The 72,089-nt window shown below is 37.0% G+C and overlaps 1 protein-coding gene and 2 long non-coding RNA genes across 3 annotated transcripts; 1 reads left to right on the forward strand and 2 right to left on the reverse strand.

Annotated features, from left to right (window-relative positions):
- Window positions 1-12,261: 12,261 nt before the first annotated feature.
- LOC131913705 (uncharacterized) lies at window positions 12,262-12,728 on the reverse strand. The gene is made up of 2 exons (XR_009379963.1): window positions 12,622-12,728; window positions 12,262-12,457 (listed from the first exon to the last, which is right to left on the reverse strand). It is a non-coding gene; the product is annotated as an uncharacterized LOC131913705 (long non-coding RNA).
- Window positions 12,729-12,830: 102 nt separating this feature from the next.
- On the reverse strand, window positions 12,831-26,303 carry LOC131913704 (uncharacterized). Its single transcript, XR_009379962.1, has 3 exons — window positions 26,114-26,303; window positions 24,692-24,756; window positions 12,831-12,944 (listed from the first exon to the last, which is right to left on the reverse strand). It is a non-coding gene; the product is annotated as an uncharacterized LOC131913704 (long non-coding RNA).
- On the forward strand, window positions 26,197-58,884 carry Depdc1 (DEP domain containing 1). Its single transcript, XM_059266516.1, has 12 exons — window positions 26,197-26,383; window positions 29,774-30,039; window positions 43,952-44,105; window positions 45,590-45,711; window positions 46,107-46,237; window positions 47,174-47,221; window positions 49,781-49,921; window positions 51,630-52,469; window positions 52,890-53,062; window positions 55,561-55,737; window positions 57,058-57,243; window positions 57,915-58,884. Exons 1-12 carry the CDS (start codon window positions 26,336-26,338, stop codon window positions 58,053-58,055), a joined length of 2,427 nt encoding a protein of 808 aa, XP_059122499.1. The 5' UTR covers window positions 26,197-26,335; the 3' UTR covers window positions 58,056-58,884.
- The last annotated feature ends 13,205 nt before the right edge of the window (window positions 58,885-72,089 follow it).

Here is a 72,089-nt window from a genome sequence, read left to right on the forward strand (position 1 = left end):
GCTACTACAGTGACATTTGTTCAATCATGTTCATTGCTCAACAGTGCTCTATTCATAATAGCCAGAAATTGGAAACAATCTAAATGTCCCATAACAGAAAAGTGGATAAAGTAAATGTGATAAAGTTACATAATGGAGTATTACTCAGTCCTTTAAAAAAAAGTGGCATTATGAATTTTGTAGGCAGATCAATAGAACTAGAAAAAACTACTAGTGAGATATCCCAGACTCAGAAATACAAATGTATGTATTTGCTTATATGGTGATACTAGCTGTGAAGTCAATAATAACAGAGTTATAATTCCTAGAAACATGAAGGTAAATGTAGAGTATAGAACTAGAGGGAACAGACATACTTCTCAGGAAAAGGAAATAGAAACAACATATATGGAAGAAAGCTAGAGGGGCAGAGTGGGTGGATCAAGTGCAGAGAGGAAAGGGAGAGAGGTTTGTGGGAGGGGATATGGGAAAGACAGTTAAAATTAAGGCATATTTGAGAAATAGTCTGTAAATCTAATACAGTAGAAACTTTCAAAATATAGGCATATATGAAGGTGATCTAAATGAAATAGCCAAATAATGTGGGAAATAGATTCCCAACTGTCCATCTCGTATCACCAAATGAAGAGTGCAGTACCAGGACTGGGTTTCATTTAATTGATTTGTTGGCCAAAGGGGCCCCAGGAGAATCCCCAAACAACCCAGACTGTTGCCAAGACTATAGGTTGCTCTCAACAAACTGATAGCAAGGCCCATTGCAGTTCCTTGGTACAGGAAGGTACTCTGCAAGCTATCAAAAGAAAAGTGTAAACACAAAACAAGAAACAAACACTTTCCACTATAGTGTACTACCTGTAAGATATGCTAGGATAAGGATGGCACAAAGCTTATTGTAGTAACGAACCAATACCATCTTCATGATGGAAACCAAACACAACACTGCTTGAGTAATGAACAATATGAGACTAGATATCCCAGGGAACTATGGTAAAAACCACATAATATTGGTCCAAAAAAGAAAAAGAAAATGTAGTGATAAAATGACTGCTAATGATATTCTGCTATACTCAGATCAGTTCAACTATCATCAGAAAAGCTTCCTCCTATAGCACATAGGAACAAATGTAGAAACCCACAGCCAGACATTACACAAAGAGTGAGAGACCTTGGAACACTCAATCCTAAATGAAATGTCTCCATCAAATCCCTCCCCTGAGATCTCAGGGAAACCCACAGAAGAGGTGGCAGAGTACAGAGACACCAAGAAAACAAGGCCCTGGAGATCAACATGACCAAAGTTCATATAAACTCAGAGAGCCTAAAACAGCATGCACTAAACCAGCACAGGTCTGCACCAAGTCTTCTGTATATACATTATGGTTTCCAGTTCAGTGTTTCAATGGGTTTCCAAAATGTGTAATATGAATAGGGCTCTGATTCTTGTGTCTTCTCTTGGGCATCTTTCCTTCTGTTGGTTTGTCTTGTCCAATTTCAACATGATAGTCTTTGTTATATCTTGCTGGCCTCATGTTCAGGAGTAGTTGGCCAAAATATAATGGGATTCAGAGTTGTGTGTGTGTGTGTGTGTGTGTGTGTGTGTGTGTGTGCGCGCGCGCGCGCGCACGCGCGCGCGCTTTTTACTGGTTACAGTTTGTTGTTTTGCTTTCTTTCTTTTTTTTCTTTTGGGGTGGTATTTTATTGTCTTGGTTTTGCCTTTGTATTTATTTGAGGGCTTTTTTTATGAGAAAATACTTAAAGTTAGGTGGGTAGGGATGGGAACAGAATCTTAAAGGACTTTGGGGGTGAAGAATATGATCAAAATATATTTAAATTTAAAATTAAAACAAGGAAAAGGAAAGAAAAGAGAAAGAATGGGGAATGCCTGGCACAAAGCAAGCACTCAATAAATACTGGCTTTATTATCACTATTACTGCCTTTTTCTATCATACCTAAGATGTCTTTTAACTCTAAAGTTGAGCAAGAAGATCTGCCTCTATGAAATGTGTTATTTAGAAATATACATAGTGAGGTTTCAGACAATTTCATCTGTTTCTAATACCTCCATCTGATGTTGATATTCTAAAGTTAGAGAGATTATCTCCTTCTGGCTGTATGTCTTAAATCACCTAATTATTTCTGTAGCACTTTCTTAGTGAAGTGGGCTTTTAAAAATAAACAATCATTTGAAGAAATGTATGATTTATTTGCCTAGCAATTCAATTTTTAGAAATCTATCCCATAAGATATGCTGTTTAATTAAGGAATGATGGTGACAGTGGAAAGAGCTGGCAGTAAAGATCTGTTAGTAAACCTGTTAGTAAAGAAATCATCATTTAAACTACTGTACATTCATGCAATTGAATGTTTTCCAGCTATTTACAAAAAACAAGTTATATTTTTGTGTGTGTGTTGCCAGGAATTATCTTAAAGATACCTTAACAAACAGGTAAATTTCAGCTTATACTTAGTATAAATTCAATCACTTAAAATTAAAATCCATCTGCATAGAAATGAGAGAAATATATATAGACATTTGTATATCAAACTATGAATGCTAGTTTATTTGAGGGGAAGAGAAAATAGGAGTGAAGAAAACAAGTAATTTTTAACTTTCTACATTTCTATATTAATTCTCTATAGTAAGACTGTTATTATGCACTTGTTGTATAATTTAAAAGGAAACATTTTGAAAGAAAGAAAATTAGCTATAGTGATAAGGCAATGCCTCTGTGGATAGAAACTGTATAATGTGTTTTGAGAGCACATTCTAAAAATTCCCAAATAATGCTGCCACAGAAAACGTAAAATTAGTATGAGAATAGTCAAATGAATATTCTCTCCTTTGGTATATGTAAACTAACATATAAAAGAATTTGAGAGGGTTGGGGAGATGGCTCAGCAGTTAAGAACACTTGTGCTCTTGCAGGTAATCCATGTTTCATTTCCAGTATCCACATCAGGTGGTTAAAACCCACCTGTACCTCCAGTTCCAGAGAATACAACTCCTTGTAGTCTCTAAAGGCAGTTGCGTGCATATGGTGCAAATACAGATAAGCAGACAAACACACACACACACACACACACACACACACACACACACACACATATTTAAAAACAGAAAATTGACATATTGTATAGTATAAAAATATCTCAAAAGATGCTACAGGTATGTTGTTGTTGTTCAGCTCTTTGGGAGTGAAAGACAGACTCTGGTTAACATAATCTAGCATGAATTTTTACGAATTAATACATCCTCTAAAAAAACAAGAGCTGGACATGGATTATTTGAGCATTTTTGCAAGCTGGGTTGGAGATTTTTCAAGCCATGATGCCAGCCTCCCTTTCTCCACATTTCTTTTCCTCTCTCCCTGTGTTTCTCTTTCCTTGAGTAGAAGTCAGCTCCAAGAACTCAGCACCTTCTAAGAAAAAAGAAGTGAGCCTTTGATAAGTGCCAGAAACACCATCCCATGGACTGGCATCTTAGATTGAATAAAAAGGGAAGCAATTAGAAACTGAGCTGAGCACCAGAATTCATCTCTCTCTGTTTCCTAACTACAGATGCAATGTAACCAGGCACCTCATGCTCCAGCTGCCATGATGAACTGAACCCACAAACTGAGCTAAAATAAACTTTGCTCTCCACAGCCTGGTTTTGTTTGGTATTTAATTAGAGAACAATGAAAGTAGTTAATATTGGTGATGTGATCATATTTTTGTCTTGCAAACCAAAGTATATCAAATGGAAAGGCAATGGAGAAGGGAAAAAACAAAGAGACTACTGAGGGGGCACTGTGTTGGGCCAGGATAGATTACAGAAATGTGGCATACAGGGAGAAAGACATATGTGCAGCTGTGCCCTGCATTCCAGAACAGCATTTACCAGCTCATGCCAGTCCTGTGGTATAATCTTATTATAAGTTGTCCAGGAGTTTAACATTTGCTTTACAAATGGGGAATGCATGCCATAAGATATTATTGCCTCCTTAAACCTTCGTAAATCTAACATTTCAATTGAAGCAATTATAGTCTGATAAATGTCTGTCTCTCTAAACCATGAATGTTCTTCCCTAGAAGAGAATACACAATTTCTTCCCACTATTTGTCTTGCCAAACTTTTCCAAACTGACCTTTGTTGATGCTTTCTTGTAACACAATGGTCCTGGTAATTCTCTGAACAAGCAGTAGTAAACCCTTTGTCCCAGGTAGCAGCATCACCGCAGTCACCAACATGATGAGAAGGAGCCAGCAACTCAGAGCAGCAGCCGCTGCCTCCATGGTCCCACTGCCACCCTTTGTGGCTGGGCCCAGCCGCAGCCTCTCCTTAGCAAGCTTCCCAGGCTGGCCTCAAACTTGGGATCCTCTTGCCTCTGCCTCCTTTAGCAAATCCTTTGGCATGTGCCACCACTACCGGTGAACTGTAGCTCGGACCTGAGTTGGGTCCCACAAGGCCACAGGAAAGTAGCTTTTTCTCGAATTTGTACCACAAACGTTGGGTGCCAGATGTAGCATGAATCTTAAAGAGTCTTATTAATAAAAACAAACCTGGGGCCAGGTATTGGGGTGAATGCTGGAAGATGAGAGAAGCAGAACAAGCCACAGCTACCTCACCTCACCAGTTCCTCAGCTGATCCTGTTTCCTCAGACTGGAAGCCTCTGTGTCCTCATCTGAATGGATCTCAGCTGAACTGCTGCTCAAAAGCCTAAAAGCTTAACCAGCTGAACTGCTGCTAAAAGTCTAAAAGCTTAACCAGCACTAGGTCCTGGTCCTCACATCTTATATACCTTTCTGCTTTCTGCCATCACTTCCTGGAATTAAAGGCGTGTGTCACCATGCCTGGCTGTTTCCAGTGTGGCCTTGAACTCACAGAGATCCAGACAGATTTCTGCCTCTGAAATGCTAGGATTAAAGGCATGTGTGCCACCATTTTCTGACATCTATATCTAGAGGCTGTTCTGTTCTCTGACCCCAGATAAGTTTATTAGGGTGCACAATATTTTGGGGGACACAATATATCACCACACATATGAAAAAAAACAAAACATTATTGAAGGTGGTATAGACTTGAACTATTCAGAGTGGATGAAGGGCAGAAGGATTCACTGATTTGACAAACACAGGCTTGCTGAGCATCCTGTGTGTTTGATGAGACATCAATGTTCCTAGATACTACCATTTCCTTTCATGAAAATGACACTAAATGTGGAAAGATATCACGGAATATGCTTCATATGACTTCATAAAGAAAATATCGGGACACCAGCCACTCCGGGGAAGACCTGCCCAACTTGGCCCCAGATTCTGGCCACCGGGCAGGTTCCCTTCTAGCCCCACCAGGAAGGATCCCCTTCTCCAAGACCCTTGGCAGACCCTGCAATCTCCATGCCCTGCCCCCACACCCATCTGCCAGAGCCCCAGCCTCTTCCTGAGACTTAGAAGCCCGTCCCCAGCTCCTATCCTGCCCCGGACTTGCCTTCTGGACCACAGGTGAGTATCCTGGCTCAGCCTGGTCCCCATCCCTGGGCACCAGGCACACTGGGGAAGACCTGCCCAACTTGGCCCCAGGTTCTGGCCACCAGGCAGGTTCCCTTCTAGCCCCACTGGGAAGGACCTCCTTCTCCAAGATCCCCAGCAGACCCTGCAATCTCCACGCCCTGCCCTCATGCCCATCCGCCCGAGCCCCCAGCCACTTCCTGAGACTTAGAGGCTGGCCCCCAGCTCCCATCTTGCCCTGGACTTCCCTTCTGGACCAGAGAGAGAGACAAGAGCTCCCATCCTGCCCCAGCCTTCCCTTCTGGACAAGATTGCCCATCCTGCAGAAGACTTCCTGTCTGGACAAGAGCTCCCATCCTGCCCCAGAGTTCCCATTTGGACAAGAGAGCTCCCATCTGGACAACAGAGAGAGACTTCCTGAATCTCTCAGCTCTGTCTGAACCAAGTGTGCTGATAAGACCAAGAACGAACCACAAGGAGATGGGCAGACGTCAAGGCAGAAATAAATACAACAAAACAAAGAGCAATACAGCATCACCAGAACCTAGCCCTCCTCCAACATCTAGACCTGAACATCAAAAATTGAAAGAAGCAGAAAAAAACAGCCTTATGAATGACATCATGAAGAAGGTAGAGGCTTGTGTAGAGGAAAAGACAAAAAAATGGGAAGAACGCTGTAAACAACTAGAGGAAAGGGCAAGAAATCAATAAAGTCCTGGAAGAAAACAATAAAGTACTGAAAGAAAATCAAGAAAAAGCAATGAAACAAATGAAGGAAACAGTCCAAGACCTGAAAAGGGAAATAGAAAAAATGAAGAAGACACAAACAGAGGGAATGCTGGAAATAGAAAATCTGAGTAAACGATCGGGAACTTCAGATGCAAGTATAACCAACAGAATGCAAGAGATAGAAGAGAGGATCTCTGGCGTTGAAGGTACAGTAGAAGAAATAGATTCATCAGTCAAAGAAAACACTAAAGCCAACAAAGTCATGAACCAAAATGTCTAAGAAATTTGGAACACCATGAAAAGACCAAACCTATGAATAATAGGGGTAGAAGAAGGAGAAGAATACCAACTCAAGGGCACAGAAAATATATTCAACAAGATCATAGAAGAAAACTTTCCCAACTTAAAGAAGAAAATGCCTATGAAGATATAAGAAGCCTATAGAACACCAAACAGACTAGACCCCCCAAAAAGTCCCCTCGCCACATAATAATTAAACAACTAAACGTACAGAATAAAGAAAGAATATTAAGAGCAGCAAAGGAAAAAGGCCAAGTGACTTATAAAGGCAAACCCATCAGAATAACACCTGATTTCTCAATGGAGACTTTGAAAGCCAGAAGGACCTGGACAGATGTAATGCAGACATTAAGAGACCATGGATGCCAGCCTAGACTAATATACCCAGCAAAACTTTCAATCATCATAGATGGAGCGAACAAGACATTCCAAGACAAAGCCAGATTTAAACAATACTTATCCACAAACCCAGCCCTACAGAAAGCACTAGAAGGAAAATTCCAACCTAAGGAAGTCAGATACACTCTCGAAAACACAGGCAATAGATAAAGCCACAGCAGTAAACCCCAACGAAGAGAAGTACAAACACCTTACCACAAAAAAAAAAATAACAGGAATGAATAATCACTGGTCATTAATATCCCTCAATATCAATGGACTTAATTCACCTATAAAAAGACATAGGCTTACAGAATGGATATGAAAGCAGGACCCATCTTTCTGCTGCATACAAGAAACACATCTCAAATTCAAAGATAGACACTACCTAAAAATAAAAGACTGGGAAAAGACTTTCCAATCAAATGGTCTTAAGAAACAAGTGGGTGTAGCCATCCTGATATCCAGCAAAATAAACTTCAAACTAAAATCAATCAAAAGAGATCAAGAAGGGCATTACATACTCATCACAGGAAAGATCCACCAAGATGAAGTGTCAATTCTGAACATTTATGCCCCAAACACAAGGGCACCCACACATGTAAAAGAAACATTACTAAAAATTAAATCACATATAAAACCCCACACATTAATAGTGGGAGACCTCAACAACTCACTTTCACCACTGGACAGATCTCCCAAATCGAAACTTAACAGAGAAATAAAGGACTTAATTGATGTCATGACTCAAATGGACTTAATCGATATCTACAGAACATTCCTTCCTAACAAAAAAGAATATACCTTCTTCTCAGCACCCCATAGAACCTTCTCTAAAATCGACCACATACTTGGCCACAAAACAAATCTCAACAGATACAAAACAATTGGAATAACCTCCTGTGTTCTATCAGAACACCATGGTCTAAAGTTAGACTTCAACAACAACAAAAACTACAGAAAACCTACAATCTCATGGATACTGAATAATACTCAACTGAATCACCAATGGGTTAAGGAAGAAATAAAGAAAGAAATTAAAGACTTCCTAGAGATCAACGAAAATGAAGACACCACATACCCAAACCTATGGGACACTATGAAAGCAGTGCTAAGAGGGAAATTCATAGCACTAAATGCCCACATAAATAAGTTGGAGAAATCTCACACTAGTGACTTAACAGCACACCTGAAAGCTCTAGAACAAGAAGAAGCAAAGTCTCCCAGGAAAAATAGATGCCAGGAAATTATCAAAGTGAAAGCTGAAATCAATAAAATAGAAACAAAGACAACAATACAAAAAAATAATGAAACAAAGAGTTGGTTCTTTGAGAAAATCAACAAGATAGACAAGCCCTTATCCAAACTAACCAAAAGACAGAGAGAGAGCATCCAAATCAACAAAATCAGAAATGAAAAGGGGGACATAACAACAGACATTGAGGAAATCCAGAGAATCATCAGGTCATACTTCAAAAACCTCTACTCCACAAAACTGGAAAACCTAAAAGAAATGGATAACTTTCTGGATAGGTACCACATACCTAAGTTAAATCAAGACCAGATAAACTATTTAAATAGTCCAATAACCCCTAAGGAATTAGAAAGTCATTAAAAGTCTCCCAACCAAAAAAAGTGCAGGACCAGATGGTTTCAGCACAGAATTCTACCAGATCTTCAAAGAAGAGTTAATACCAATACTCTCTAAATTGTTCCACACAATAGAAACAGAAGGAACATTACCAAACTCCTTCTATGAGGCTACAATTACCCTGATTCCTAAACCAAACAAGGATACAACAAAGAAAGAGAACTACAGACCGATCTCCCTCATGAACATTGATGCTAAAATACTGGCAAACAGACTCCAAGAAAACATCAAAACAATTATCCACCATGATCAAGTAGGCTTCATTCCAGGGATGCAAGGGTGGTTCAACATACGAAAGTCCATCAATGTAATACACCATATAAATAAACTCAAAGAAAAAACCACATGATCATCTCACTAGATGCAGAAAAGGCATTTGACAAAATCCAACACCCCTTCATGATAAAGGTCTTGGAGCGATCAGGAATACAGGGATCATACCTAAACATAATAAAGGCAATTTACACCAAGCCAACAGCTAACATCAAATTAAATGGAGAGAAACTCAAAGCAATTCCACTAAAATCAGGAATGAGGCAAGGCTGTCCACTCTCCCAATACTTATTCAATATAGTACTTGAAGTTCTAGCCAGAGCAATAAGACAACATAAGGAGATTAAGGGGATACAAATTGGAAAGGAAGAAGTTAAGCTTTCCCTATTTGCAGATGACATGATAGTATACTTGAGCGACCCCAAAGACTCCACCAAGGAACTGATACAGCTTATAAACACCTTCAGCAACATAGCAGGATACAAGATCAACTCAAAAAAATCAGTAGCCCTCCTATATACAATGGACAAAGAAGCTGAGAAGGAAATCAGAGATACATCACCCTTTACAATAGCCACAAATGACATGGAATACCTTGGGGTAACACTAACCAAGCAAGTGAAGGACCTATATGACAAGAACTTTAAGTCCCTGAAAAAAGAAATTGAAGAAGATGTCAGAAAATGGAAAGATCTCCCATGCTCATGGATAGGCAGGACTAACATAGTAAAAATGGCAACCTTACCAAAAGCAATCTACAGATTCAATGCAATTCCCATCAAAATACCAACACAATTCTTCACAAACCTGAAAAGAATAATACTCAACTTCATATGGAAAAACAAAAAACCCAGGATAGCCAAAAGAATCCTGTACAATAACACAACCTCTGGAGGCATCACGATCCCTGTCTTCAAGCTCTACTATAGAGCTACAGTTTATTACTGTAGCTTGGTACTGGCATAAAAAATGACATGTGGACCAATGGAATTGAATTGAAGACCCTGACATTAATCCACACACCTATGAACATAAAATTTTTGACAAAGAAGCCAAAAGTGCACAATGGAAAAAAAGCAAGCATCTTCAACAAACGGTGCTGGCATAACTGGATATCAACACATAGAAGGCTGCAAATAGATCCATATCTATCACCGTGCACAAAACTTAAGTCCAAGTGGATCAAAGACCTCAACATAAATCCAGCTACTCTGAACCTGCTAGAAGAGAAAGTAGGAAGTAGTATTGAATGCATTGGCATAGGAGATCACTTCCTAAATAGAACACCAGTAGCACAGACACTGAGAGAAACGAAATGGGACCTCTTGAAACTGAGAAGCTTTTGTAGAGCAAAGGATATGGTCAACAAGGCAAAGCGACAGCCTACAGAATGGGAAAAGGTCTTCACCAACCTCACTTCTGACAGAGGACTGATATCCAGAATATATAAGGAACTCAAGAAATTAGACATCAAAATGCCCAACAGTCCAATTAAGAAATGGGCTATAGAACTAAACAGAGAATTCTCAACAGCAGAAACTTAAATGGCTGAAAGACATTTAAGGAATTGCTCAACATCCCTAATCATCAGGGAAATGCAAATCAAAACAACTCTGAGATACCATCTTACAACTGTCAGAATGGCTAAGATTAAAAACACTGAAGACACCTTATGCTGGAGAGGATGTGGAGCTAGGGGAACTCTCCTCCACTGCTGGTGGGAATGCAGGCTTGTACAACCACTTTGGAAATCCATATGGTGCTTTCTTAGAAAATTGGGAATCCATCTCCCCCAAGATCCAGCTATACCACTCTTGGGCATATACCCAAGGAATGCTCAATCATACCACAAGAGCACTTGTTCAGCTATGTTCATATCAGCATTGTTTGTAATAGCCAGAACATGGAAACAACCTATATGCCCTTCAACTGAAGAATGGATAAACAAAATGTGGTACATATACGCAATGGAATACTACTCAGCAGAGAAAAACAATGACATCATGAGGTTTGCAGACAAATGGATGGATCTAGAAAAAATCATCCTGAGTGAGGTAACCCAGACTGAGAAAGACAAACATGGTATGTACTCACTCATAAGAGGATACTAGATGTGGAACAAGGATGACTGGACTGCTACTCACATCACCAGGGAGGCTACCTGGAATACAGGACCCCAAGAAAGACACGGGGATCGCCCATTGATGGAGAAATGAAAGAGATCTACATGAACAGCCTGGACATGAGTGGGGGTAATGAAGGCTGAGGGGCGAGGGAAAGAGAGCTTGGGGGAGTGGGAGATCCCAGCTGGATCAACAACAGAGAGGGAGAACAAGGAATAGGAGACCATGGTAAATGAAGATCACATGAGAATAGGAAGAAGCAAAGTGCTAGAGAGGCCCACAGAAATCCACAAAGATACCCCCACAACAGACTGCTGGCAATGGTCGAGAGACAGCCCGAACTGACCTACTCTGGTGATGGGATGGCCAAACATCCTAATTGTCGTGCTAGAAACCCCATCCAACTACTGAGGGGTCTGGATGCAGAGATTCGTGGCTAGGCCCTGGGTGGATCTCTGGGAGTCCAATTAGTAAGAATGAGGAGGGCTTATATGAGCAACAATTGTTGAGACCAAGGTTGGATAAAGCGCAGGGACAAATGGCCAAACGCATGGAAACACATGAACTATGAACCAATGGCTGAGGGGTCACCAACTGGATCAGGCCCTCTGAATGGGTGAGACAGTTGATTGGCTTGGTCTGCTTGGGAGGCATCCAGGCAGTGGGACCGAGTCCTGTGCTCATTGCATGAGTTGGCTGTTTGTAACCTGGGGCCTATGCAGGGTTGCTTGGCTCAGACTGGGAGGAGGGGACTGGACCTGCCTGGACTGAGTCTTCCAGGTTGATCTCAGTCCGCGGGGGAGGCTTTGCCCTGGAGGAGGTGGGAATAGGGGGTGGGCTGGGGGGAAGATGAGGGGGGCCGGAGGGAGGAGAACAGGGGAATCCATGGCTGATATGTAGAACTGAATCGTATTGCAAAATAAAAATTAAAAAAAAAAGAAAATATCTTAATGTTCAAAGTTTAAAAAACAGCTTCTCTAAGAGTACACACACACACACACACACACACACACACACACACACACACACCTTCACACTTTTGCAGCAGGATCCTATGATGAAGCTCAAAGTTACCTTGTCCTCAAAATCCTCTTGTCTCAGTAACTCCTAACCCTGATTGTTCATTTCAGCACTATTCCAGGCAAGAATGCTTTGACACAATTAGGATAAAATCATTGAGTCATCCTACAGTCAAACAAGCCATTATGACTAATTTCTAGCCCAATTTTAAGGTGTAAAAGGAAAGTGCCCACTTGGATTTCCTATTCAATAATGAACACAGTACCCACATTTGCACAAAAAGTGCTCACATAGATGAATTCAACACATGGCAATATTTTATTGCTCTTTCCCCTTTCTCTGTGTTTTTACTTAATCCTCTTATTTGTTTACTAAAACTTCAAAAATATAAATATGTTCAAGTGGAGTATAACAGCCTCATCAATGTTCAGGAAACAGACTCTATGGTAGATGATCTTCTTTCTTCGTGAAGTGAAAAAACTCAGACACATCTGCAGGGTAACAAAGGTACACATTACAAATTCTATACTTGTCTAGACATAATCAAACCCATTTCACAGTTGATGTTAAATGCTTCTAATTAAAGTAATTTAAGAAATTTATAAAAATTCAAGAGCATAATGTTAACATTTAAAATCAAAATTCTTGTTCTCACCAGGCTCCACATGAGTCTCCATAGTAACCAGAACACTTACTGGCCTAATGCTATGTGCTAATTGATCATTTTCATGTATATAAAATAAAATAATATCTATAAGTATACACCCCAACAACTGACCCCGGGTTTGATTTTATTAGTAAGAACTTTCAAGACTCAAGCTACAATATAAAATTTATATATGTGAGCTGAAAAGTGAAGCACTAGCCAGAAGTAGGTCTTTCTTCAGTCTTGCTCCCCAAGTGTTCTGAAAAGTGGAACTCTAGCCAGGAAGTATGTCTTCTTCAAGCTTGTTCCCCAAGTATTCTTTCTTCTCAGTTCTAGAACAGAACCATGAAAAGATAGCTACTTACTATGAATGTAGAGAAAGTGTTTACAAATCACCAGTTATACAAAAGACTAAGTATTTCATACCAATAAAGATCATTTTATAAGTAACAGTCATCATGTAGTGATTTCTTAGGATAATCAATGATATAACATTAAAACAATTCAGCAAAGGATTTTACTGGAAAATAAGATGGTAGAGTTTAAGCATAGAGTTTTCTGGCCAACTAACTTTCCAAAAGACAGAGCACAACTTTAACAAATGAATCATGTATCTATTATTTCATATTTCTTATGTGTTGTAACCATATAAAAATTTCTAGCCGGGCGGTGGTGGCGCATGCCTTTAATCCCAGCACTTGGGAGGCAGAGCCAGGTGGATCTCTGTGAGTACGAGGCCAGCCTGGGCTACCAAGTGAGTTCCAGGAAAAGGCGCAAAGCTACACAGAGAAACCCTGTCTCGAAAAACCAAAAAAAAAAAAAATTTCTATACATGCTTGACAAATCTGTATGTGTAATATCTCTTAAGAACTTTCTCTCCATATGTATGTATGAACTCATTTCTTCTTTCTAAGACTTTTGTGGCATTGTGTTTAACACATAATTATATTTATTACATGCATAAATATATTTATCACATGATCATTACTAAGTTGGCCTTTCATATTATTAACTCCCTGGAGATAGAAATGACTTTCATTATTAGAATCCCAGTGTCTAAAATAGCCCTTTGCAAAAATTGCTCAGAAAATACCATTTTGTTGGATAGATGGGTGGGGAAGTAAAAGCAATATATTGGATTCTAGTTCTTCTAGCAAAATAACTTACAGAATTTGATGGGTTCAATACTATAGTCTATTATTAGGCTTTAAAGCTCACATTCTTGATAGATCACTAAAGAAACTATAATGACCAATCAATTTTGTTCTCTGATATTTTGAAAGATATAAAATAATACATTTATAATAAAGGAAATATAATCTTGCAATATAAGGAACTTGTGAAGTTAGCCTTAACATCATAGATAATACATCATATGGAAATACAATCTCTACTGCTGCTACAAGGAACCCTACTTTCTGTTATAAAGAGGTTTTCTTTGGTAGATTCTGATATTGGTATAGGAGGAATTTTGCAGTAGTGCCCTAGCTAAATGAATTGGTGATCAAAAGAAAAGTTTTAAAAGTATAGCAGAAATTGTGTCTAAGTTCAAGTATACTATTTTAAGTCACTTTGCTGCTTTACATTATATAGTTTAGGAAAGATATTGAATGTTTAGGCAAGTACTGCTTCAACTTTATCCCAATGATCTAAAAGATGTCACCAAAGACTATCACTTCATTACACAAGAACTCATTTATACACATGTGCTAGGACATATTCATCTTTATGGACAGTTTATCTTGTGCCTTGCGAGGAAAAAAGAACAAATATGGAGGAGACCTACTTGATAGGTTTTTATGTACTTCAATATCTCCTCATATAACTCAATTAATTTTGATTGTCCAGAGTTTTAGAATATCCCACTGGACTCAAGCTTTTTGAAGAAGATTGTATCTTATTTATTTTCTTCTCCTGAATGATAAAAATATCCTACCATTAGATCCTTTTTAAGTGAACAAATGTCTGTCAGATACATACCTTCATAAAAGAGAAATAGGTCAACTTTGACTCTTTTTTAAGATAATAAACATTATGCAACTCTTGGCCTTCTACTTGAAGACCAAATTATCATCTAATTGTGTGCTCTTTCTAATAAATCAATTTTTACCCTCTTCATTTAATACAATGTATGTTATCAATAATCAATTATGAGAAAATTCAAATTTGTTCATCTTCTTTTGATCAAAATGATAAAATAAAGAAACTTCATGACAGATAATATCTATTTGAAAAATAACTGATTACTTTGTAATTTCCAGATTTGAGTAATATAAAATTTATAATCATAAAAGTCTGCCTAATTGTTACATTGTAGTGGCTTTAGAACCCAAATAAAGATTCAAGTCCAGAGGCATAAATATGACCTTTGAAACTGTAACCATTAAAAATGAACACAAAATGGAAGTGCTTGATGACCTGCAGAGACAGTGTGTTTCATGGGTTCTTGTTGTGTGGTATTTTGTTTGTGTTCTGACAAATAAAGCTTGCCTGGAGATTAACTGGAGAGCAGAGAGCAGAGCCAGCCACTAGTTATCCATAGAGGCCAGGGGGTGGTAGCACACACCTTTAATCCCAATACTTGGGAGGAGAAAGCAGGAAGGTCAGGAGTTCAAGGCCTCCCTGGGCTACATTTGAACCAATCTAAAAGAGAAACAGAACTGAGTGGTGGTGATGCACACCTTTAATCCCAGCACTATGAAGATGAAAACAGGAATATAAGGCAGGTAGAGACAGGATCTCAACTCCATTTAGTCTGAGATTTCATAGAGGTAAGAAGTCTCTAGTGGCTGCTGTTCCACTTCTCTGATATCCAGGCAAGCTTTATTTGTCATAACACAAACAAAATACCACACAACAGGTTCTGATTTATCTCTTCATATAGATGATATTTCTTGAGCAGTTGATGTTCTATAGCCCACTAAAAAAAACTGGCATGAGAATGGCCAGATAAGAGATCTTTGGAATAAATTCTTCAGTACTTGAAACATAGCCTTGTTGGCCATGGCACAAGTCAAAACTTGTGTGTGTGTGTGTGTGTGTGTGTGTGTGTGTGTGTGTGTGTGTGTGTGTGTTCTGGGAGTACAACTCAGGGCCTTGCCCAGAATAAGCAGATGCTTATCCACTAAGATATACCCCAGCTATCACAAAAACTTTTGATAAACAATGAGAGTTTGACATCTTCATCTGCTTTGACTTCTATTGGCTCTTTGTCTATACTTAATCTGGTATATAGCTTATCAGTTCAGTAATTGATTCTAATACACTTTCTGGCCTGAAGGACATATCCTTATGTCCTACTAAGGAAAAGTTACTTTCATTTTGACAGATATTTTATTCTGGCCATAATATATTCTGTGGAACACTGTTCTTTGGGCATGGCATGACCATTCTCATCTTTAAATCAGAATATCTGCATTTTCTCACATGAGACCTTCAAAAAATTGAGCCTAGTTGCATTCCTTCATGGAGCTGAGAAAGGGTCTGTTACCTATACACATGGGTTACCAGGAAACCCAGGAGACTATCATGCCTACCCAATAAGGGTTTAATAAGACCCAGGTCCTCTCTGAGAACATATAAATTATTAATAATTTCTGGCAGGAAAATTTTTTACTTGATGGTGTAGGCACCCAGAAGTCTCCCATAGTCCTGTAAATAAGCCCTCACTCAAGCTCTTATAAGTAGCCCTAACTAAACTGATTGGTTTGCCAAGTTAGTTGTGGGTGGAATCATTTCATTGGTCTGTCTTTGGTTAATTATCTTGGGTGAGTAGATATTTGTTCACATCTCCCCAGGTGAAGTGCATATAATAGTAGACAACTTCTATAATAGCCCCATTGACATCTCACCACTACCTTCTGGTATTTATACATTTGTGTAGTTTCCTTGAGTATAGACTGAACTCATTCATCAAATGTGACAATTATCCTCCTCTTCCTTGTTTACTCAAATGAAGCCAGATGTCATGTTGTAAGTGGCCCCATAGAGACTTTCACCTGGTAAAAACTGAAGGTGGCCACAGGCCATCCAATAGAAAACTGTGGCTCTAAGGAAATAAGGAGCCAAATGCTGCCAACAACCAACTGAGGTTTCCTGACAGAGGCTCCACAACAAACAAACCCTGTTGTCATGATCCCAGTTTCAAGTCTGGTGACAGGCTTCCAGAGACACTGGCTTAAGTAAGCCAGTCCCAGGTTCCTGACCCAAAGTATTACTAGATAATACATTCAGTTCTTTACATCCAGTGAATTTGGAGGAAAATATTACATAGCAATATAAAGATAAAACACTGGACGATTGTAATTTCAAATCCATGTTGTGTCCTACAGGGTTACACAAGATCATTGCAAAAAACACGCAACATCAGCAATAATAACAGACTTTTGCCCCACAGTATTGTTATTCTCTGATTCCATTACTCTGAAACTATTTCCTTTATGTTGAGTTTGTTAAACCTGAAATATCATTATCTAGTAATTAAAATATGTGGAGCAGGGTTAAAGGCCAAAGACAATGTGAAAGATCATAAGTAAATATGTCACAGAATGAGGAAATAGGAGACAGTTCAAAAATAGGTTTCCCTATTTTTAAATTGTATACCCAAATTAGGTAGGAAATGTGGCAGTATTCTGCTTGCCATACATGGTAGTTTTCACTAGATCAACAATAATGGCTGAAGGAATGGAAGCCTTCCCATGTGTGATAATAGATATCTGGGCAGTGGTGGCACACACCTTTAATCCCCGCACTTGGGAGGCAGAGGCAGGCAGATCGCTGTGAATTCAAGGCCAGCCTGGTCTACAGAGCAAGTTCCAGGGCAGCCAGGGTTATACAGAGAAATCTTAGTCTCAAAAAAATAAACAACAATGTAGTTGGAAGTTTTCTAGTGTCCCTCCTAGCCCCACAAGATCCAGACAAATCTCTCTCACCTGCGGTCCTGCAGCTGCTTATAAAATAATCATTCAGAGGCTTAATATTATTTATAACTGCTCAGCCATTAGCTCAGGCTTATTACTGACTAGCTCTCACACTTAAGTTATAATTCTTATCTATGTTTAGCCACGTGGCTTGATACCTTTTCTCAGTTCTGCCTTGTCATCTTGCTTCCTCAGTCTGGCTAGTAGATCCTGAGTCAGCCTTCCTCTTCCCAGAATTCTCCTTGTCTGCTTGTCCCACCTATACTTCCTGCCTGGCAAGTTAGTTATATTAGACTTTCAAATCAGCATTTTATTAAACCAATGTACAAAAGCATTATCCCACAGCAAAACAACAAAAACAAAAAAGAATTAGTGATTGACAAAACTGCCTCCTTAATTTTGTGGCAGGGTTGGGGGGAGGCAGGAATCTCTAGAGCTAGTTTCTGACAACTCAGCTCCTCTCTAACAATCCTGGCTACAGAAATGAGTGCCCAGGATCAGAATATGACATTTAGGTCCATTTCTAGACTTAGGGGCAAGAATCTTTCCCACACCTTTTAGAATTAAAAAAATACACATATTGGCCATATCCACAGAAATTTACTGACAGAAATTTTAAAGAAATGCATCGAGGAAGATCACGTGTTTAGGGTACTTCACCTGTCCAACTTGACCTTATCTTTGATGAAAACTCATGTTTGCCTATCATTTAGAAGACATTTCAGAAATGTCATAATCAGGTATTATTCAATGTCTATGCTACAATGAACAGCTTAACTTTTCTTTGGCTTTAGTTCCCAGGATTTGTCATTCTTTTAACAGAATTGTCAACAAAAACTCCATAATTTCTGTTTTCCTAATCTATTTGTTATATAATCAGAGATACTCCCCCCCTAAAAAAGAGGCTGATTTACAGATGCTTCTCAAATAATTGAGAAAAGAAAAAGAATAAACCAAACCTAAACCCACTAAATGGAAAGAAATAGTAAAAAATTAGAGTCAAAATTAATTAAATGAAAACAAAGAAAACAATATAAAGAATGAATTGATCTAAAAGCTGGCTGCTTGAGAAGATAAGCAAGTTTCACAGACCCTTGGCTCAACTAACAAAATGAAATAAAGAGAATCCAAATTAACAGAATCAGAAATGAACAGGGAAACATTACAACAGACAGCAAATAAACTCTGATCATGAAGGACTAGTTTAAAAATGTGTATTCCACTAAGTTGGAAAACAGAAGGAGGAAGAGAAGGAAGAGAAGAAAAGAAGAAAAAAAAGTTGACTTTCTAGATTCAGCCAACACACCAAAATTAAACAAAAAGATCAACAATATAAACAGGTAAAAACAGAAGAGTTTAACACTATTAAAAAATCCCCCCAACTAGAAATAGCAGATGATTTCACTCTATAATTATATTACACTTTCAAAAAAGATCTGCATCTAGTCCTCCTTCACCCCTTCAAAAATATATAAAAATGGAAGGAATACTTTAAAACTTCTATAAAGCTAGTATTACACTAACACCAAAACTAGGTAAAGACACAACAACAACAACAAAAAATTACAATTCAATATCTTTGATGAACACAGATTCAAAAATGATAGATAAAATGCTGGCAAACAGAACATAGGCATAATTCAAAAAGATTATCCACTATGACCAAGTTAGCTTTGTCCCAAATATGGAGAGATGGTTCAACATATACAAGTCAATAAATATAAGAAGTCACATAAGTGTACTTAAAGAGATTCAGAGCTTAGTCCATTATCATCATGGCAAGGAGCATGGCAGCAGGCATGGCAGGCATAGTGCTGAAGAAGTAATTAGAGCTACATCCTGATCTATAGGTAGAGAGTGAGCCGGGGCCTGGCATGGGCTTTTGAAACTCTAAGCCTGCCCTCAATGACACACTCCCTCCAACAAGGCCACACCTACTCCAATAAGGTCACATCTTGTAATCCTTCTAATCCTTTCAAACAGTCTCACTTCCTGGGAATAAGCATTCAAATACATAAGCCTATGGGGTCCAATTTTATTCAAACCAACGTGGTAGAAAACATTGCAGATGGCAAGATTTAAGCAGGGAGGTGTAGTATTGTATTCCCCCAAATATTGTGCATGCTAATAAACTTATCTGGGGTCAGAGACAGAGCAGCCACAATATTAAACATAAAGGATAGGCAGTGGTAGCACACGCCTTTAATCCTAGCATTCCAGACACAGAAATCCGTGTGTTCAAGGATACAGACAAGCATGGTGACTCATCACGCCTTGAATCCCAGAAAGCAAGCCTTTAATCCCAGGGAGTGATGGTAGAAAGCAGAAAAGTATATAAGGCTTGGGGACCAGAACCTAGATGCATTTGGCCTGGTTAAACATTTGGCTGGTTAAGCTTTCAGGCTTCTAGCAGCGGTTCAGCTGAGAGCCATTGGGATGAGGACACAGAAGCTTCCAGTCTGAGGAAACAAGATCAGCTGAGAAGTTGGCCAGGTGAAGTGAGTTAGCTGTGGCTTGTTCTGTCCCTCTGACCATCCAGCATTTCACCCCAATAACTGGCCCCGGGTTTGATTTTATTAATAAGAACTTTTAAGATTCCTGCTACAGGGAGGGGAATGATACAGGAGTTAGGAGGGACAATTCATTTAAACTAAAGTATATTAAGAAGCCATACAGAAATCTACTACTTCATAGGTTAATTTCAACACACATTTTTTTAAAAAAGTTTGAACACAGATACTACATTGGTAGATGTTTCTAAAATTCCTTCTCTTGGGGAGACATAGATGTCTACCCACTCCTCATAAGGTTCTAACAATGGTAAGATTTCACCAGTTTACTCTGGAGAACCAGTATGTTTACTAGGTTTACTTACAGAACAATGGATGAGGAGTTTCAGGCAGAAGCATGGGTGGCCTTAAAACAGCCATACTGGAAGGTTTGTATCCAGCATGAATGAGCCCCTCTCCCACCCATGGGTATGCAGATAAAGTCTCCTTCTCTAATCCTACCCCACTTATATCCTCTGGCCCTTCTCAGAGACCTTGACCTGCTACACATAATTAGATCAGAATTGCATACAATTGGTTGAGAGGGTTCCCATGAACTGTCCTACCCCTCCTTCCAAAAGTGAATGTCATTAACCAACAAGCCCAACTATGATGACCTTTTCCAACAATCCCAGTCAAACTCCTAAAGATGGTGGCAGTTTGGCTCAGAGGGTAGTCCTTCACAATAACAGCTAATTACAATCCCGAAGCTATGGATTACTAAATGAAAATCTAAATGCTAGGTATAAGATACTCCCTTAAATTGTTTTCTAGGAAGGCTCCAGAACAATACAGGTTATTGTCATTGCTTTTAGTTGCTCACTGGAATTAGATAGTAACAATCTGTTGCTAAAAAAACCCTATTACTTTGGATGCAGGACGTGGAGAAATCATACTGGAACTGAGCTAGGACCTTGTTCCGTACTGGGTAGCATTCATGGAGTTGCAAGTTGCTATATTGGAGGCTAGAGAGACAAGCCATCAATAGTTTTACCCCATTGTGGACTTTGCATATTATAATACCAAACATCTAACAAATATTCTGCCCACTGGTGCAATAGTGGACATGACCATTAAGGCAGTAACCAGCTGTGTTCACAGAGGTCTGCTCCTCAGGAAAGAGTTCATGTCTGATGCAGTTGGACTTGTTTAAAGGCTTGTAGCTGGTGAGATCATAGACAGTAAGAGAGAACCTGAGGCTTCTAATTTTTTTAATAGATGATGTCAAATTACATATTTATGTCTGTACCCACAGATCAGTTTATAGTGAGCCTTGGTCAGAGGCATTTTGTTTTTGTTATTGTTAGCTTTGTTTCAGTAAACAGAGGTTAATGAAGACTTGTGGCTTGGCCAAAGTGCTAAAAATAAGTTACTATCGAGCACTTTGTGTCAATGGTACATCCACATGCCCCCTTCTAAGGCTTGGAGAAAATAATGCAAGAGTGGATTGAAAGATGCAAGGGTCATATAACACAGATAGTGCCATGAAACGTATCTTCTGAATATCACATGGCTATTGTACTTATAAACTCACAGCAACTACAGTTACTTGCACAGAGCCTGCATAATTATGGTCCCATGAATATTCAGCCATAGATGGGAGAGGGGACTCTGGAGGCCCTAACCCAGAGAACTATTGGTAACTGATATCTGCTCAAGGAAGATTCATTGTCTTTAGTGACATAGCTTATGAGTTACTTATGCTTCAATAGATAGAGCACTCCACACTCATGTTTATGCAGGCAGCCCTGGTTAAACTCAGTGGGTGATAAAACAGAATGTCATGATAATGGGAGGGCAACTTTTGGGCAGGAGCAAAAAAACTGAAGGGATTAGTGAGAATGGGAAGCTTTAAGAGAGAGTAGAATGGTATGATGAGATACATATGAAATTGTCAGAGTGTAATTATTATTTTTTTAAGTACTGGCTCATGTAATCAGAGTCTAGTCTGTAAGCAAACCCTAAGAAGTTTAAAACTAGCATCCTCTGTCTTTCACTTCTATTTCTCTATGAGCATCAGTGCACTTTACCTATCCAGAAGTCTTCCTTGAGATGTTAATTATAGCCAAATTGGCTCCTGGTTCATATCCTCTCAGCTTATATATCAGAAGAAGATAAGTTTTCATCCTTAATGCAATCTGAAAGCCATCTTAGAGAGCTTTAACTGATTTCCTTGAATAATATGACTATACCATGAATTCATAGGAAGAGAAAACTATGAGTCAGTAGGCTCAAGTGTTCATTCTTAGGTAATGTCCGAGAGCAAGCAACACAGAAGAGTTCATGCAGAATATGTTAACATAACAAGTATTTCCCCAAATGAGGAGGCACATTTTTTCCAAAGAAAATGAAAGCTTGCTGCCAAGCCAAACAATGCATGTTAACTATACTTTTAAACCTAAATTCCATAGCAGCTGTCTTACCCTTCAAAATGCTGTATTTGTAGGATCATTAAATATATAAAGTAGTTATTTGGAAAATATTTAAATAAATATACCAAATATTTACTGGAGCTAAGTTACTGATGGTAATTTGTGGTGATATTGTGTTCCCCAAAATATTGCGCACCCTAATAAACTTACCTTGGGTCAGAAAACAGAACAGCCACTAGATATAGAGGCCAGAAAATGGTGGCACATACGCCTTAATCCTAGCATCCCTGAGGCAGAGATCCATCTGGATCTCTGTGAGTTCAAAGCCACACTGGAAATAGCTAGGCGTGGTAACAAGAGCCTTTAATCCCAGGAAGTGATGGCAGAAAGCAGAAAGATATATAAGGCATGAAAACCAGAAACTAGCCTGGTTAAGCTTTTAGGCTTTTGAGCAGGAATTTGGCTGAGATTTATTCGGGTGAGGACACAGAGGCTTCTAGTCTGAGGAAACAGGATCAGCTGAGGAACTGGTGAGGTGAGGAAGCTATGGCTTGTTCTGCTTCTCTGATCTTCCAGCTTTAACACAATACCTGGCTCCAAGTTTGATTTTATTAATAAGACCTTCTAAGATTCGTGCTACAGTAATTGTTTTAATATCTTTTATAAAAACAAATGATTTTTTAAGTTAATGTGTAATGGTTAATCTTGTCAAGTTGACTAGATTGATCAATACCTAGATTAGGAAAGTACAACTCTGGGAAGGGCATCTAACATGTTCTTTCTGCCATTACAGACTGACAATTCTGAAACAATAAGCCAAAGAAAGTATTTCTTTTTAAGTTGTTTCTTCAGGTATTTTGGTTACAGCAATGCAAAAGTAGATAACACACAATACCTATAATGAGAAAACCAACAGTTCAATGAGGGTCATCTTTGATCATTTTATAGTGAGTTATCACAAAACACAAGGGAAAAGTAATTAAATTTAAATTCGTGATTTGCTTTTTCAAGTATAAATCAAATGAAGGCTATATAGAAATTAGATCAATCAAAGGATCTAAAGAAAAACTTTCTTGGAGATGAATGAGAGACCATGTTGGAAAAAAATGGGGGAGGGACTTGAAAATAGTGAGTTAGAAATTCAGCTAGAGTGAATGATCTCATGGTCTGAGAGGAAAAAGTAAGAAAATCAAAATTACAGATGGAAATCAGAAAAACTAAAAAGATCTAGGTCACTAAATAAATAAGAAAATCAAAATTACAGATGGAAATCAGAAAAACTAAAAAGATCTAGGTTATTAAATAGTGACAATTTCAGAAACATGAAGGAAAACAACTGCCACAACTAAAACGAAAAGTAAGAAAATTTCTCAGGCAAGATAAATACTAAATAATATTAGTGAAATAAAATTTGTAGCTAGACATTATATTGCAGAATGACTAAGCCTTAAGATTTAAAGATAAATGAATCTTACAAAAATACTTCATTAAAAGTTAATTAGGAAAGATAGACAATTGAGTTGTATCACTTAAAGTATTTTTTCTAGTGCTAAGAAAAAGTATTCACCCAGTCACCAAATATTTACTAAATTATTATTATGTGCTGGTTAGAACATCAAAATACAGCAGTGAATACACTGGTTAAATTCTCTGCATTGGATCTGATATTTTAGTAAGAATAAATAAAAGTCCAAAGGCAAAATAAATGCCAACTAGAATCATTTCTAAGTAGAAAAACATTATTCTCTGTCATATTTAAGAGATGATAAGCTGATGTCCATTGTGTGTACGTATGTGTATGTATATATACATGAGGTGGGGGAGGGCTGGGTTCAGTTGTAAGAGTAAGTTATAGAGGCTTGTATTTCTTTCTATCTTAGTCCACAGTAAAATAGCATGTGGGCATTAAAGAAGCTCAGCTCAGCTCTGCAAGATTGTTAAAGTTGCAAAATCCTGAATTCTAAAGAATATCCTCTGCCCTGCATACTTCCCTTCCCCAAATATTGTTTGGAAGATTCCAGGAATAATATATTCCAGTGGTCCTGTACAAATAGTCTATAACTCATTCTGAGAAATCCTTATGAATGGGAATTAGAGAAAGTATGTGTGACTAAAAGTAAAGTGAAGTAATAGAAATAAAATTAATACAAAGATTCAAGCTATTCAATTAGAACAAGTTAAGTTTTCATCACTATAAATTCCTAATAGAAACAATGTAAATGGAGGAAACACAACCTACTGGAGGGTACTGCCCACATTCCAGACTGGTCTTCCTTTCTGAGTTACTGTTCCACATGTCAATCTCTGGAAAAAAACCACAAGACAAAAGTTAGAATTGTGTTTGACTAATTTCACAGGTATATCAATCCAGTCAAATTGAAAATCAAAGTTTAACCATCAATACAATCAATAAGTAATTCACAAGAACAGCGATATGCAGTTAATATAAAAGAAACTCCAAAATTCAACTTTTGTAAAAATCTGGCCTTTAGATATTTTTGTGTCTACAGACATTGCCAATATGATGTGATGAAGTAGAATGAATTCATAGACTGTTGGGAGAAGTTTTCTCCATGTGTAGAGCTAAGAACTGTCTATTCTCTTTTCATATGGTTCCAATGACAAACCAAAGTTCAATTCCACAAGGTTGCTCAGATCACTGAGTTTCTTAGGTGTAGATACAGAACATGGGTGCGAGATTACCGGCAGGAGAATGGATGACCTTAAAACACTGGAAGGTCTGCACCCAACATAGGTGAAAGCTTCCCCATGGCTTCATAGGTATAGGTCCCTCCCTTCCTTAAGTTCTCCAAAGCCTATATGCTCTGTTCTCTCCCTGAAGCCTAAAGTTAAGTACAATTAGGACATAACTGCTTACAACTAGCTGGGAAAAGTGACTAGATACTTCAGTTAGGATCCAATGATCCTCCCCACCCACTTCTTTTCTGAGGGAATGTCAACAAAAAGCCCAGTAGTGATGATCTCTTGAAAGCAGGCACATCTGATGGTTTTAAGAAGATGCAGCAGTTTGACTCAGGATAGATTAACAGAAACCAGCCTCTCAGTCACTGTGCTGAGCAATTACAGAATGGTAACAGCCTTTTATTGTTTATGAAAGCAAGTCTGAAATCGGCAAAGGGTTCTGAGACTTTATGCAAATCTCTCTAACTCCTAGTTCATCTTAGTTTCTGTCATTTGACAAATGATGCTTGTTGCAGACATATTTTTAAAGATCCCAGTAATGATTTAAGTGTGTGATCATGGTTTAAGCATAGCCCAGGCGTCTTCTAAGGATATCACGGTAGATTTTCTTAAGGAAGGCAAGTTTTATAGGTAGAGCTGCTTATACGCCATTCCAGTCATGGAAGAAGACGAATTGGAACCGACATTTATTTCACTTAGACTCTAACCGTGGCTCTTCCTAAAGTGTGTGTGTGAGAGAGAGAAAGAAAGACAGGGAAGTTGAAAGGAAACAAACACATACAGAGGCCAGCCTTTTAGGTGCTGTGTCCCGGTAAAGCCCCACCTGGTTTATATTGGTATTGCTGAAGAACCCCTAGAATCAGGAAGAGAGAATCGTTTTGCTGTTGTGCTGTTCATGAGGTACACAATCCCTTTGGGTCTAATGTGCACAGTTCTTTTAAGCAACATAGTAATTGACCTGACAAATTCTGCACCAGCTACACAGGCTGAGCGTCCAAGCGCCTCCCCGTGCTCCACCCTGCTCCCAGTACGGGTTGCTACGTCACGTGACTCAACGGAACCACCTATCAGCTTTGCTCCGAGATATTCAAATCAGCAGCGCGGCAGTTGTTCAGACACTTAGACCGGTTTCAGCTACGCGCTGTTTCAGCTGCCACCATGGACTCTGCCTGGCGCTGACATGGAGGATCAGAACGCTCCTCTTGGGCCTTACCGGGCCACCAAGCTGGTAAGAGTGTGGACGAGCTGCTGGGGGAAAGGGACCAGGAACCTAGGTTTTCTGAGGGACCCAGAGATCCTGAGGATCTGGGTGTATGAGGGACTTAGGTTTGCTGAGGGCACTCAGAACTGTTGGATTTATGATGAGCCAGGGATCTGATACCCTGAGGGACCCAAGGCACCTAGATTTCTGAGACAGGTACTGAGGGAATGTAGTTAGTAAAGGCACAGCTCCTGTTCCCTTCTTTGAGTTGCACTCCACTCTGGTCTCTCTCTGCTTCAGATCCAAAGTGCAGTGCCCCAAAGCAGCACCACTTTCTGACTCTGCAGGACAACTCCTCCGGTGTCTTCTTTTCCCTGATTCTCAAATACCACTGTTAGCCACTTTTCATGTTTTATTTGCTGCCTCTCAGAATTAGAAATTAAAGTTTCAAATTGGAAGCCCAGGCATGACAATTTGGCTTGTTGGCTCTATAAAATTTGTTGTAGGATGTGTATGCTAAGTGACACTAGGAAAGAACTGTTGAAACTAAACCCAGAATACTTTTAGTAACCACTGAGGGTGGTCACCAGGGCTGTGCATTTGGATTTCCTATCCTATAGAGTAATATACTTCTGGTTATGACATTAAGAGAGTCACCTAACCTCAGTTTCCATATTGGTACAATGGGCCTGTAGTACATACCCACTTTAAGAGATTTTCTAAAAAATACTGTGTTGTAGTATACAGAATAATAAGCAAGTTATTCTCTCACAAATACCTGTCCTACTTTACCAGTGTGGAAGCCAAGGCTCAAAGAAGGGACTCTCCTGAAGACACATAAATGGTAAACAGAAGAACTAGAAAATGCACCTTGTTCTGGCATGGTGATCTGGACATATATTCTACTGCTCAACAAGTAGTTGGTCGTTATGTTTATCAATATAAAGGATAGAATTCAGTGCTGAAAGGTACTTTAATGAGGCAGTCTTGACATATTAAAAATTTACTATCTTAGAAGAAAGTAACACAAGCACACTTAAAAAAATTCACCAAGTACTTACTAATACTTTACATAAAGTAAGTCTTTTTGTTACCACAAGGTAGGTATTAGTATAAGAATATTGAAGGACAGAGAAGAAAAGAACGAAGATTCATAAACAAGAAGTAAAGCTGAAACAATTTTTAAATGTTTCACTCTCGGACTTTATAAATACACTTCATTTCAAAACTATTCTGTGATGTCTTTGAGTGCAGAGTTGCATGTCACATTACTACTGTGGACTCAGGACAGTGGGTAGTAAAACAGTTCAATTAAGTTTTTTGAATGTTAGCAATGGAAATATGTGGGAAGAAAAGAAATGCAGTTACTGTTTTTCAGCAGTAAGTTCAGTGTTGTGATGCCAGGGTCAGACATATGACACAGTAGTAATATAATTAACAGTCTCATAAATCAGGTTAATGATCTGATTTCTAATATCTGACTTTTTTCTGTTAAAAAAGCGATGTATTCATTGTATACTACCTCCTTTACATTCTAGTGTTAATGTCTCAAATCTAGACATTTGACTGATTGAGGTTAGTTCAGAAAATAAGTGGGTTTTTTTTTTAATGCTTAAATTCATTAAATGTGCAATGAATTTATTTTATTAATTTATTTTACCATTTTATATATTCTATGTTCATTATAGGTATCCATTTATTTATATATTTGTTTATTTATTTATTTTGAGATAGGTCTTTCTATATGGTCCTGGCTGTGCTGGTACTCAACATGCAGACCAGGTTGGCCTTAAACTCAACATTCAGACCAGGCGGGCCTTAAACTTCCAGAGATCCACCAGCCTTTGCCACCATGCCCAGCACTCTAGGGATTTTCATAAGAGATACTGTACTAAATACCTGGCATTGAAAGCACTTTGCTATTGTAACTGTTGCATGCCAGAAGTTTTATTTGGCTAGTACAATAATTGAATACAGATTCTAGACAGAGTTGGTTAAACCTGGTCTTTTGTTACTATTGTTTGTTTGGATTTTATTTTGTGATAAGAACCTATAGCATCAGTTCTACTTTTAATTTTGGTACAGGGTTTCACTAAGTTGTGCAGGCTGGCTTTTAATTCACTATGTAGCCCATCTAGGACCCAAACATAACAAACCTCATGCCTCAGCCACTGAAATTGCAGGCTTGCCTCACCAGGCCCACCTAAGCCTGGATTTGAATGCTTATGTTAATCATTTAGATCAGTAGTTCTCAAGCTGTGGGTTGTGACTCCTTTGGGGGGTCACATATCATATAGCCTGTATATCAGATATTTACATTATACTTCATAACAGTAGTAAATTACAGTTATGAAGTAGCAATGAAATATTTTATTGTTGGGATTCACCACATAAGGAACTGTATTAAAGGATAACAGCATTAGTAAGATTGAGAACCACTGATTTAGATATATGATCTTGGTCAAGTTATCAATCTGTACTTCTTTTTCCTTCTATAATAGTAACTGTGGTGATATTTTATTTGTGTCCCTCAATAAAGTTTATCTGAAGCCAGCCACTATATTAAACATAGAAGTCAGGCAATGGTAGCACACACCTTTAATCCTAGCATTCAGGAGGCAGGAATCAGTCTGGATCTCTGTGAGTTCAAGGCCACACTGGGGACAGAACCAGGCATGGTGGCACACACCTTAAATTCCAACACTGGTTAACCATAAAGGTCTGGAGGTCTGTACAGAAAGACAGGAAGTGACAGAGCTGGGCAGGAAGAGGAAATGAGATGGCAGAACAGAAAGGCATATAGACATAGGTATACAGGAAGTAGCTCTTTTTGGTGAAGGATCTCCAAGTGGTAAGAATGTGGCTGGCTTCTTTCTGCTTTTCTGATCTCTTGGCTTTTTACCCCAATATTTGGCTCCGTGTTTTTATTAATAAGATCATTTAGCACTTCGTCCTACAAGTAACTTCATAAGATTGTGAGATTTACAGTTAAATTATGAATATAAAGCATATCATTAATGTTAATTAAAGTAAATAATCTAGTAGTAAATGCTTTATCAAGAACTAAGAAATGGGTACATTACAGTTCTTTTCATTTCTAAGTTTCCTAAGTGAAATGCCCAATGAATGTATAGTAAAAAAGAAAATATTATTTTGGCACTAGAATTAATAATAAATTAGTGAGATATAAGATTTTATATATCACAGGTAAGATGATTTCATCAAAAATATTTACAGTATAATCAGCTGTGAAATAATGAATTTTCTTTGTCTAATGATTTTCTTTATTCCTTTTGGTTATTTTGAGATAGGGACTCATGTAGCCCAAACTAGCCTAGAACTGACTACATACCCAAATCAATAAAATTTCATTTTTTGCTGTGATCTTTTTTAACATTATTTTCCTTCTCTTCACAGTGGAATGAAGTAACCACATCTTTTCGAGTAGGAATGCCTTTAAGAAAACATAGACAACATTTAAAAAAATACAGCAATTGCTTCACTGCAGGAGAAGCAGTAGATTGGCTTTATGATCTACTAAGAAGTAATAATAATTTTGGTCCTGAAGTTACAAGACAACAGACTGTTCAATTATTGAGAAAATTTCTTAAGAATCATGTGATTGAAGATATCAAAGGTAGATGGGGATCGGAAAACCTTGATGACAACAATCAACTATTCAGGTACTGAATAGATATGCCATTATAAAATCTAATTACTTCTGATCCCAGCAGTTCTCTTAAGATAAATAGTCTTCCCTAGTAAGGAACCCCCAAAATAGTTATCCAGTACCAAGTGGTCATCCCTGAATCATACACATACTAGTAAATTCATATGAACTGAGCAGGTTGCATTTATATGTTTAGAATAGTCATCCACAATATACACATGAATTTGAGAGCAAGGAGGGGTACATGGGAAGGGTTGGAGGGAGGAAAGAGTAGGGTGAAATCATGTAATTATATTTTAATTTCAAAATGAAAAAAATGTAAAGACAAAAACCTGATATTACAATGAAATTGTAGTTCCACATTTGTTACATTTTTATAGAAATAGCAGCTTCTTTCAGAGAAGTAATGTTTCTTTTATAAAGATACTACTGCTCTTTTTTCCTCTTTTATTGAAAATAGATTTTTTACATACAATATATTCTGATTAAAGTTTCCTCTCCCCCACTCCTCCCAGTTCTTCCCCACCTCTACTCATACCCAGATCCATACCCTTTTTTCTCTTCTTAGAAAACAAAAGGTATCTAAAGAATAGTAATATAATAAAATAAGGTAAATAAACAAATAAATCGGAATGTGATAAAACAACCAAACAAGAAAAAGAGCCAAAGGAAAAGTATAAGAAATGCATATAGTTGCAGAGACAGACATTCACACACTCAGGAATCCCATAGAAACTCAAAATTGGAAGCCATAATATATATGGAAAGGACCTGTAATGTAGAAAAACAAAACAATGTCCTGACTTAACATTATGAGACAAAGAAACTTCAAAGATGACATTGAGTTTGTTTTGTGTTAGTCATGAACTGCTGGGCACAGAGCCTACCCTTAAGAGTGTTTTGTTTCCCTAGGGAGGTTCCCTTAGATAAATCTAAGTTTTCATTTTCAAGTGGCTATCAATTGGAAATAGCCTCTGAGCTAGGGATGGGTATGTGTCTAATTCTCTTTTCAGCTGTAGGACCCCATCTGGTGCAGACATGTATAGATCCTATGCATTTTGCCACAGTCTTTGTTAATTCATATGTGTGCCAGTCCTGTTGTGTATAGAAGGCCTTAATTCCTTGCTACCCTCCATCCCCTCTGGCTCTTATACTCTTCACCTCCTCTTCCTCAGTTCCCTGAGCCCTGAGTGGGGGGCATTTGATGAAGACATTCCATTTACAATTGAGTGTTCCAATGTCTCTTACTCTCTGCATAATGTCTGACTGTGTAGGTCTCTGTATTTGTTCCTATCTGCTGCAGGAGGAAGTTTCTCTTGATGATGGCTGAAGTTGGCACTGATCTTTGAGTATAGCAGAATGTCATTAGAAGTCATTTTATTGGTACATTTTTGTTTGTTTGTTTTGTTCTGTTTTAAAACAGAAGTATTTGGTTTTACCCTATGTCTCTGGCTTGTCTAGTCTCAGATTTTGGTTGGTTACTCCCACAAGCTTTGTGCCACCATTGCTAGCATATATTGTAGGCAGGACACCATCATAGATCAAAGGGTTTGTGGCTAGGTTGGTGTTTACGTTTCTCTTTTGATACTGCACAGAGTACCTTCATTTACTAAAGATGCTAGAACATGGGGGTGAAGGCTCTATGTAGGCGTCAGCTCAACCTCTCCATGTTCAGTGAGTTGTGTGGGTGTTGTCTTCAGCAACAGGGTCTTACCATCAGTTTGTGGAGAGCCACCAATAGTCTTGACAATTATCCAGATTGTTTGGGGATTCTTATTGGTTCCCTTTTGCCAACAACTTGGTTAGCTCTAACCAATTCCTGATACTGGAAGCTTTACTTGTTAATGAGAGATGTCCAACTGGGCCTCTGTCTCCCTGGTTATTTGGTGATTTTATTTAGTTTGCCTTCATATGTGTATATAGTGTAGGAAGTTTCTATTATATTTCCATATGACCCTTCAAGTGGCCTTTAGTTTTAGATGTTCCTCCCCATATTCTTTGCTTGCTTCCCTCTTCCCCCTCCATACATACACATTCATCCATCCATAGCTATCTATTCTATTTCTATTTCCTTGGGAGATCTATCCCTCCACCCTAGTCCCTTGTTCTCAAGCTCTATGGATTGTAGCTTGATTATCAATGGCTTAAAATCTAACATCCACGTATAAGTAAATACATACCATATTTGTCTTTCTGGGTCTGGGTTACCTCATTCAAGATGATTCTTTTTTCTAGCTTCATTCATTTACCTGTGCATTTCATAATCCCACTTTTTTTTAACAGCTGAGTAAATATATCACATTTTCTTTATCCATTCATCCATTGACAGACATCTAGGTTATTTCCAGTTTCTGGCTATTATGAATAGACCAGCAATGAACATTGTTGAGCAAGTGCCTCTGTAGTAGGATGAAGTGACCTTTGGGTATATGTCAACAGTGGTATGGCTGTATCTTGAGGTAGATTGATTTCCATCTTCCCAGGGAACTGCCACAGTGATATCCATAGTGGTTGTAAAAGTTGCACTCCCACCAGCAAAGGATGAGTGTTCTCCTTACTCCACATTCTCATCAGCATGAGCTGTCACTTGTTTTACTGATTGTGGTCATTCTGACTGCTGTAAGATGAAATCTTATATGCATTTCTATGATGACTAAGGATCTTGAACATTTCTCTAAGTGCTTCTCAGCCATTTGAGTTTCCTCTTTTGAGAATGCTGTTTAGAGCTGTATCTCATTTTTAATTGGGTTATTTATTTCCTTGGTTTCCAGTTTTTTGAGTTCTTTATATATTTTGAATATTATCCCTGTGTTGGATATGTAGTTGAATTTTTTTCTATTCTGTAGCTTTCTGCTTTGTCTAAATGGTGGTGTCCTTTGCAATACAAAAGATTTCAAGTTTTTTTTTTGTTTTGTTTTTGTTTTTTTTTTTTTTTGTTTGTTTGTTTTTTCTGAGACAGGGTTTCTCTATGTAGCTTTGCGCCTTTCCTGGAACTCACTTGGTAGCCCAGGCTGGCCTCAAACTCACAGAGATCCGCCTGGCTCTGCCTCCCGAGTGCTGGAATTAAAGGCGTGCGCCACCACCGCCCAGCAAGATTTCAAGTTTTATGAAGTTCCGTCCATTAATTTTTGTTCTTAGTGCATGTGCTCTTAGTGTTCTGTTCAGAGAGTCTTTTCCTGTGCCAAAGAGTTTGAGACTATTCTCTCACTTTCTCTTCTATTAGATTTGGTGTATCTGGTTCTGTAACTATCTATTTTATTTACCGTTCCTTGAGAGATCTATCCCTGCCCACTAGTCCCTTACTGTCTATTCACTTTCTGTCTCTTACTTGAAAACAAATGACAGAGGCTTCTAAGGAATAATAATGAAGCATAATATAATGTACTATAATATAATAAGATAAAAACTAACAAATTGGAGTTGGACAAGACAAACAGACAAAGAATAGAGCCCTGGAGAAGATACAAGAATCAGAGATCTCTTGTTCACACACTCAGGAGTCCCATAAAAACACTAAACTGGAAGCCATAATATATATGTAGAGGACCTGGTAAAGACTGGTGCAGGCCCTGTGCATGCTGCCTCAGTCTCTGATGACTTCACTTTTTAAACTTCTGAGTAATATTCCAGTATATAAATGTACCACATTTTCATTGTCTGTTCATGCGTTGATGGACATTTAGGATGTTTATAATTTCTGGCTATTATGAATAGAGCAACAATGAACATGGTTGAGCAAGTGTCTCTGTAATAGGAAAAACATCCTTTAGGTATGTGTTTGATTCTTGAAATAGGTTAATTACCATCTTTCTGATGTACAGCTATACTGATTTCTATACTGGCTGTACAGTTTTGCGCTTCCTCCAGAAATGGTTAAGTGTTTCCCTTCCTCCACATCCTTGCCAACATAATCTGTCTTTTGTTTTATTGATTTTGGCCATTGTGATGGTTTTATATGAAATCTCAAAGTAATTTTGATTTATATTTTCCTGATGACTAAGGATATTGAACATTTCTTTAAGTGTTTCTCAGCCATTTGAGTTTCTTCTATTGAGAATTCTCTGTTTAGAGCTGTACCCCATTTTTAAATTGGGCTATTTGTTTTCTTGATGTACAGTATTTTGAGATTTTTATATATTTTGGATATTAGCCCTCTATTTGTATAGTTGGTAAAAAAAAATCTTTTCCCATTCTGTAGCCTGCTATTTTTTCAGAATGATGGTGTTCTTTGCTATACAGAAGCTTTTCAGTTTCATGGGGTTCCATTTATTAATTATTGCTTGTAGTGCCTTTGTTACTGATGTTCTCTTCTGAAAGACTTTTCTTGTGTCAATGAGTTCAAGACTATTCCCTACTTTTTCTTCTATGAAATTCAGTGTATCTGGCCATATGTTGAAGTCTTTGGTACATTTGGAGTTGAGTTTTGTGCAGTGTGATTAGTATGGATCTATTTGGATTCATCTACATGCCATCCAGTTTGACTAGCAACTTTTATTGAAGATGGTCCCCTTTTTTCCATTGTACATTTCTAGCTTCTTTATCAAAAACCAAGTGTCCATAGATGTGTGGATTTATGTTTGGGTCTTCAATTCTAATTCATCCATCAACATGTCTGTTCTTGTGCCAATACCATGTTTTTGTTTTTAATTTAATTTTTTTGTACCTCTGTAGTATAATTTAGGATCAGGGGTGATGATACCCCTGGCAGTTCTTTTATCATTCAGGAGTGTTTTAGCTATCCTGGGTTTTTTCAGTTTCCGTGTAAGGCTGAAAATTGCTCTTTCAAGTTCTATGAAGAATTGTGTTGGAATTTTGATGGGGATTGCATTGAATCTGTAGATTGCTTTTGGTAGAGTGGCCATTTTTACTATGTTAATCCTGCCAATCCATGAACATGGGAGATCTTTCTATCCTTTAATGTTTTATTTAATTTCTTTCTTCAGAGACTTAATTTTTTAATCATACAAGTCTTTCACTTGCTTGGTTAGATTTACCCCAAGGTATTTTGTTATTTGAGGCTATTGTGAAAGGTGTTGTTTCCCTGATTTCTTTCTTATTCTATTTGTCATTTGTATATAGGAAAGTTACTGATTTCTGTGAGTTAATTTTGTATCCAGCTGCTTTGCCTTAGGAGTTCCCCAGTGTAAGTATTATGTAGCTGGAGTTTTCTCTCCGGGACCCACCAAGCCCCGGCATTCCGACAGCCCACTTATAAAATAAACACACAGACGCTTATATTATTTACAAACTGTATGGCCATGGCAGGCTTCTTGTTAACTGTTCTTATATCTTAAATTAACCCATTTTTATTTATCTATAAGTTGCCACGTGGCTCGTGGCTTACCGGTATCTTACATCTCGCTTGTCATGGCGGTGGTTGGCAGTGTCTCTCTGCCTCAGCCTTTCATTCCCCAGAATTCTCTTCTCTGCTTGTCCCACCTATACTTCCTGCCTGGATACTGGCCAATCAACATTTTATTCATACAGAGTAATATCCACAGAAGTATTAGGATGACTTATGTATACTATCATTTCATCTGCAATGAAAGTTACCTTTTCTTCCTTTCCAATTTGTATCTCCTTCAATTGTGTTGCTCTAGCTAAGACTTCAAGTAGTATCTAGAATAGGTGTGAAGAGAGTGGACACCCTTGTCTTGTTCCTGATTTTAGTGGAAATGCTTTGAGTTTCTCTATATTTAAATAGTTGTATATAAGCGTACTGTAAATTGCCTTTATTATGTTGTAGGGTGTCCCTTGTATCCCTAAATTCTCTGGGACTTTTATCATGAAGTGGCGTTGAATGTTCAAATGTCTTTTCTGCATCACATGAGATGATCATGTAGTTTTTGTCTTTAGTTTGTTTATATGGTGTATTACATTTATTGATTTACATATGTTGAACCATCCCTGCTTCACTATTTAATCCTGGTGGATGATCTTTTTTGATGTGTTCTTGTATTTGGCTTGCAAGAATTTTATGGAGAATTTTTGCAGCAATGTTCATAAGGGAGATTGGTCCTTAATTCTCTCTTTTGTGGGTCTTTATGGGATTTGGCTATCAGCAATTGTGGCCTCATAAAAAGAATTGGGCAATGTTTTTTTTCTGTTTCTATTTTTTGAAATAATTCAAGGAGTATTGGGGTTAAGTCCTTGAAAGTTTATTAAATTTTATACTAAAACCTTCTGACCCCTCAATTTCTTTTGGTTGGGAAATTTTAATTATTGCTTCTATTTCATTAGGGAGTATAGGTTTGTTTAAATTGTTTATATGATCTTGATTTAACTTTGGTAAGTGGTGTATAACAATAAAATTATCTATTTCTTTTAGATTTTCCAATTTGGTGGTGTACAGGTGTTTAAAGTATTCTCTTGTGATTCTTTGGATTTCCTTGGTGTCTGTTAATGTCCCCCTTTTTGTCTCTAATTATTTAATTTGGATCTTCTCTCCTCAAAGAACCAACTCTTTGTTTCATTGAGTCTGTATTGGTGTTTTGTTTTGTTGCTGTTTTTATTTCAGCCCTTATTTTTCTTGCCATCTATTCCTTCTGGGTATTATTTCTTCTTTTTGTTCTAGAGCTCCCAAGTGTGCTGTTGCTAGTATGTGATCTCTCTGGTTTTTCTTTTTTGTTGTTGTTGTTTTGTTTTGTTTTTGTTTTTGTTTTTTATGTAGGCACTTAGTGCTATGAACTTGCCTCTTAGAATTGCCTTCATTGTGTTCCATAGGTTTGGGTAGGTTGTGTTTTCCTTTTTATTTGATTCTAGAAAGTTTTTAATTTCTTTCTTAATTTCCATCTTGACTCATTTTTAATTCAGTAGAGAGTGTTTCAGTTTCCACGAGTTTGTAAGCTTTCTGTAGTTTCTGTTGGTGATAGCCAGCTTTAATCCTTGATAGTCAGATAGGATGCAGAGTATTATTTCAGTTTTCTTATATCTGTTGAGACTTGCTTTGTGTCTGAGTCTGTGCTGTTTTGAAGAAATTTTCATGAGTTACTGAGAAGAATGTACATTCTTTTTTGTTTGAGTGAAATGTCCTGTACATATCTGTTAGGTCCAACTGGTTTATGATATCACTTAGTGCCAATATTTCTCTCTTTAGTATTGTCTAGATGAGCTTTCAGTTGGTTTGGAAAGAGTGAAGTTTTGAAGTTACCACCAACACTGTGTGAGGGTCAATATGTGATTTAAGCTGTAGTAGTGCTTTTTTTTTTATGAACTTGGGTTCTGTTTTGGCTGGTTTTGTGTGTCAACTTGATACAAGGTAAAGCCATTAGGGAGGAAGGAGCCTCAGTTGAAGAAATGCCTCCATGAGACCCAGCAGTAAGGCATTTTCTCAATTAGTGATCAATAGGGGAGGGCTGATGATCCTGGGTTCTATAAAAAAGCAGTCTGGGAAAGTCAGGGGAAGCAAGCCAGTAAGAACTCCTCCATGGCCTCTGCATCAGCTCCTATCTCCAGGATCCTGCCATGTTTCAGTTCCTGTTCTAACTTCCTTCAGTGATTAACAACATTGTGGAAGTTTAAGTCAAATAAACCCTTTTCCTCCCCAACTTGCTTTTTGGTCATGGTGTTTCATTGCAATAGAAACCCTAAGATGGTTCCCTTGTGTTTGATGTATAGATGTTAACAATTGTAATATCCTCCCGGTAGATTTTTTCTTTGATGTCCATCCCTATCACTTCTGATTAATTTCAGTTTGAGGTCTATTTCGTCAGATATTAAAATAGCTACACCAGCTTCCTTTGAATATCTTTTTCTATCCTTTTACCATGAGGTGATATCCATCTTTAATAATATGTTATATTTTACGCATGTAGCAGAATGTAGCTAGAGTTTTCTTGCCTGGCCCACAGTCAGGACAAATCTCTGTCACCCGCCAGTCCCACAGCCACTCAGACCCAACCAAATAAACACAGAGACTTATATTGGTTACAAACTGTATGGCCGTGGCAGGCTTCTTGCTAACTGTTCTTACAGCTTAAATTAATCCATTTCCATAGATCTATACCTTGCCACGTGGCTTGTGGCTTACCAGGATCTTCACATGCGGCTTGTCATGGTGGCAGCTGGCAGTGTCTCCCTCTCAGCCTTCCACTTCCCAGAATTCTTCTCCTTGTCCCACCTATACTTTCTGCCTAGCCAATGGCCAATCAGTGATTTATTTACTGACCAATCAGCAACACACTTGACATACAGACCATCCCACAGCAGCAGAAGGACGGATTCTGTTTTGGAATCCATTGGTATTTTTTTTTCCAGAGTTGAGTCCATTGATGTTGCATTATTAATGAGCAGTATTCATTGATTCCCCTATTTTGTTGTCGAGGTATGCCCCCCCCACATCCTTCTTAATTTGCTAGTCTAATATTTATTCTTCATGTTTTCTTCTGTATGGTTAGAGTCTTCAGCTTGAGGTTTTCCTTTTAGCACCTTCTGTAGGGCTGAATTTATAAACAGACACTGCTTAAATTTGGTTTTATCATGGAATGTCTTTCTCCACCCAATGTGATAGGAAGTTTTGCATGGTATAATAGTCTGGACTGAAATTTGTGGTCTCCTAGAGTTTGTAGAACATTTCTCCAGGTCCTTCTGGCTTTTGTAGTCCTCATTGGAAAGTCAGATGTTATTCTAATAGGTCTGCTTTTATATGTATTTTGTCTTTTTCCCTTGCAGCTCCTAATATTCTTTCTTTGTTCTATACATTTAATGTTTTGATTATTTTGTGACACTGGAAATTTCTTTTCTGATCCAGTCTATTTGGTGTTCTATATCCTTCTTTTAATTTGATAGGCACCTCCTTCTTTAGGTTGGGAAATTTTTCTTCTATGATTTTTTAAAAAATATTTTCTGTGCCTTTGACCTGGGTTTCTTTTCCTTCCTCTGTTCCTATTATTCGATTTGGTCTTTCTATGGTGTCCCAGATTTTCTAAATGCTTTGTGCCTGGATTTTTAAAGATTTAACATTTTTTTTGACCAAGGTATCCATTTCTTCTATTCTTTTGCCTTCAACAACTGAGATTCTCTCTGCCGTCTATTATATTCTGTTGGTGAGGTCTTCATATGAGTTTTTTATTTGAGTGCCTGAATATTTCATTTCCAATTGTCCCTCAATTTGGATTTTTTATTGATTCTATTTCTACTTGCAAATCTTCAATTGTTTTCTTCATTTCACTCCAATGTTTTGTGTTTTCATGGATTTTTAAGGGAAATTTATTTCTTCTTTAAGGACCTCTTACATATTTACATGTTCATAAAGGCTATTTTGAAGTTCTTTCCTTGTGCTTCAGCTATATTGCATTTCTCGGGGCCTGTTGTAGTATGGTTGCTTAGCTTTAGTGGAGACATATTGTTCTGGCTATTTTGATTGTGTTTTTATGCTGGGTCTAGATATTTGGATTTAGGATGATTATAATTCTAGGTGCTGATATCTGGTCTTGTCTTCATTAGGTGGGTGTTCTATTCCTTGGTTTCTGTTGCTCTCTGGTTCTTAGGACAGTGTGATGGCTTTGAGTTACCTCATAGGAATCCTCCTGAGATCCTGCCAGGTATGGCCACTGAGGGTTCTGGATAGAGTGTGTTTTATTGGTATTGGGAGCTTAATACTTAGAGATGGAGATGTGCTAGAAGTGAGGAATGCTGAGGGGAACTACAGGAGGAATAAAAGCAGGGTGTACTACCAGTATCTGCTCAGTCCTGTGGGAACTGGGGCAGAGAGAAGTGAGAGGCGACATACAACAAGTGATCTGCTACAGAGTTGGGAATGAGACTGCGGGGTTGCGTTTGAAGGAGAGGAGGTAGAGTGAAGATCTGAAGATTACCTACCTACTTTCCTGGCTTATTTGCTTCCCAGGGAGTGCCTATGGAAGCTGGAGGCTGAGACAAAGAAATGGGGTGGTGTGGGCAGATGTAGAAGATCTTCGTGATCTACTGAAGATGGGAGCAGAGAGAAAGGTGAGGTGGCAATAGGGGGTTTACTACAGAGCTCAAGATTTGACTAAAAGAGAAGGGCAGAGTGAAGGTCTAGAGATTGCCAAGTATTGCTGCTCTTAAGTCAGTTAAAACTAGAAAAACTGTATGGTTGAAAGTTGTGAGCTACAAAGTTCAAAATTTTTGAGTGTTAAGTAGTATACTATAAAGTTGGAAGTCGGAAGAATAACATATACTAGTATTTTTGCGTGTTATGAAAGTCATAAGGTTTTAATGACATTATTATTTACCTTAAGTTTCATAAATTCTCTAATTGCAAAACAAATTCATGGATCCTTGCCTTTAAATAATATATAATTATTGTAATAACGTAATAAAATAATAAGAGTATTTTATGTAACAAATCCTAGTGCTGGCATTGGTAGAGTGCTTGTCTTTCATGTCCTCTATTCCCAAGGCCCTGGGTTTGGTCCAACACAACACACACACACACACACACACACACACACACACACACACAGATACACACAAATAACAGGAAATCAACCACAGGATACAGAATCATGTACCTGAAACTGCTTAATTATGTGCTTCCCAGTTTAATCCCTAAGAAAGCTGATCAGGAATGCATTAAGTCCTATTTACAAATGAGAATGTTGAGACCATGCTTTGACAAATGTTGCTTTATCTTTCTGAAAGTTTTTTCTCCTTAAAGTTCTGTATATACTTATCATACTAATAAACTTCCAAATCTCTTCTGATCTTGGCTCCATCTTGTGCTACATGATAGCCTGGCAGAAAAGCAAAAGGACAAGCAATGCAAAGAAACAAACATGAAAGGTGCTTTTGTTTTGGTAGTAGTATTTGAGTCATGCTGGAACCAGAACTCCCTCAAAAGAAGCATTAATCCATCTTAAAGGCCCCACCATCCCTAGGGATACAACTTCACATGACTTTCAGATGGGACACAACATAATATCTTTGTATCAAAGGATTTTCAACATACAAGTGAATTTCAGTAACAAGCATATGAATGGACCATTTGTGTGGCATTCTTTTCCCCTCTTAGATATAGCACAGTAGTTTTGCAGTATGGGACTATCCTCACTTTTTGTTTGTTTCTTCAATGTCTCATGCCATGTCTTTACTTGCTTTCCTTAAAGTATCAAACTTCTAAAATAAATGTACCATAAGCTTTGGAGTCATTTTTTAAATTTCTTATTAGATATACACTTAAATATAGCATATAAAAAATGACTATCGGCTGGGCGGTGGTGGTGCACGCCTTTAATCTCAGCACTTGGGAGGCAGAGGCAGGCGGATTTCTGTGAGTTCGAGGCCAGCCTGGTCTCCAAAGCGAGTTCCAGGAAAGGCGCAAAGGTACATAGAGAAACCCTGTCTCAAAAAACCAAAAAAAAAAAAAAAAAAAAATCACTATCATCTTTAACCTAAGTTTTTGTCTTATGTTCTATTTCTGAATGAATGATATTCTTCCCTATAGTTGCTGTCATTCAGTCTCTTCTTCACTTTAAATACGGTGTAATTATTAAACTCTGTATCCTACCTAGTACTCTGATTGGTATATTTCTTCCTCCAATATGATTATCCTTTATTAGATTTTTTTTCTTACTTGAATTTTAAAATTGTATTTTATGTGTATGGTTGTTTTTTCCAAATGTATGCCTGTATACCAAATGTGTACAGAGATGACAAAAAACAGAGGAGGGCATGGGATCCCTTTAGACTGTGAGCCACCATGTGGGTGCTAGGAATCAGACCCAGCTCCTCTGGACATTCAACTAGTGCTCTTAACCACTGAGCCAGCACCCTTCACTGGAGTTTTTATAGCTTATCAACTAATCTCACTGCCTTTAGACTTTCAACGATTGTTTTAGTTAGGGTTCCTATTGCTGTAATGAAACACCATGACCAAAAAGCAAGTTGGAGAGGAAATGATTTATTTGGTTTACACTTCAGCATTATTGTTCATCACTGAAGGAAGTTAGGAGAGGAACTCAAACAGGGAAGGATCCCGGAGGCAGGAGCGGATGCAGAGGCCATGGAAGGGAGCAGCTTACTGGCTTGCTTCCCCTGGCTTGCCCAGTCTGCTTTCTTATGTAATCAAGGATCACCAGCCCAGGAATGGGACCACCAGCCCAGGGATGGCTATCTACCTACCTACCATGGGCTGTGCCCTCCCCTATTGATCACTAATTCAGAAAATGCCTTAAAGCTGGGTCTCATGGGGGCAATTCCTCAACTGAGGCTCCTCCTCTCTGATGACTGTAGCTTGTGTCAAGTTGGCACACAAAACCACCCAGTACAACAATTAAAAAAGAAAAATTATAAAGTGCCTAGAAATAAAGTTTCCTAAAAACAAAAATAAAGTCTTAATAGGGAAAATTATAGAGTTGATACTGAAAAGAAAATAAATGGAGTAAGAGACCATGTTTATACATAAGATAAGCAGATTCTAAAATTCATCTGATAAAGGTCTAAGACAGTTTCAAAGAACAAGGGGAGAAGAATTTCCTCACCTGATATCTGGGCTTAAAGCAATTACATGCTAAGAAAACAAACTAATACATAGGTGGGAATTTGATAAAATTTATTTGTAATCCCATCAACACTGCATAAGCAGTATTCAATGCAGTAATGAGGTATACTTGAAAAGGATTTCTGTAATTTAATATTTTGCCATTTGTTATTCTTCCTATTTGGTGTGTTAATCAGATGGCTCTGTAACCCCAGCACTCAAGAGGTAGATGCATAAGAATCAGAACTCTAAAATTATTCTTAGCTACAGAGGTGTTTAAGACCAGCCTGGGCTTCCAGAGACTCTTTTCAAGGAAAAAAAAGGGGGAGGGGGTTGCAGCTGGAGAGATAGTTCAGCACTTACAAGCACAGACTGTGCTTTCAGAGGGTCTGATTTCAGTTCCCAGCTGAAGGGAATCTGATGCCTCTGGCCTCTGAAGGCACCTACACTTGCATGATACATAATTAAAATTAAATATTTTTCGCAACAAAACATTATATCTGTTTTAAATACTTCAGTATGAAAAATAAAAATCTTATGAGATAATCTAAAAATTATATTATAATAAAGAGCTTCTAATGCAACTAAAACATTAAGTATAAATTTAGTGTGTGATAAAAGATATCAAAAGAGAAAAATATATAAGGCTATGTCATTTACATATATTTATTGAAAGTCTAAACACATTAAATAAAAAGATAAGTTCGTGATTTCCCTTAGGAGAGGGTTAAGAACTTAAATGGGCAAGGACTTTTTTGTACTTAAAAACAGGACAACTATTTGGTAAAATAATCAACAATTATATTGCTTAATGGCTAAATATGTATGTGTTGGTATATAGTCTGTTCTTATTTGTATCATTGAAATATTTCATATTAAAATGAAAAACAAAATGCATCATAGTCAAAAGAAGCAGGATACTAAGTCCTAAAATTCTAAAATTGGAACAAACTATCAAAAGGCTGAAAGTATATCCAAACTATGATTTTTTTTTCCTTTTTTTTTTTTTTTTTTTTGGTTTTTTGAGACAGTTTCCTCTGTGTAGCCCTAGCTGTTGTGAAACTTGCTCTGTCGACCAGTCTGGCCTGGTACCGACAGACCTGCCTCTGCCTCCTAAGTGCTGAGATTAAAGGTGTGTGCCACCATTGCCAAGCTGTGATTTTTTGTTTTTCGAAGGGATTTATAGAACAGTATTCCAGAGCTATTTATATGTAAGCACTACTTCTTCAACCAAACTAATCCTGACTGTAGCTCTACATTGTACATAAGCAAAACAGAAATGTGTGTATTAAAGAAAGCAAGAAACTATTAAAATACTTTAAAGGTTTAATGGTGATAATTGATTTACCTAGAAGCTTCAAAACTTGATAATTAAATAAATCAGATTCTTTGTGTGACTTTTCAAATATACGCTACAAGTTTATTTTATCATATCCTATTTAACTCCATATTATTTTTTAACCAGATTTCCTGCAACTTCTCCGCTTAAAACTCTTCCACAAAGACATACAGAAATCAGGAAAATGAAAGAGTACTTTTCCAAAGATAAAGACAGTATTTTTAAATTACGAAACTTATCTCGCAAAACTCCTAAGAAGCGTGGATTACATTTCTCTCAGGTAAAATATCCTTTTATTAACCATTAGTTTAAATAGCATTACCATGTGTTTGACAATAAGACTGTTAAAAGTAAATGATGCTTTAATATTTGAAGCCAAAACTGAAATCTCCTACATTACAATCTAAAATAAAATTATGTGTGAATGTGTTTGGAACCTGCAGAAACAGTGTTGAATATAGTTATGAGGTAAAAATGAAAATGATTGTTGTAATTTAATATTTTGTCATTTGTTATTCTTCCTATTTGGCATGTTAATCAGATTTCCACCACTGTGATAAAACACCTGAGAATCAATCTCCAAGTAGGCAAGTTAGACCTTAGATTTCAGAAGTTTCAGTTCATATTCTCTAGTCTCTATTACTTTTGGTCTTATGACAAGACACTGCAATCATAATAAGAGCATGTGTGGGAGGAATCTACTTATGGAAACTGGACAGTAAAAGAAGGAAAAGAGCCCTGAATTGGGATACCAATAGCTGCCCCAAAAACCTGTTGCCTATAATCCAACTTCTTTGCACCAGGCCCTGCCTCTTAAAGGTGCACCACTTAGTAGGACTAGGCTAGAGACTAAGACTTCAATATGGGTGATTTGAGTATATTCATTATCTAAACAATAGCTGCATAATTATGTAACTCTTCAACTTGTCTCTGTCCCTAGACTTTTATAATGACAACCAAATTATAAAGTACCTAGACATGAAGTTGATTTGGATGTGTTAGGAAAGGTGCAAAACTGAAAACCATTGCTATGTGTCCCATTACTTTTCAGACACTTTGTAACTCCACAGTAGACTTTAACTAATAAAACTACTAAGTATGGTAGTATTGTGTTCCCCAAAATATTGTGTACTCTAATAAACTTATCTGGGGTCAGAGAACAGAACAGCCACTAGATATAGCAGCCAGAAAACAGTGGCACTCACACCTTTAATCCTAGCATTCCAGAGTCAGAGATCTGCCTGGATCTATGTGTGTTCAAGGCCACACTAGAAACAGCCAGGCATGGTGACTCATGTCAGGAAGTAATGGCAGGGCAGAAAAGTATTTAAGGTGTGAGGCTGAGGAACTATAGCCTGGCTAAGCTTTTAGGCTTTTAGCAGCAGTTCAGCTGAAATCCATTTGGAGAGACTTCCAGTCTGAGGAAACAGGATCAGCTGAGGAACTGGTAAGGTGAGGAAGCTGTGGCTTGTTCTGTCTCTCTGATCTTCCAGCGTTCACCCCAGTACCTGACTCCAGGTTTGTTTTTATTTAATAAGAACTTTTAAAATTCATGCTACAACTAGGTATGAAAAATCTTGCCTCAATAAATAAATTAGAGATCATTCAAGGAAGACAGCTAATGTCAATTTCAGTTCTACACTCACAAAAAAAGAAAGAAAGAAAAAATCCAAACCAAACAAACAAAAAATCCTGTGTTAAAAGTGTTCAACATTCCTTTAGTTTGAGTATAGGCTGTAACAAACCAATTTTTTTTTTCTTAAGGAAAATACAGAAAACATAAATCATGAGAGGATAGTTAATGAAGACCAAGAAAACTCAGCTGACAACAGAGAAATAAGCCAGGAAGATGTTCAAGAAGTTTGGAGATATATTATTATGATCTAGTAAGACAAAATTAAGCTATAGTTAAGATTCTGAAGTATGTGGATTATTGATATTTTTCATTCAAATATGTAAATGAATAAAAACATTACTTTTAAAACTTAGAATTTAAATATGCTTCTATGTTTTCTAGTAATTAATTTTGGTGCAGATCCAGTACACTATAACAAAAGTTTCACCTTTTAAATTAAAGTCATCACTAGTTTGATAATTTTATTGGATTCCTCTGAATTTTGTTAAGTATGTATGTAAAAGTATGCAGTAAATATAATCCTTGAATTTTTGTTAAGAAAAAAATAAAGTACTCTGGTGGTTTTGTTTGTTACAAGTCATGCTTACATTTATATTCTATTCCTTTTATTTTATAAAGAAAAATTATTCATACTCTTCTTTTTAGCCTGCAAACCATTTTAGGTGTGCCATCCATAGAAGAACTCATAAACCCAAACCAAGTAATTCCTCAATATATAATGTACAACATGGCCAACACAAATAAGCATGGAGTGGTTATGCTACAAGACAAATCAGGTAAGCATTTAGAAAAGAATTTGGAATCTTTTCAAACTTGGTGACCAAAGTTGTCTTTATAGGGAAATGTATAGACCTAGATATAGAAAGTAGAACCCTTTCTAAGGCCACACATTTAGTAATAACAATGGAATTTTAAAAAATAAACATTATTCATGCTATCATAAATTTTTTAGTTGCTAATGTGAGTTAATACATGACTTTAGAAAAATGACAAGGATAAGCATCCAAAATGTAGACAGAAAATTTATTAACAACACTTGTGTTAAGGGCCTACAATGTGCCAGATATTTTGCTAAAGATTTAGGATTGAGCAAGCTGGATATGGTACCAATTTAAATATTTTAAGCAAGCCTTGGTGTAAAAGTACTCTTGATATTCAGACATAGTTAATTTTGGTCAGAGGCTTCATCTAAATCAGTAATAGTCACGTAGCATAGCAATAGAGCGAAAGTGGGGTAAAAGAGAAGTAGTGGAGCAAATAGAGAATTAGTTTATATCCAAACCACCCCTTCCCATATAATTAATTCTTTTTTTTTTTTTTTTTTTTTGGTTTTTTGCGATAGGGTTTCTCTGTGTAGCTTTGCGCCTTTCCTGGAACTCGCTTTGGAGACCAGGCTGGCCTTGAACTCACAGAGATCCACCTGCCTCTGCCTCCCAGTGCTGGGATTAAAGGCGTGCACCACCACCGCCCGGCTATAATTAATTCTTGATTTGTGGTAGCTACTTGTTTTATGTATTGTAGATAGAATCAAACTCTAGATATTTATAACTTTTTAAATTTTTTGTATTTTAAGATATTGATCTGTCCTAAAATAGTAGTTAGCTCAGGTGATAAAAGCCCTTGGTGCTAAGCCAACTATGACATTTTTTTAAAAAAATACTATTATAAAAACTGTATGACTTAATATACATTCTTTGCATTTTTGTATCTAGAGGATCTTCCACACTGGGTATTATCTGCTATGAAGTGCCTAGCAAATTGTAAGTTAAACTGCAAATAATGTGTGTGTATGTGTGTGTGTGTGTGTGGTATATTATATTGAAAATATTTAACAAGAATGAAGAAAATGTTTAAAATTATGAGTCAAATGATAGTCAAGGAGAATTGACTATGAGCTCTTCATTTTCTGTGCAAAAGGTGATTTTTTTAATTAGAACCTGTCATTGATAAATCATAAACTCATAGGCTTATATGAATTGAAAGGACTCTTAGGTAAAATCTAAACTACAATGACTGCCACAATGAGGCCTATAGGCTTACTGGTGGCAGCTTAGAAATAAAACAGCATAGGACTGGAAGAGATTAAATCAGAAACAAAGTTTCATAAAGCCCATGTCCCTCGTTTTCCATGATAGGTTACTTCATAGGATATATTAATAGAAAATGCTATTGTTAGTAATCTATAAACCAGTGTTTAGCATTTTATTGCTCAATCTTTTTCTCAGTAAACAGTGACAGCTGGTTTACAAAAGTCTTGCTAATTTCAAAATAAAATTTAAAAATTTGCAGAGGTATATGTTTTTATGATGCGTTTATCTAATTATTCTTTACCAATAAAAATCGGGAGTCAGATATCGGGGTAAGAACCTGAAAGATCGGAGAAGCAGCAGAGCAGCCACCAACAACTTCCTATTTCTTCTGCAGCCCCACCTTACAACTTCCTATCCCCTCTCTGCCCACAGTCCTCCAACCTTTATGGTTAATTTTGGTTAGCTAATGGCTAGGTCCACCCTCTGACACAATGCAAGCTTTATTTTCAGAACGAAATCAAAATATCACACACTTTTAAGTCATCAAAAGTTAAAATGTATTTTAGAAATTCTAGTGATGGGATCATTTTCTAGTTCTTTTAAAGTTAGTATTTTTGAAAATTTAATGGGGTTTTGTAAATGTTGACGATTATATTCCTTATTGTATGTCAAAATGACAGAATAGCAAAATAAATAGTAATTATATAAACAAGTTACAGAAACATTTTATTCAAGGAATTAAGATAAAGAGCCTGATTTAAGCATGAACTTTTGAATATCTTCTCTTCTCAACTGTCCTGCTCTCCTATGACTCATGGTTAACAACACAGATAAGCATCCTCAGAGGCGTTTAACTTCCATCTTTAGGGATTTGTGTCTTCCCTCTTTTCCCAGTTCTTATTATACATAAATGATAACAAATATATAACTTATTGGATTTCAGTTCATTGTAATGTATTTAACTAGAGTCTATAACAGTGGTTATCAACCTGTGGGTTGCAACCCCTCTGTCAAACCTCTGTCTCCAAAAATATTAACATTATAATTTATAACATCAAAATTAGATTCTTGAAGTAGCAATGAAAATAATTTTATGGTTGGGGGTCATCACAACATGAGGAACTGTATTAAAGAGTCACAGCATTAAGAGGGTTGAAAACCACTGGTCTATATGAAGAATAATCTTGAGAATTAGTCTGAAGAATATTGCCAACAACTTTTTTTCCAGAGTTAAAAATCAGAATTATCAGAACCTTCTGCTAATGCAAAGGACCTAGAATTCAAACCTAAATTAACTATAAATTCTTTGTTTTTATTTCTAGTGAACCTGTGTTTTCTATGTTAGAAAACTTACTAATGATTATTATTGTATATATTAAAATATTTATTATGTCGGCTTTAGAAAAATACTTAGTTTGGTCTCCATAAAAATCAATATTAGTTTTTAAACTATTATATATATATGTAATTTGTTTTTTCTTTAATCATTTTGCAGTGTGTATGCTTACAATTTGTATAGTCATACAAAAATTTGGAAACAGGAAAAAAAACTTTATTTGGTTCAGGAAAAAAAGTTTTTGGTAATAATAACTCTAAAATATAAGTACATATTTCATTCACTAGGAAGATGTTTCCAAGATTCCAATGCAGCTGATTCTTCTGGAACACAGTTCCAGAAGATTTTTATAGGGAAGAGTCCCAGGTTAGAGTTTAGAGACACTAACTTAGAGACCCCAGAGGAAATAATTCTAGGACAGTAAGTCCCTAACTTCCCCTTGATAGATTGTAGCCTGTGTACAGAAGTTTATATTTTTAATAGATCAACAATGATTAATAGTCATGATTCTTTCAATAGTATTAAGTCTGAAAAGTAATGATGACAAAATATTGAAATCATTAAGAATTTTTAAAGGATAAATTTATTCATGGAAGTATTGACATACAAAAGATGGTTTAGAAGAATTATTTGTGTTCTATTATTCTTCACTTCACAAAATAAATTACAATGAAATCTCACTAAAATAATTGATGCTTTTAAAATACACCATAAATTTTGCTTTGTTACAGTTTTTCATTTATTAAAATAATATTAAAACAAAATACTAGCCAGAGACTGCTTACAGTGATTTTCAGTGAAAGGATGAGATGTGAGTTGATGAACTGCATATATTGTAACATGAATTGTTAACTATAGCTCCCTCATGAAATACAAGTTTAAACTTATGTGTACTTTTAATTGTTTTTAAATTGAAATACATTTTTCCATTTCTTTTGCCTTCTGCTTCTTAGGGCCAAGAAGTAATGACACCAATAATCCAACTTATGTTGGATTTGAACGTGATGTATTCAGAACAATTGCAGATTATTTTCTAGATCTCCCTGAACCTCTACTTACATATGAATATTATGAATTATTTGTGAACATTTTGGGTATGTATGAATTTTACTTATTATTTAAATTTATTCTATTAAAATTTTAAGTTTCCTGCTGGGCGGTGGTGGCGCACGCCTGGGATCCCAGCACTCGGGAGGCAGAGCCAGGCGGATCTCTGTGAGTTCGAGGCCAGCCTGGACTACCAAGTGAGTTCCAGGAAAGGTGCAAAGCTACACAGAGAAACCCTGTCTCGAAAAACCCAAAAAAAAAAAAAATTTAAGTTTCCTTAAGATTAAAGGTCTAAAAACATGGTAAATATGAATGTGGTAAGCTATAAACTATTTCCAAATTTAGTAATACTATAGTTATACTAGTTCAAATGGTTCAAATATGCTTTAATATCAGTTGCCCTGAAATCAACTGTCATATAGTTCTACATAGTTCTGACACAGCTCTCTAGAGTTAGCACTGATCCTACAAGAGAAAGGCTCAGATCCACAAGACTATCCTTACTTCTGGTACTGACAACAAGTAAGTTCCCTTTGCTCCCACAGTGTGCTTAGCCAACTACCAATTAAAAGATTCATTTGAACCCCTCTGATTCACTCCTGAAATCTTGGAAAGTATGTTTGTTATTTTTGCTTTAAAAAGGATAGAACTCGGGTGTAACAGACAAAGAGAAGAGATTCACGTGGAAGGAGTGGGGGGTGACAGAGAGTCTCTGTACTATCTCAGGAAAGACACCCTGAACATCTGTGAGTTTATCAACCTAAAGCTGCCTTAGCTTCACTGTTACAGAATTTTAAGTAGTTTTTTTTTTAGTTAGGTATGATTGATGAAGTTATCATTTTTATGCTATTGAACTCAATTCCATCCCCCTTCCCTTCCCAAGAGGTTGGAGATAACGCTGATTTGTGGCTAGCCATGAGTTACATTAGCACAAACTCATGTACGTTGAAATAGCTCCTCATGAATAACAAGTCTGATCACTCAGGAAATTCCAAGGATTTTAGGAGTTCTATGCCAGTAACCAAGAACAGAAACCAAATATAGGTACAGTTGTCACTGGTCTTCATGGGCTATTTATATACCCCTGGATGCAACCAATCCACAATCAAAAATGTTTTGTTTTTAATGTATCTATATAGAATTTGCAGGGTTTTTTTTTTCTTGTCATTATTCTCTAAACAATAAATATGTACATAATGCTTACTTTGTGTTACTTATATAAGTAATCCAGAGATTTTTGTTTGTTTGTTTGTTTGATTGATTTTGGTTTTTTGAGACAGGTTTTCTCTTAAATAAATGCCTAGGTTATATGTATGTGCATGGTACACCATCTTATATAGGAGACTAAAATCTGCAGATTTTATCCATGCACATCCCTGGAACCAGTCTTCCCATTAAAACCAAGAAGACCATATCTGTGCTTCTATATACAGTTGTTTTATAATTGGAAGGTTTCAAGTACTTGTAGGATTAAAAACAAATATTTTTAAGTGTGCCCTGATTCAATCTTTCTAATTAGGCAGCTAAATTAATTTTTAAATAATTTATATCACAAATGGAAATACCACTAGTCAGTCTTGCATGTTTATAACAGAATGTTGCATGTGTCCTATTGAAGTGCCTTCCAAATTAAGCAATTTCTATGTGTTCTCTACTAACAGTATATATTATAGTGATACTTTATTTTTTAACTTTTTTTTTATTTTGTCCACTGTCTTGCAGTTGCATCTTAATTTTTGTTTCATTTTCTGGTAGTTCTTTGTGGCTACATCACAGTTTCAGATAGAACGAGTGGGATACATAAAATCCATGATGATCCACGGTCTTCAAAAATCCATCATTTAAGCAATTTGAATTCCTTCAAATCAACTGAGTGTCTTCTTCTCAGTCTGCTTCACAAAGACAAAGGCAGTGAAGAATTGGATTCTACTGAAAGACTGCAAAGAAATGATCAAGGATTTCAAGAAAGATGTGCCAAGAAAATGCAGCTAGTTAATTTAAGAAACAGAAGGGCTAGTGCTAATGACATAATGGGAGGAAGCTGTCATAATTTAATAGGCTTAAGTAATACACATACCCTGTCCTCTAACATCAAACCAAGGTGCTCCTCTTTGGAAGGAATTATAGATATGCCAGGGAATTCAAATAAAAAGGTGTCCAGAATCTTCTACCAGTCTTTTCTGAACATAGAAGAACAAAATAGTAATCAATCTTTAGTGCCAATGCCCAAACAGAAATCTCTATTTAATCTTCACTCAGAAGAAAATATTCAACAGCCATACTGTGTTGGTTTTAAAAGAACCTCTGCTTTGACTGTTCAAGACCAAGGGGAGTTATGTAAAGGAAAGTATAATTCAAAACAGCTTTGTAGATCTCAGAGTTTGCTTTTAAGAAGTTGTACAAGACAGGATAGATATATCAATACACCCATGGCTGAAATTATAATGAAACCAAATGTTGGACAAGGCAGTACAAGTGTACGAAGTGAGCTCGGAGAGTCTAATACCACAATCAATAAAAGACTGTGCCAAAGCACAGTAGAACTTTCAGAGAATTCTTTACTTCCAGCTGCTTCTATGTTGACTGGCACACAAAGTAAGGCTGTTTTCAGTGCATGCAGTGTTAACTTTTAATGTTTACTAACTCAGCTTTGTATTCTTGGCTTTTCTTGTCTGAAATTACTTTTTTATTTCTTGAAAAGAAATTATTATAAAAGACTTTAGTCATGGAATAACCAACTTTTATTCTACCCTACTTAAAGCACTTAATTTCTTTTCCCCTAATTTCACTTACTCTATGTCACTTTATAAATGAAGGATTTTATTACTTAAAAATAGGTTGTAAAACAATAGCGATATCTGCTATACTTTTAAGGAATGTGGAAGTTTGTAACCTTTAATTAAAAGGAAAATACTAAGATATTGTATAGCCCTCTTTATATAATTGTGTATTTTATTCATTTGAGAACTATTATTACTGATGAGTTTTTGGGGATGGGGTGGCTTTGCCTTCTAGGTTTACTGCAACCTCATTTAGAGAGAGTTGCCATCAATGCTCTACAGTTATGTTGTTTGTTACTTCCCCCATCAAATCGTAGAAAGCTTCAACTCTTAATGCGCATGATTTCTCGAATGAGTCAAAATGTTGATATGCCCAGACTCCATGAAGAAATAGGTACAAGATCATTGGTAAGTCGATTTTTAATATAATATTGTTATATCATGTATTATGTATTTCTCAAGAATTTCATACATGTATACAATGTATTTTGACCGTATTCACCCCCTGTTCCTCACCCCTCCTTCCTACTTTATATACTCATTTTTAAATAACTCATTGAGCCCAATTATGTTGCCCGTATATACATGGCTATGGGGCTATTCACTGGAGCATCATTGGCCTATCTGGGACCACATCCCTAAAGAAAACTGACTCTTCCTCCCCTAATAGTCATCAACTGCCAGCAGCTCTTCAACTTTGGATGGGGCTTGTAAATCCCTCCACTTTACTGGAATATTGATTGGTTTGGTCTTGTGCAGGCAACCATTGCTGTGAGTTTATGAATTTATTAGTTCTGTCATATCCAGCAGACCCTGTTTCATTCAAATTTTCCCTGAACTCTGCCTCTTCCATAATGTTCCCTGAATCTTGGTATATATGTGTGGCAGCAGTGTTGGGGGCAAGGGGAGGGAGTATTTCTTATAATGGAAAGAGTAAGCCCTGACTATCAACTAAAAGAAGATCGAGCTATTTGAAAGTACTACTTATGTTATATTTTTATCTTATAATTTTTGAGTTAGAAAAGTTTTCAAAAATAAAATAATACATAAAATATTTTAAAATCACTTTAAAGAAAACAAAGCAGCCCCAGAAAAGTAAAGCCATATATCCAAAAAACAAAATAGAGCTTAGTAGTTCCACAGTGGTATATATTCTACCAAGGTTAAGTTCTTAGTTTTTATTTGTTTTGTATGATTGGTCAGTTCATTATTGTTTTATTTTATTGCAAGTATTTGTATTTAAAACTTAGTTAAATTTAAAAACAAAACAACCCTAAAAACTTGACCTTTTCTAGCAGAAAATAGTGTTACACAAATTCTTTGCTCATAGGCTATTATACTTTCACCTTGTATTAATCTTAGCAGAACCCTTTGCCTTCTCGACCATTTTGTATACCTCACAGTGACTAAGCTAGTCAGTCTATATTATATCACCTTGTGTCATCAGTTCTGTCTGATGGAGTGGGAAGAGGATTTGTAGGTACTGTTCAAACCTAAGAATACTACAACTCTGAAGTAGAGAGTGAGTAAGCAATCAATGTACAGTATGTCAAAGAATTTCAGAGAATATGGCAGTGGGAAAATGTATCTGATGATTTATGATAATAAATCATTGTGGACAAGAAGTATAAAACAAAAACAAAACAAAAAAACAACAACAACAAAAACCTGTTGCCAAGCAGTCCCAGATTCAGGCTCCTTGGAGAATTAGGGTAGAAGGATTTATATGCAGATATTGATTAAAAAAATAATTCTTTTAAATTCCCTCACTGTCTCTCGTTCTCTTAAAAATAGTCACTTTTTAGACTCCAGCTAAAAATCTATAAAAGATTCTCACAATAAGGCGCTTGGGAACTCAATTGTTTTGCTCATCACTGGGACAGTTCAGTAACAATGACAGAATAGATAAAAAAGAAAAATATTCTTGAATAATTATGTCATTTTTGAAAAGCATAAGAAATTAGTAAGGGATGATGCTTGAAAAGGTGATAATTTTAGTTTTCTACCTTGGTTTTAAAGTTATTAGGGCATCTAAATAAAATTTATCTAACAGAATTTTGGAAATGTGAGTCTTGTGAAGCAAAATCAGGGCAGAAGATATTTTTTTTTAGTCATCTACATTAAGATGATAGTAACAAATGTAAAAAGGGTTCTAAGAGAAGGAGAATATAGACAAGAACAAAAAGCTGAGAAATGAGCCTTGGAACTAAAAGAGGATATTTCAGATCAATAAATATGTTCTTCATGTACTATGTGCAGATATTTAAGATAGAATTCAAATATTCTAATTATTGTGTATTATACATACGGATTATATGACTATGAGAATAATGAGTTTTGAGGCAAGAATTCTCCCAGAGTTATAAAATCCTTATGAGGGAAATGGAGATGTTTGCATTAACTCACTATCTAAACACTAGTAATCACTAACAGCTGTTTCCCAAAATTTCAAAAGATAAATACTGCCAACTTTACAACTTCTGTTGTTTATGTGTTTCATATGTTGTATATTCTCCTGGTTTGTGATTTTGTGGAATTTGTTTAATGTAATAAGTCTTTGTTCTCTAACAGCTGTTGGAGATTAAACAGCTTAAGGATTAAGTCTCTATATTAATAGAATACCTAATTAATAAGTATTTATTAATAAAACTATAAAAAATTAAAGAAAAAACCATTAAATATACTCCATTGGAACTTTGTTAACAAAAATACGTAACAAATGCTTATTAAAGTACTATAATGTAATAGAATTCTTACCTTCCTAACTATAATGAATTATTTCCATGTGTTCTAAACTGAAGTCTCCTTATTACTGTATCCCCACATATCATATAATGCAAATTGGAAATTATTGACATTGTCATTTATATGAAATCTTAGGTTCTTAAGTTGCCATCTTTTTGTAGATGATACGTACTTTTTCTCGGTGTGTACTGTGTTGTGCTGAGGAAGTGGATCTTGATGAGCTTCTCGCTTCAAGATTAGTTTCTTTCCTAATGGATCATCATCAGGAAATTCTTCAAGTACCCACTTATTTACAGACTGCAGTGGAGAAACATCTTGACTACATTAGAAAGGGCCACGTAGGTATTTTGAGCCTTAAAAATCTCTGCATTAGCTATTCACAAGTAGCAAATTCATCTTAAAGTAACCCCATAAAAAATGGACATTTATTAGCTCATATAAACATTCTCTAAATCAGGAATATATAGAGCCTGGAGACTCACACAAGCGCTGGGACTCTTCTTGGTCTTTCCTCTTTTGCAGTCATATGTTGACAAATGCTTCCTTTACATTATGAGGAATATGATAATTAAAGTTCCTGTGTCACAGCATTGGGTTTTTTTTTAAATTCAAGGTGGAAACAGCAATCCCTCAACCTCCAATTGGAAAAAATTCTGATAATGGACTATATGCATATGCATGTGCATGTGGAGGCCAGAGATCAACTTCAGTGATCTTCCTCCATTATTCTCCAACTTGACTTTGAAATAGGGTCTCTCTATGAATTTGAAGTTAATTAATTTGGCTAGACAAAACTTCAGTAATCTACTCTCAGCTCTGGGGTTACAGAAGCATCCTTCTGTGCCCAGTTTTTATGTAGGTACTGAGGATCCAAACTCAAGTCCTCATGCCTGCTTGGGAAACATCTTACCCATTAAGCCATCTCCCCAGTCCCTGCGTATGGACTCTTGATTTTCTTGTGCTATGTCCATTTTTTGAAAGTCAGAGAGTAAGTTTGATAGAGTCTTATTCCAATACATTCTATGTAGTTAAAACAGAATTTGTTCTTAAAAAAAAAAAGGTTAGAATACATAGAATAGAAAAAAATTACTAGGAAAAGGAGAAAAAAACACTAAGGAGCAGATATCTACTATATTTGGGTGTTAGCTGATAAACACACTTTGTTTGTGCTTTTTCACCTGTATATTATTACTGTACCTTAAACTTCATTATCAATAAATATTTGGGCTCTGGTAGTGTTCTGCTTCTCAAAAACAATGGGTCAATGCTTCATTACTAAGTCAAAATATTGGTGTTTTGAACTGAATTAAAACATTATTTTAATTGTTATGTTTTATACTTCAAATAATAAAATCAGTGTTCAAAGTGAGAATAATAGCTACGTTTAGTGCTTTCATATACATTTTCTCATGCAATCTTCATTTTAATGATGAGGAAACAGACCAGAAGTTAATTTGGTGCTATAAAATAGTAGGCTGTGAGGCTTGGATTTAGATCTTGCTCACTTACCTCTACTGTATAATATTCAGTTTTCTTAACACAGTGAATGTTTTATTGAGGCCAAAATGATAGATATTAGATTCCACCAAAAATGCTCTCCACAGGAAAAATATGACCAGAACATACAGATTTTCACTGTCTTGTTTCTTCACTGACAGATTAAAAATCCTGGAGATGGACAAGTTGTTCCTTTGCCAACATATTCTTACTGTAAGCAGATTAGTACTCAAGAGTATAATGAGCAGAAAATTTCAGCTTCTCAAGCTGCAATTGAAGAACTTTTGGAGAATATTGTTAGAAGTAAAAGCTTGCCTCTAAAGGAGAAAAGAAGAAAACTGAGACGGGTACGAGAATGCACAACTTCTCCATCTTACAAATTTTTTCTAGTGTGTGGTCAGTCATTGCTATTTCTCGTGACATTTTGAGATAAAAAATTTAACTTTTAAATATATTTAAAATAAATTTAAATATATATAAATATATTATATATTGTTCTTCATTATATACTTAAAGTATATGAATTAATATCTATTTGGTTTTATTCCATCTTAAATTTATAATAATTACAGTAATATTAATTTATTTTCTTTTATTTCACTGGTATATTGTATAATTAAACTTTGAATTAACCTGGGAAAGCATATGTAAAATCTTCATTATAATACCTATCTCTGAATGACTCATCTCTACCAATGTTTAGAACTCTCAGCTCCAAAGCTCAGTAACTACATGATTCTAGAAAGAACACAGCCTGAAAAACTTGAGAGAAATACAAACTGCACCAAATTCCTGTGTCCTTCCTAGGCTTTACCCATGACAGAGATTTGAGTTTAGGGTGAGAATTAACAGAAGAGAATCCTGGAATTATAATACTGACTGGAGTCGAAGGCTCTTACGGTGTCCCCTTCACAAATGTGAAGAGAGAAGCAAGAGTCAGATGAAAGGATACTTGACAAGCTTCATCTAGGGAAATAATATTCAAGAACTTCTAATATTCTTCTCCCTCATTTTTAAGTTTCAGAAGGAATACCCCTTGATATATCAGAAAAGATTTCCAACCACTGAGAGTGAAGCAGCACTTTTGGATGACAAACCTACAATCAAACAACCAATGCTGAGTTTAAGAAACCCAAAGCTTCACAGTCTGCGATACTGAATTAAAACTTCAATAAATGAAGTCATACATGAGAATATTTCTACTTAAAAGGAAATCTATTAACATTATTGTTTCCCTTATAAGGACCTTATATAAGGAGTTGGCAAAATAGTTTTTTTATCCATATACGGCTGCTAAAGCTACTGGATCTCAGCTAAGAATACCTAACAAAAGCCTATACCAAATATCTTAATTAGAAACAATATTTTTAATATATTATTCTAGTAAGGGTGTCAGGATTGTATCATGCAGATGAAATTGTGGTGCTGTTTTGAAAGAAAACATGCCTGTGTCTATGTGTGCTTACGGATATTAGCTAAAGAACTGGTTGTTTAGGATTGCTTCTTTATTTTTAAGTATCAGAACATGAAGAATATTCTACTCTTTTGTATAATCTTTTTATACTTATGATCTATTTAAATGTATATAAACACACACTTGTAGCTTGGTTTTTGTTTATTAGAATTTGGTTTATTGGGAGCTAAAGGGGGTTAGTTTTTGAGATAAAGTCTCACTTATGTACTGCATTCTGACTTCTCAAACTCATTTCTCCTGCCTTATATTCCTGAGTGTAGGAATCCACATGTGTACCACTATCCCTGGCTTTATGTGTTTATTTTTTTTAATCTTTAATAGTTTTGTTTTCCCCTAAACATTATCTCAACTACTTCAGTCTTTTTTTTCCAGAAATATCTTTTGAATCTTTACATTTATCATCTATTCTAATACTGAAATAGATGTATGATAGTTATTTAGCAACAACAGTGTGCTTTTCATTGTTTCTTAAATGTGGTAACCATGATAAATAAAGCAAAATTTCTTCTCTTTAGACGTTTATTTTTTTTAATCAAGGGAACTACAGTTTTCAGGCCCTTAAAGTAGTAACGTATTTGCTGACATCGAGGTATAGGGATTCCTTCATCTGAAGACTGGCTTTTCTGAGAACAATTCTTTTAAGCTAATGTTTTCAAGTTGGAGCACGTTGGGATTACCAAGGCCTGGTAAGCCAGTCAAGTCTATAGTTTAGAGATGTTACAAAGACATTGGTACTTGTGTTGTTTTGAATAGGTGTAACCCCTATAGACTCATGTATGAATGCTTGGCCGACAGGGAGTGGCACTATTGGGAGAGGTGACCTTGTTGGAGTAGATGTGGCCTTGGTAGATGAAGTGTGTCACTGTGGGGGTGGGTTTTGTGGTGTTATATTCTCAAGCTGTGCCCACTGTGGCACACAGTCTTCTGCTGGCTGTGGATCAAGATGTATTAGCTCTCAGTTCCTTCTCCAGCACCATGTCTGCCTGCACACTGCCATGCTTCCTGCCATAACAATAATGGACTAAACCTCTGAACTATAAGCCAGCCCCAATTAAATGTTTTCCTTTATAAGAGTTGCTGTGGTCATGGTGTCTCTTCACAGAAATAGAAACTTTAAGACAATTGCTGTGAATATCGCTCTGTATAAATAAAATGCTGATTGGCCAGTAGCCAGGCAAGAAGTATAGGTGGGACAAGCAGAGAAGAGAATTCTGGGAACTATAGCAAGAATCTTAAAAGTTCTTATTAATAAAAACAAACCTGGAGCCAGGTATTGGGGTGAATGCTGGAAGATCAGTGAAGCAGAACAAGCTACAGCTTCCTCACCTTGCCAATTCCTCAGCTGATCCTGTTTCCTCAGACTGGAAGCCTCTGAGTCTTCATCCAGAATGAATCTCAGCTGAACTATTGCTCAAAAGCCTAAAAGCTTAACCAGCCAAAAGCTTCTAGTTTCTGGTTGTCACACCTTATATACCTTTCTGCTTTCTGCCATCACTCCCTGGGATTAAAGGCTCGCTTTCTGGGATTAAAGGCATGAGTCACCAGTAAAACATGCCTGGATGTTTCCTTGAACACACAGAGATCCAGGTAGATCTCTGCCTCTGGAATGCTAGGATTAAAGGTGTGTGCTACCACTGCCTATCCTCTATGTTTAATATTGTGGCTGCTCTGTTCTCTGACCCCAGATAAGTTTATTAGGGTGCACAATATTTTGGGGAACACAATACCACCACAGGGAACAGGAAGGCTGAATCAGGAAATGCTACCAGCCACCGCCATGAGTACCAACATGTAAGATACTGGTAAGCCACGAGCCATGTGACAAGGTATAGATTTGTAGAAATGGGTTAATTTAAGATAGAAGAACTAGATAGCAAGAAGCCTGCCACGGCCATATGGTTTGTAAGCAATATAAGTCTCTGTGTGTTTACTTGGCTGGATCTGAGTGGCTTCAGGACTGGCGGGTGAAAGAGAATTGTCCTGACTGTGGGCCAGGCAGGACTGAAGAAAACTTCAGCTACAGACAATACTCTTATGGATTTTTGAGACAAAGCCTCACTATATAGCTTAGACTGATCTAACCTTGTAGTCATCTTGCTTAAGCCTCCAAGTGCTGGATTTACAAGCATATGCCACCACTATTGGGTAGACATTTATGCTTTTAAACTCTAGAGGTCATTACACTGTTTAGCTAACATTGAGAATCAGTACTCTAAACATTTTTTTTACAAAAGTTTGAATGTCAGAATGATGGCCCACTAAAAATATTATCACTATAAGAAAATACCCAGTGTCAATGCCATTTAGCACAGGTTTTCCAAGGAGATTGACTTGGTACAGCCTGAAGCAGTTGTTTCTCCGTTTTCTTTTTCAATAAATGTTTAATACCTAGTCCCTTAAGTATAAAAATAGATATAATATAGGCAATAGACTCTTGATGTTTAATGAAGATTCTGATTTTTCAATGTGGTTTTACACTATTGATATGAATAATGATAATGTCCCCTTTAACGTTACTATGTTTCATCTTGTATTTAGACAAAAAATGATAAATATACATCTTCAGCTCAGAAAACACAGCTACAAATTAATTAGTGTAATAGAAATTACTTGCATGCTAAAACTTTTCCCAATTGAAAGTATTCTGTTACTTACAAGCTAATAATTTCAGACATGTTACTAACTTCTTCAAGCCCCAGTTTCGTTGGATCAATAAAGATTATAATAGTGCCTCCTTTGGGAGTATTATCAAAGTGTTTTATAGTGACATCAAATAAGCACTTTAAATTATTAACTATTATTACTAGAATTACAACATTAGAAGATATCCAACTATAGATGTTCAGTTACTTTGGGTTGACAAATCAAAACAAAATTATGAGCAATTGTTACTATTCAATTTTTTTTAGTGGTGGAGATTTATTAAGGCAACTCCACGTAGTTAAAAAGGTTTATTTTGGGGTAACTTACAGCCGGTAAAGGGGTTGGTTACAGGATCCGGGAGAGGTGAAGTGCAGTCCAGCAGTGTTCTCTAGACAACTCTGTTCGGTCTACCATCCAGCATCCAGGATCACAAGGAACCAAGAGAGCAAGTATGTCCGGATCTCGATTATATATATATATATATATATATATATATATATATATATATATATATATATATTATTTTATTTTATTTTATAATTAACTTAATTTCACATATCAGCCATGGATTCCCATTCTCCCTCCTCCCACCCCCCAGGTTCCCCCCCAATCCACTCCCCATTCCCACCTCCTCCAAGGCAAGGTCTCCCCTGGGGAGTCAGCCCAGCCTGGTAGACTCAGCCTAGGCAGGTCTAGTCCCCTCTTCCCTACACCAAGGCTGAACAAAGTATTCCAGCATAGGCCCCAGGCTCCAAAAAGCCAGCCCATGCACCAAGGACAGGTCCCAGCTTCACTGCCTGGGGGCCTCCCAAACAGTTCAGGCTAATGAACTGTCCCACTTATCCAGAGGGCCTGGTCCAGTTCCATGGGGGTTCCTCAGCCATTGGTTCACAGTTCATGCATTTCCACTAGTTTGGCTATTTGTTCTTGTGCCTTTTCCAATCATGGTCTCCATATCTCTCACTCATACAATCCCTCCTCTCTCTTGCAGATTGGACTCCCAGAGCTCCATCTGGGGCTCAGCCAGGGATTTCTGCACCAGCTTCCATCAGCCACTGGATGAGAGTTCTATCATGACAGCCAGGGTATTCAGCCATCTGATCACCAGAGCAGGTCAGCTCAGGCACTCTCTCGACCATTGCCAGTAGTCTAGAGTGGAGGTATCTTTGTGGATTTCTGGTCAATAAGACAAAACTACAGCCTACAGAATGGGAAAAGATCTTCACCAACACCACATCTGACAGAGGGCTGGTATCTAGAATATATAAAGAACACAGGCAATTAGACATCAAAATACCCAACAGTCCAATTTAAAAAATGGGCTATAGAGCTAAACAGAGAATTCTCAACAGAAGAGGCTCAAATGGCTGAAAGACATTTAAGGAATTACTCAGCATCCTTAATAATCAGGGAAATGCAATTAAAAGTGACTCTGAGACACCATCTTACACATATCAGATCAAAAACACTGAAGACAGCTTATGTTGGAGAGAATGTGGAGCAAGGGGGACACTCCTCCACTGTTGGTGGGAATGCAAACTTGTACAGCCACTTTGGAAATCAATATGGGCCGGGCAGTGGTGGCGCACACCTTTAATCCCAACACTTGGGAGGCAGAGCCAGGCGGATCTCCGTGAGTTCGAGGCCAGCCTGGACTACCAAGTGAGTCCCAGGAAAGGCGCAAAGCTACATAGAGAAACCCTGTCTTGAAAAACCAAAAAAAAAAAAAAAAAAAAAAAAGGAAATCAATATAGTGTTTTCTTAGAAAATTGAAAATTGGGAATCAACCTCCCTCAAGACCCAGCTACACTACTCTTGGGCATATACCCAAGGAATGCTCAATCATACCACAAGGACACATGCTCAACTATGTTCGTAGCAGCATTATTTGTAATAATCAGAACCTGGAAACAACCCAGATCTTGATTCTTAAGGGCTCCCATCTTTACTCCACACCAGGGGCAGGTCATAGGTAGGTATGACAGTTAGCAGAAGCCTCACTAGGGGTAGTACTTCCAGGTCAAAGTTGGAACAGCTACCCACTACATGGCACTAAGATTTTGATTATGTATTCTGATTGGATATTTTTGATCTGGTAGAGCAGAAAAATGTGATGAAGAAATGAAAGAATGTATATTTTCAAAACAATATTCTAGACTCAAAAAGCTGATGAGGTCTGGTGTACAATTACACCAGAGCCACTGCAGCATGAAGGGATCTCATGGGTACAGTCTTTAAGTTGAGCCATAGATAGGTTGACCTATAGAATTTGAACTTAGTTACAATAAAAATTCTCTTTTATTTATATTTGCTTTTTCTGGACCTAAGAATCAAAGTCAAACTTCCAGGGATAAAGTAGAGGTAGATTGAATACCTGCTCTAAAAAGATAATATATTAAATATTAAAAAAAAAAACATTGACATGCATAGGTTGCAACAGATCAAAAGATATATGATTAATTTATACAGTTTTTTTTTACTAGGTAGCCTCCCTGGAGTTGTGAGTTGCAGTCTGGTTATCCTTTGCTTTAATTCTAGTATCCACTTATGAGTGAGTACATACCATGTTTGTCTTTCTGAATCTGGGTTATCTCATTCAGTATGATATTTTCTAGATCCATCCATTTGCCTGCAAACCTCATGATGTCATTGTTTTTCTCTGCTGAATAGTACTCCATTGTGTATATGTACCACATTTTCTTTATCCATTCTTCAGTTGAGGGGCATCTGTGTTGTTTCCAGGTTCTGGCTATTACAAATAATGCTACTATGAACATAGGTGAGCATGTGTCCTTGTGGTATGATTGAACATTCCTTGGGTATATGCCCAAGAGTGGTATAGCTGGGTCTTGAGGGAGGTTGAACCCTGAGAAAGACACAGGGATCACCCAATGACAGAGAAGCAAATGAGATCTACATGCACAAACTGGGGGTGGGGGTTGGGGGGTGGGAGTAATGGAGGGCAAGGGTCAGAAGAAAGAAAGCTTAGGAGAGCAGGAGTTCTCAGCTGGATCAGAAGCAGAGTGGGAGAACAGGGAGGGAGATACCATGATGAATGAAGACCCCAGGGGAATAGGAAGAAACAGAGTGCTAGAGAGGTCCCCAGAAATCCACAAAGATACCTCCACTCTAGACTTCTGGCAATGGTCGAGAGAGTGCCTGAGCTGACCTGCTCTGGTGATCAGATGGCTGAATACCCTGGCTGTCATGATAGAACTCTCATCCAGTGGCTGATGGAAGCTGGTGCAGAGATCCCTGGCTGAGCCCCAGGTGGAGCTCTGGGAGTCCGATCTGCAAGAGAGAGGAGGGATTGTATGAGTGAGAGATATGGAGACCATGATTGGAAAAGGCACAAGGACAAATAGCCAAACTGTGAACCAATGGCTGAGGAGCCCCCATGGAACTGGCCCTCTGGATAAGTGAGACAGTTGATTAGCTTGAACTGTTTGGGAGGCCCCCCAGGCAGTGGAGCTGGGACCTGTCCTTGGTGCATGGGCTGGCTTTTTGGAGCCTGGGACCTATGCTGGAATACTTTGTTCAGCCTTGGTGTAGGGAAGAGGGGACTAGACCTGCCTAGGCTGAGTCTACCAGGCTGGGCTGACTCCCCAGGGGAGACCTTGCCTTGGAGGAGGTGGGAATGGGGTGTGGATTGGGGGGGGAGGGATGGGAGGTGGAGGAGGGAGAACAGAGGAATTCATGGCTGATATGTGAAATTAAGTTAATTATAAAATAAAAATATAGATATAAAAAATTATACAGTTTTGATCCTAGAAGTAATTGTCACCATTATCCCTAATCCCTCTGTTAATTGGTACCATATAATGATCTACTATCCTTCCACTGTCCAGAGATTGGTATTGCATTTAGTTGTGGAAATTGTATGGAATTTCCACTGACTACCTTTTTGTCTTTGGGAAACTGAGTATCTTCATCTATACAATGTGGATAAAAATATGGATAAATTATGACAGTTTCCTTGGGATTAAAACATTACCTCTAAGAGGGAAGAAGAGGCTCATGAGACTCAGGAGTTAAACAAAAGGTCATAGGTGTCAGAAAAAGAAGCCTGAAAGATTCTCCTGCAGTTCAAAAAGAAGTAAATAACAGCTAGGGCAAGAGATTGAACAGGCAAGATTCAGAGAGGAAGGATTCTTAGATGACCAGCTCCCTCCAAGCTGTATAGAAACTTTTATGGTTGCAGCTTTTGTGAGTGGTCACTCATGTTACTGGTGATGCAGCTGCTTTTGAGTCATTCCTGCTCCTGTAAGTAATTGCTCACTGTATCCCTCTTAGTAATAATAAAAAAGAAAAATCTCACTGGTTCACCAAGTTGGACTTTGGTACAATTGTTACTTTGGTCTATCATGGGTTTCTTTTCTGTAGATGAGTAAAGTGTGTTTCTCTCCAGGGAAAGTCTGTCACACAACAGAACACCTCATAAATAAGTGTAGTTTTTAAGAAGGTAATGGGGTGGAGCAGGCTGAAGAGATGGCTCAACAGTTAAGGGCACTAGTTGATCTTCCAGAGGATGCAGGTTTGAATTCCAGCAACTATATAGGGCCTGGCAACCATCTGCAGCTCCAGCCCCAAGGTATCTGATGCCCTCTTCTGGCCTTTGTGGGCACTGCATGCACACAGTGCACAGAAATATTTTCAGACAAAACTCCCAATCACACAAAGGAAAAAATTTAAAAATCAGTGAGTTTGTGTTAGGGTTCCATTAATGTAACAAATATCTGAAATAATGTAGAACCTTCAATCTGTGACCAATTGGTCCCCCATTGCTTTTCAGCCAGTGTTAGGGCAGAATATGGCAAGAGCACATGGTACAGCAAAATTCCTCAGCTCCTGACCAGAGAGCAAATGAAGAGGCTGGAGACCCAATATCACTTTCAAATACATTCCTTTGATGACCTGAAGACCCAACCACTGCCATTAAACCTCACTTCTTAATGTGTCCACAACCTCTCCAGAGGACATTTTTTCAGTAAGTCCAACACACATGAAAGAACATTTAAGCTCCATTGCTGTGGCATTATTTATATCTTAACAAGTCTATGCTTAATTCTTACAAGTATAGAAAACAAAATGTCAAATGTCCAATCAAAAAACTATAACCAGCACAAAAAATTAATCAAAATGGCATACTTAGAAATAAATGAGATAATGGAATTATTAGAAAAACAAATTTTAGAAGTTATTATGAACATACATATACTCAAATAAGAAAATAAAATATAATAGAGAAGATATAAAGATCTAAGTACATATATATAAAGATGTAAAGATACAAGTACAAATTCTAGAGCTAAAATATACAATATGCTCAATGTGTGTAGAATGAGGGAAAGAGAAAATTAGATACAGCAGAAAAGAGAGGTCTGAATTTGAAATTAGCAGTACAAAATAGAGAAAAACAAAACAAATGAACATCTCAATAAGCTATGTAAAAGATACAAGATGGTTAATGACAGTAGGTTGACATTGGGAAGGAGTTATTCAAAAAAATACTATGCAAAAGTATGGCTTTTTTTAATGCAAGAAAGGACATAAGCCCACAGAAACTCAGGCAACTCCAAGCAAAATACAACCATACAACAGCTCCTAGAGCCATGTCACCAAAAACTAGTTACAAGAGAAAAAAATCTTGAAAATCTTCACAGTAAAAATATGGAAAGAAAAAAAATAATACAATAGGCTTGACAATGCTCCAAAATCTATCTTCTGTGTAGAGAACCCCAGATCTATTAAAAATGTCTGAAGTTTTAATATACAAAATCAACATTAAAAATACATTTATATACCAACTAACTGAATGAAAAATTTTAAAAAGCGAGCACCATTCACAATATACACACACAATAAAATAAATTAGTTGTGAATCATTTTAAGCCAGGAAGTGAAAAATGTCTGCAATGAAAAAAAGAAAGATGGAAGAAATTATGAAGTTCATAAGAAATAGAAAGATGACCTATAAGGTGAAATAATTGGTATTGTTAATATCTACACTCCCCAAAGCTATTTACATATTCCATATAGTTCCCATCAAAATGCTAGTGACATTTTCTAGAGAAAAGAAAAATAAATTCATATGAACCATAGAGTACCTAAAATAAGAACAGCAATCCTGGGGTAAATATTTGAGATCCAATACTAGGTTTCAAAACACATAGGCAAACTACAGTAATCAGAATAGTATGGTGCTGGAAAAAAAAAGAGACATCAAAATCAAAGGAATAGAGTAAAAATTTCAGAAAATCACACATTTACAGCCCATGTGTGCTTTATTTTGTTGTGTTTTCTCAGAGATCTCTATTTTGCCCTAGCTCTTCTCAAACTTATTAGCTCATATAACCCTCTAAGTTCAGCTTTCTGAGTATCCAAGACAATTGTATCCAGTACAGCAGGTTGACTTCTGGCAAAGACTCTAAGGGCATTGAATAAAGGATGGTTCCTTCAAAAAGATGTGCTGAGAAAACAATCATAGCAGAAGAATGGAATTAGATCTTTCTTATTGTCAAAATGAATCAAGAAGCTAAATGGAAGACCCATAAAAACTATGAAACTGATATGATAAAGCAGAAAAAAAGAACCAGAACATTGAGGTAGCCAATGATTTCTAAAGAAGAACCACATGAAAAAAAAAAAAAAAAAAAAGAAAGAAAAAAGAGGAAAAGAGGAAAATTAGAGTGCTTGCTACTCTTCCAGAGGATCAGAGTTTGCTTCTCATCTTACAATCATCTATAACTCCTGCTCCTGTGGTGATATATTGTGTACCCCAATAAAGCTTGCCTGGGGATCAGAGAACAAAGCCAGGCACTGTATTAAACATAGAGGTCAGGCAGTGGTAGCACATGCCTTTAATCTTAGCATTCAGGAGGCTGAGATCTATTGAGATCGCTGTGAGTTCAAGGCCACAGTGGGAACACAGTCAGGTGTGGTAGCACTTGCCTTTAAAGCCAGCACTTGAGATCTCATGCCTTTGCTACCAAATATTTGGGAAGTGCATGCACCTTTAATTCCAGTAACAGAAAGGAAGTAAAATGGCAGGGCACAGAAAGGTATATAAGGCATGATTAAACAGGAAGTCTCACTCTTGAGGCTGAGGATTTCATAGAAGAAAAAATGTGTCTGGCTTGTTCTGTTTCTCTGATCTTTAAGCTTCCACCCCAATATCTGGCTTTGTTTTTTTTTATTATTATTATAAGACCTTTTAAGATTCATGTTATATCTGGCACTCAATGTTTGTGGCACAAATTCACTAAAAAGCCACTTGCCTGTTGTAGCATGAATCTTAAAAGGTCTTATTAACAAAAAACATGGGAGCCAGATATTGGGGTGAATGCTGAAAGATCAGAGAAGCAGAACAAGCCACAGCGACCTCACCTTGCCAAATCCTCAGCTGATCCTGTTTCCTCAGACTGGAAGCCTCATCCAAATGGATCTCAGCTGAACTGCTGCTCAAAAGCCTAAAAGCTTAACCAGGCTCTAGATCCTAGTCCTCACACCTTATATACCTTTCTGCTTCTTGCCTTCACTTCCTGGGATTAAAGGTGTGTGTCATCATGCCTGGCTATTCCCAGTGTGGCTTTGAACTCACAGAGATCTCTGCTTTTGGAAATGCTAGGATTAAAGATATGTGTGCCACCAATTTCTGGCCTCTTTATCTAGTGGCTGTTCTGTTCTCTGACCCCAGATAAGTTTATTGCAGTGCACAATATATTGGGGAACACAATATCACCACAGCCTGTGGCCTTGCAGGACCCAGCTCAGTCCTGAGCTGCACGAAGTTGGAGTCTCCACCCCATGTGGGCTAGAGTCTCTTTGGCTTCTTCTCTCCTGGTGAGTTGTAGGCTTTCCCTGGATCTCCAACTTTGGCTGCTACTACACTAGGTAGCTGCCTTGAAACCCACTCAAGCTTCTACTGTTCTACAGAGAAGAGGTCAGCCTCACATCTGAATCATCACATCTGGCAAACTTGGTGAGTCAATTAAGATATCTTAAAAGGAGAAATTTGATAAAAGAGATATTTTTCCCACATTAAAAAAGGGAAACATTTTTACAATGGAGGGAACTTGGTCTATGTTTGATAACACATTAGGTGGTCTGAAAATAAAACAACTAAATGAGAGGATAACTAATGTTGATGGGATTTATACAACAACTATAAATTTTATTTGTTTGATCATTTTTGTTTTATCACTAAAAAAGTTGGTTAATGTGAATGCCAAGATAAACGTTTTATAAAAACTTGTTAAAATGGATCATAGAGAAATTCAGACACAGACAGAAGAATTTAAAGGTAAACCAATCTCAGCACTGCATTATATGGTTACAGAGAAATAGCTTAAGGCTTTCAAACAGCCAAACTTAATATATCATGTAACCTTACAGGAGCTGCCAAATGCTCAAGGCTATGTAAGAGCTGCCAGCTGCCTGGACTCCTGGGCAAATGTCAGATTTGAGGAAATTCAAAGATGCTATAATATCATATGGTATGCATTCTCTATTTGTAAAACAGAGATTAAACTCATGGTCAAATTGTAATAAAATTATCCCTCAAGATTGGAAAGATTTTGTTACAGCTGTCATAAAAGCTGGTCCACAGTTACAATGGAGGACCTGGTGGAAAGGCTAAGACAATTAAAAAATGGTATAGGTCTAGAGGTATGGAAATTTCTCAAGATCAACTTCTTGGAGAAGGCAATTATGCTGATATACAAAGACAATCTTTATATGATGACCACACCCTAATTTTATGCTGAATGGCAGCTTGAATGCTTGGGTCAGAATTGAAGAAGTAGGAAAGAAAATTGAGTCATTTACAAAAGTTATACAGGGCCCAAAAGAAACCTTAACTGATTTCTTACAAAGTCTGTCTTCAGCAGTAAATAGAATGATACCAAATTCAGAAGGTAGACAGAAAATTATTGCATTTTTGGCCTTTGAAAATGCTAGTGTACAATGCAAAAGGATAATTAGGCCACTAAAGGCAAGATAGCACCCTTGGAGGAATGGATCTGAGATACAATTAATATTGAATATCATGACCATGATGAAGATCAACAAGGGACAGACAAGGTAATCCTTTGCCATCTGGAAACTCCCTGGGGGGGCTTCTTGTAGGCCCCTGTGGCAAATTCAGTTCAGCCCTTTAATGCCATCATAAAAGAAAACTCTTCCCAGAGCAATTAAATAATCAAATGCCTATTGTTTAAAAAAAAAAAAACATACTTCTTGGGGTGATAAAAGAGTTATACCAAAGAGAACAAAAAAAAATTCAGGAGAAATCATAAAGGAATTTTTTGGCAAACTTCTATAAATGAACAAAGACCAAAATTAAAAATATGAATAAATGACTTTCACTTTGAAGGTGTTGTGACACAGGTGCAGACATAACAATAATTGCAACAGAATCTTGGTGTCAAATGGGCCCTTTCAGGAGGTAAATGCTCAGCTGTTAAGGATTGGAACATTATTTCAAGTGAAACAGAGCACAAGATGGGTAGAATATATAGTACCAAAAGGACACAGAAGAAAACTAATGCCATATGTGGCTAATATAGCTATGAATCTATGGGGTCATGATTTATCACAACAATGGAATACCCAGATTAACATTCCTCCAAACTCAGAAACAAATCATAAATTAACATATGATTCTGAGAAAAATATTAAAAGGTATTATAAAGAACAGTCACTGATCATCTGGATTGTATATGGCAAAACAGCTGCTGATCTTCCAAAGACACCAACAACCCTAAATTAAAATGGTTATCAGACAAACCCATATGGGTTCAGCAATGGCCTTTAATAATAGAGAAACTCCAGGCTTTAAAAGAGCAGGTAGAAGAGCAATTAAATGCTCAGAATATTGAAGAATCAATGAGCCCTTGGAATTCTGTATTTATTATTAAAAAGAAATCTGGTAAGTGGAGAATGGTAACATATCTAAAAACAATTAACAAGGTAATTCAGTCAATGGGCTCTCTACAATCTGGAATTCCTTTGCCTTCTCTGTTACCCAAAGGAGAGCCTCTTATTGTTATCAGTTTAAAAGATTATCTTGTTCTCAATACCCTTACAAGAAAAAGACAGAGAAAAATTTGCCTTCATGGCACATACTTATAATAATTCCCAGCCAGTCAAGAGATATCAATGGATGGTTCTCCAACACAGAAAGTTAAATAGCCCAACCTTGTACAAATATTTTGTATGACTGTCATTTTAAGTAATACATGATCAATTTCCTAAATCTACAATTTACCATTACATGGATGACATTTTACTAGCTGATTCAAATGTAGATAGTTTAGAAAGAATGTTTGAAGAAGTAAAGAAAATTTTGCCTTGTTGGGGATTAATTGCTCTTGAAAAGATACAAAGAGGAGATTCTATTAATTATTTAGGATATAAAATAGGTCTACAAAAATTTAGACCCCAAGGATTGGGATCCATCCCTCGTGCATGGGCAGGCTTTTGGGAGCCCATTGACCATGGTGTGATGCCTTGCGCAGCCTTGGTGCAATGGGGAGGGCCTTGGACCTGCCTAGGCTCAGTGTGTCAGGCTCTGCTGACTCCCCATGGGAGACCTTGATTTGAAGGATGTGGGGATGTAGGGTGGCTTGGGAGGGAGGGCAGGAAGGTGGGAGGATGGAGGAGGGGAGATCTGTGGGTAGTATGTCGAGTGAGTAAAAAGTTTCTTAATAAAGACAAATGGAAAAAAAAGAAAAAGAAAAAGAATACCCTCATTAAACAGTATTTTAAGGGAAAATTTTCTATAAGCTTTGATATTACCTGAATTAAAATTTAATTGAGTTTTAAAAAACAAAACAAAACAAAAAAATTTAGACCCCAAAAGGTGCAAATTAAGAGGGATCAATTATAGACTCTTAATGACTTTCAAAGATTATTTAAAGACATTTCCCATCTACAAACTATTCTTGGGGTTAAAAATGATAAACTGAATAGTTTGTTCAAAACTTTAGAGGGTGACAAGGACTTAAATAATTTAAGAGAATTATCAGCTGAAGCTGAGAGAGAATTGACCTTAGTGGAAAAGAAAATACAGGATGC

This window comes from Peromyscus eremicus, chromosome 6, assembly GCF_949786415.1.
Source record: "Peromyscus eremicus chromosome 6, PerEre_H2_v1, whole genome shotgun sequence".
In the NCBI taxonomy this organism is placed as follows: Eukaryota; Metazoa; Chordata; class Mammalia; order Rodentia; family Cricetidae; genus Peromyscus; species Peromyscus eremicus.

Excerpts from the sequence above, each read along its gene's own strand:
- Depdc1 (XM_059266516.1), top strand. The coding sequence starts at position 26,336 with ATGGAGGATCAGAACGCTCCTCTTGGGCCTTACCGGGCCACCAAGCTG. Across the intron at positions 46,238-47,173 it reads TATGCTACAAGACAAATCAG|AGGATCTTCCACACTGGGTA; the intron begins GTAAGCATTTAG and ends TTTTGTATCTAG. Across the intron at positions 57,244-57,914 it reads AAAGAAGAAAACTGAGACGG|TTTCAGAAGGAATACCCCTT; the intron begins GTACGAGAATGC and ends CTCATTTTTAAG.